Here is a 60,948-nt window from a genome sequence, read left to right as displayed (position 1 = left end):
CTGGGCCTGGGCACAGCTCAGAACATCACCCAGGAGGTATGTGATGTAGGAGCCTCTAGGCTGTTGTGCTCCCGGGAGCGGGGAGGATCTGTGGGGCTTTGGGCAATTTTTGGCGTGACCAAATCATCACATTACCAAATTGCCATACTAGCAGCTGGAGGGACAGCAGGGCTCTGGATTTGCAGCAGAAAAAGCAAGCCTGGGGGCAGCAGGTCCTTCCTCCAGCCAGGCTTCAGGTGTGCCAAAAGCCAGGTGTCTGCTGATCCTCTCAGCCCGTCCTGGCTTCCAGTGGCGCAGAGTGCTCAGAGCAGTTGAGCTTGGGCAGGGCTCAGTTCCCATCAGCTGGTGAAATATTACCCTGGGGGAGCCGAGTGCCACGGGGAATGCTTCCCAAATGCCTTTCCCCGTGGTGGAAGCTGTTGTGCTGCCTCAGTCGGGAGCTCTGGGAGACTCCAGCTGGGGTGAGAACGGGGCAGGGGCAGTGCTGGGGGGGTGAATAGGTGGGCAGGATGCCCTAGGTGAAGATGCTGCAGGCAGGGAAGGAGGTGGGGAGAGGTGTCAGGGGGGTCTATCCTTTTTCCCAGCACAGCTGCTGGAGGGACTTTTGTGTCTCTGACACACACCCAGGGAGGCATGGGAGAGGCACACTGCTAGCTCTTGCCCCGGAACCAGGAGAGGTGTCTCGGCTGAGCATGATGACGGAGGAAGCAGCTGCTCTGTGTCACCCTGACATGGTGTTCCCTTCTTTGCCAGCAAATTACCTGCTCCAGCCTCATGGGCAGTCTGGCCTTCCTCCAGGAGGGACAGGCATGATAAGGCCCTGCGTCAGCAGGAGCTGGATGGCTGGATGGGAGAGCACCATCCCTGGGCCCTGGTGGTTCACTGCAAAATGCACACCTCCAGTGAACCCAGCACAGCCAGTGGGAATACACTGGTCACCCTTGTCCTCTGTACTGAATTCCACCTCCAGCCAAGGGTGCTGATACCATCCCTGCCCCTCTGCGTGCAGGATGGTGTCCTTGAGGCTCGTGCCGTCACTGCTGGTTGCAGCTCTCCTGCTGCATGTGGCCACCACGCTGAAGATCAGTGCCTTCAACATCAAGGTGTTTGGAGACGCCAAGATGTCCAACCAGACAATCGCTAATATCATTGTCTCTGTGAGTGCTGGGGGTTGAGGAGCTGTCCTAGTCACTCTCTGGGGTGTAGCCAGCTTGGGGCAGTTGGACATTAACTTTCTGCAGACCTCTCTCCATCCACGCATCCACCCACCCATTCATCTAGTCCACACATCCCCATCCACCCACCTATGCCTGCCTGCCTTCCTCCCACCCACCCACCCACCTATCTCTGCATCCATCCATCCATCCATGCATCCATCCATGCATCCATCCATCCATCCATCTATCCATCTGCTCTTCCCCCATCTCTAACCTGGGCCACCTCCATTCTTGCTGGTCCCCATCACCAAGATGGGTGATGCTTGGTGCTGCTCAGGTTCCTCCCTCAGAGCAGCCTGCAGGTAAGGAGCTGCAGGGATGGTGGGTGGCAAACAGATGGGTGTAAAGGGGCACGGTGTCACCCCAAGGTCCTTTCAAGACAGAGGACATTAGAATCAGCAGAGGAAATCCCTGGGCTTTTAGGTCCCTGGCTGCTTTTCTGTTGCCACCTTGGGAGCCCTCACAGTGCAGTCCAGGCACCCATGTGTGCCTCCATGAGCCAAGGGTGAGCAGCTCTGAGCTTGTCCCTCCAGATCCTGTCAGAATATGACATTGCCCTGGTGCAGGAGGTCCGAGACTCTGACCTGAGCGCTGTGAAGAACCTCATGGAGAAGCTCAACAGGTGACCTCGATGGCACAGGGCACCTTCAAATGGGAGGCTGGGACAAAACCCAGCTGGCATCTTGCCATGCTGGGGTACCTCTGGCTTGGCCAAAGAGAGCCTGAGGGGTGCTGGGGAGCACAGGGGGCCTCCTCTCACCCTTTCTGCATCTCCCTCCCAGTGCATCCCCATACCCATACGACTATTTGGTCAGCATCCCCCTGGGTCGGAGCAGCTACAAGGAACAGTACCTCTTCGTCTACAGGTATGGGATGCTGCCAGGGTCCAGCATCCACTGTGTCACCTGCTGTCACCTCAGCAGCTCCCAAAGGGTGGTGAGTACCATCAGAGCTGTGGTGGGGCTGCCCTGCTCTCTTTCCTCAGATCGGACGTGGTCTCTGTGCTGGAAAGCTACTACTATGATGATGGCTGTGAACCCTGTGGGACAGACATCTTCAGCAGGGAGCCCTTCATTGTGAAGTTCTCCTCACCCACCACACGTGAGCAGAGCTGGTGTTGGGATCTGCCCAGACCTGGCACAAGGTCCCTTCTGCATGGGGCTGAGCCTGGATCTATCTATGCCTGTTAGGGGGGAGGTTGCACCCTGGAGCCCTGCTCAGAGGCTTCACTGGAGTCCTTCACTGCTGTGGAGGCTTCTCCCACCCATGGGTTCCTAAGGGTCCTGTGTACCTGCTCAGCACGCCCAGCACCACTTACTGTTTCCAACCATGTACCATCTCCCATCCTCTGTCATCTCCCATTGTGTGTTCTCTCCAGTTGCACACTCCCAGCTGTTTCCCATTGTTTCCCATTTCCTGCCACCTACTACCAACCATCTTGTGCCACATCCTGCTGTCTGCTTCCTCTAACTGGGTGCTGTCTCCCATCCTATGCCATCTCTCATCACCTGCCATCCCCCATCACCTGCCATTTCCCACCCTGTGCCATCCCCTGCCACATGCCATCACATCCCATGAACCTCCCCAGGGCGCACACACTCTCCCATCTCTCCCACCCCTATCCCCTTCCCAAAACCACAGTGGCTTGGAAAAACTGATGGGAAACCAGCATCAAACCCCAAACCACCCATGGAGGGACACAGCTCCTCACTAGGCATTCCAGCCCGGAGGGCAGGCAGACCACAGGAAACCAATACACCCTTCCCCTTTGGTAGCTTTGCCTGGCTGCTAGCAGGGGCTTGGCCTAGGGTGGTTCCCTGGGTGTTCTGCTCCCTTCCAGTGCACTGCACCCAAGCCAGGGGCTGACAGCCACCTCTCTGGCAGAGGTGGAGGAGTTTGTGCTGGTGCCCCTGCACGCCGAGCCCAGCAACGCGGCGAAAGAGATTGATGCGCTCTATGATGTCTACACCGATGTCATCGACAAGTGGGCAACTAATGTAAGGGGTAGTGGAGAGCTCAGCTGCTCCCCAGGGAGGCTTGGTGGGCTGGGGTATGGCCACCACACATCCCAGTGGCCATCCTGGGATGGACATGACCCACAGGAAACCTCTCGTACACATCAGCGTCGGTGCCAGCTCGGCAATGTCCAGCTGACAGCTGTTGGGTGGCTCCGCTGCCATTACTGGGGGGCTTGTTTGTGCTTGGTGCCCCCTAAGGCTTTAGGGAGCCCTTAGTGCCCTGTAAGGTCCATGGGCAGGGACACGGTGTGCTGCCCCACAGAACATCATCTTACTGGGAGACTTCAACGCCGACTGCTCCTACGTGACCAGCGCCCAGTGGCCGTCCATCCGCCTGCGCTCCCTCAGTGACTGCGTGTGGCTCATCCCCGACAGTGCCGACACCACCGTCGCCGACACCACCGACTGTGCCTATGACCGGTGGGTACTGCAGTGGTGGCACAGCCGCTGGCACGGGGGGGACTGACGGACTCTAATGCCCCCACCATGCCCCGGCAGCATTGTCGCCTGCGGCACCGCTCTGCTCCAGGAGGTCGTGCCCGGCTCCGCCACTGTCAACGACTTCCAGAAGACTTTCCAACTCCAGAACAAGGATGTGAGTGAGGGGCTGGGGCACACCAGACCACTGGCACTGGCATCAACCCACTATGCCTCCTGGGAGTGTGGGTGGGCTCCCTGTTCTCCAGGCTGTACCCCAGGGTGGCATGGCCACATCCCCTGCGCTGATGCAACCCTCTGCTTGAGCATTTTGGGGGACTTCCTAAATTTTGGGGGGTGGAGTGTTGGGGTCTATGCCAGTGTTGGGGGGTCCAGACAAGCTCAGCCACTTCCCTTCTTTCCCCCACACTCAGGCTTTGGCTGTCAGTGACCATTTCCCAGTGGAAGTGACACTGAAATCCCGCTGAGCACATCCCTGTATTGGTGGCTACCAGGACACCCCAGCATGCACCTGCATCCCTCCTGGAAGCCCATGGACTACCATTGCCAGCCAAGCTGCCTGCCATTCCTGCAAGGAGCTGCTCTCTGGGGTCCTGTGGGGATGGCACACCCTCTGCTTCCATTAAAAATGAGCCTATTCAGCCCTTGCAACTCTGGAATGAGGGTTCCTTCAACCTCTCACATCCAAGCCCCCATTTCCCTGCCAGAGGCAGTCCCACTGGGGCTGGAACCAGGGAATTCCCTGGGGCTAGGTGTCCCCTTCCGTTATCAAGAGAATGAGACCCATGGGTTGGAAAGTGCTGTTCCCCTCTGAACTGCCAGTGGCAAAAGCAGGGACACCAAAAATGCCCAGGAGTCTCTGGTCAGGATTTGGCCACCTTGCTGTGGTGTGGGATCGTGGCTCATGGGGCCGCATCTGCCAGAGCCTGTCTAGCTGACAGAGTGCTGAGGGTGAGGGTGGGGGGAGCTGGAGGACATGAGTCAGCTCTGGGGGGTGTCGTGCCTCCTGTGGGGGGTTTCAGTGCGGGCAGGGCACTGAGGGACTCTGGACTCATCCTGTGACTGGGTGTGGGATGCGAAACCCAGCGGTGCACGCCAGAGCCTGGCAAGTCCTGACATGAGCAGCTGATACCTCCCCATCCGCTCTGCCACCAGCTCCCTGACAGAGACACCGCTCACTCAGCTGGGGTGGCACCATGACCTGGGCTGACATCATGTCCCAGGGTGATGTCATGACCTGGGGTGACATCATGACCTGGGCTGACATCATGTCCTGGGCTGACATCATGTGCTGGTGTGAGGGACACCAGCCCTGCTGAGGCTGCTTTGGGTTACCAGTGGGACTGCTTTAGGTGACAACTGGGGCTGCTTTAAGACACCAGTGGGGCTGCTTTAAGTGGCATCTGTGGCTGCTTTGGGTCACCCGTGGGGCTGATTTAAGTGACAGCCAGGGCTGCCTTGTGTCACCAGGGGCTGCTGGAGGGGCTTGCAGCTGTCCCTTCTTGCCAAGGCTGGCGGTGCTCAGCTTGCCTGACCCAGGCACTGGACACCCCACCATTTCCTTCTCTCCCCTCTATTTCCTTCTCTCCTCTCTAATTACCCATTCTGAATCACCCGTGTCAACACCATCACCCTTCACCTCCTGCCTGGCCACCATGCCTTATGCTGTGACCTAGGGGGTGCCACCCCAGCTGCAGCACCTCGAGTGCCCCACGACCACGCAGCCCTGCTGGGATGCCCCAGCACCGCCACACCTTCCCGGCCATCCCTTATCCCCTCAGCACAGGGGTGGCTATGCCAGCCCCGCCCTACCGCCCTGTGGCTTTTTGGTTTCCCAATGTAGGAAGGAACCCAAAGCTATGCCAAAACCCCCACGGGGGTGTCCGACTCATCCTGCTTTGCCGGCACATCCACCGGGAATAAAGCCGCCCCTCCCGCCGCCCGGGCGGCAGACGCGCTGTGCACTCGGCAGGGTAAGGATGGATCTGGGCTCCGCAACTTCAGCCGGGAACCGGGAGGGACTGGGATGATCTGGGATGAGCTAGAATAAGGAGTTGCTCCCTTACCCCAGCAGTGGGGACTGATCAAAGATGTGGAACAGCTCAGGGTGCTGCTGCTGGTGGTGGCTGGGGCTGGCAGGAGATGGAGATATCATGACAGGGAGTAGAGCTGGGCGATCCTGGGAGCTGCTGGGTGGATTCACCACAGCAGGATGAGGTTTAGCTTCCCCTGGGACCAGAGAGCCGGTAGACACCCCGTGCTGGCTCAGCGGGCTGCTCCAGGCAGGACTCATCGTGGTACCTTGTCATGCACCAGGACTTTGGAAGGACCTGCACGGGGCTTTTTTTTTGCTTTATCACCAAATCCGAAGCAGTTTCCCATTGCTGCCTCCCTGAGAATCAACATCACTCCTGGCAGGATGGGGACTGTAGCACTGGCACTGTCCCTGCTGGCTGTGGTTCTCCTGTGCCCAGCCAGCGCCACGCTGCGCATCGGAGCCTTCAACATTCAGTCATTTGGGGACACCAAGATGTCCAACGAGGGAGTGGCAAACATCATCATCAACGTGAGTGCAACCAGCGCCACGGTGGCACTGGAGCAAACCCCAAGTGTGGCTCCTGTGCCAGGGGTATGTGGGGATGTGGACATGAATGAGATGGCATCCCAGTGCCCTGGGTGAATGAAGATTTGGTGGGGTCCAAGTTGGGGTGTCACACATACCCCATGGTCCCTCTGAGCTCTCCATGGGGACATTTGCCCTGGCCCCAACAGACGTGCAGGTCCCCGTGGTGCTGCGCTCCATGTATCAAGGTGCTCAGCCAGGATGTGGGTGGAAGGCAGTGACCCTGAGCTGGTCACAGGTTCCCTCTCACCATCACCATCCCTCTTGGCTCACAGGTTCTGCGCCGCTATGACCTGGTGCTGGTGCAGGAGGTGCGCGACTCCGACCTCAGTGCTGTCACCCAGCTCATGGAGGAGCTCAACAGGTACGAGTGGGGACAGGCCCAGGCTGAGACACTAGCATCAGCAGGGAGAGCCAAGCTGGCTGAGCAATAAAAGGCCAGAAAAAGTAATCCATCAGCAGAGGTTTTGTTTTTGGGAAGGGGGATAGGAGGAAAATGCTGGGCTGAAGCTTTGAGCAGGCACTGGAACACCATCAGGAATAATCCAGGGAGGGGAAGGGAGATACAAGCAGCACAATCCACCTCTGAAAGCTGCCATCCCACCAGATCACACAGGATGGGAAGGAGCTACAGTTCTGGAGAGCTCTGTCTCCAAAACCTAACCTGAAGTGGCAGAGGAGAGATGGGGAATGAAGGGGGCAGGAGCAGACAGACTCTCTCACCCTGGGACCCTGGGTATAGCAAGGGGACCATGGGATGGACCCAGCAGCAGATGATGCTCCAAAGTAAGAAGCTCAGGAGGAAATTGGGCTACTGGGGTTGGCTAAAACTGGGCATCACAGGGTGGCAGACCCTTGGCCAGCTGGGTGCTGACCCCATTTTGGATGAGGGGACAAGATGGAGCTGGGCAGAAAGGCAGTGAGTGCTACTGAGCAGGTACATCCAGCCCATGTCCTCATACCTTTGGTGTCCCCTCCAGCAGGGCCACAAAGCAGCCAAGGCAGGGAGGGTGACGCCAGGCTCCCAGGGTACTCATTAACCTAGTTTAGCTTTGCTGCAAATGAAGGTGAGAAGCGTCCCTGCAAAGAAGGGGTTGACAGGAGCCTCCCTGTGTCCTGCCTGAGGCCAGATGTGCCTGAGGAGCCACCCTGGGGTCATAGGGACAGCAGTGTGGCTTGGAGCACTACGACCCACATCACCCCACTGCTGGGACACATTGGGCCACGGACACAGCAGAGCAGGACTGGCTGGTGCCAACTCCATGGCTGGACCGGCCTCTGGCCATCGTGAGGCCACTCCAGGATGGTATCAACCATGTCACCATCCTGCCTTTGTGTCTCTGCAGCGTGTCCAAGTCCTCATACGACTATGAGATCAGCGGCCCCCTGGGACGGGAGAACTACAAGGAGATGTACCTCTTCATCTACAGGTAACAGGATGTGCTGCCTCCTGTCACCACGGGGCCACCAACACCATGGAGGGGACACAGGAGCTATGTCTGGCCCAGGGTCACCATCTCTTTGGTCCCACAGGACAGATGTTGTGTCTGTAGTGGACACCTATCAATATGAAGACCCCCAAGATATCTTCAGCCGGGAGCCATTCATCCTGAGGGTCTCAGCACCCCACACCAGTAAGCCTGGGGATAAGTGATGCTGGGTGGTGACATAGGGTGGCCATGGGGCTGACATCCCTCTCCCCTGGCAGAAGTGGAGGAGTTTGTGCTGGTGCCGCTGCACTCAGCCCCGCACGATGCCGTCGCTGAGATCGATGCCCTCTACGATGTCTACTTGGCCATCATCAGGAAGTGGGGGACAGATGTGAGTGCCACCAGCATCGGGAGCAGTGCCAAGTCCCAGAGACCATTCAACCCATACTGAGTCCTCACTCTGAGGCTGGTGGAAGGGTGGTGAGATGGGAACCCTGCTCCTGCCTTGTCCCCTGCCGCGGGTGATGCCCTGAGCCCCAGAGCTGACCTCCACAGGAGGACTGGTGTGGGGGTGACCTGTTCCCCAGCCACCACGAGCTCCCCCTTCTCCCCACTACAGAACATCATGTTCCTGGGGGACTTCAACGCCGACTGCGCCTACGTCCAGCAGAGCGATTGGTCATCGATCCGCCTGCGCACCAGCGACATCTTCAGGTGGCTGCTCCCCGATGGCACCGACACCACCGTGGGCAAGTCACACTGTGCCTACGACAGGTGAGCGACACCACAGCACCTCTGTCCCCCTCCCCAGCACCCCAGGACTCCCTGCCCACCCTGCACCACCAGCAGCCAAGAGTGGGGGCAGGAGAGGGACCCAGCAGCTGTATCTCCCTGGCAGGATCGTGGTGTGTGGTGCCAAGCTGAAGAGAAGCATCGTGCCAAATTCAGCTGCTATCTACGATTTCCAGCGTGCTTTCCGGCTGGACCAGGAGGAGGTGAGTGCTGGGCACTGCCAGTGTCTGCTGGGGATTCAGCAGCCTGGTGCAGCCATGTAGCTGCCACATTTAAGTGTCAGCACAAAACTGGATGTGAAGCAAGCAGCAGCTTGAGCTGGTTCCAGCCACCTAAACAAGGAGCTCAGGGTGACAAAGGATCCGTGGGTGGAAACAGGAGGGGTGATTTGGGGTCATTGCTTGCTCCTGTAGGGAAGAGATGAAATACATAGGGTTTTTTGGTGGCCTTTCATGGGCAGGTCTCCAGGGCTTGGGAGATTCCAAGCCAACCTCCAACCACCCATAGCTGGCACAGAGCTCCCAAGTGAGACATGGGAGTCTTGGAGGGCAGCTGCTCCCCTGCCAGCACCCACCCCAGGCCATACCTGGGCATCTCTTCATGAGAGGTGCCAAAACTGGAGCCTTGCCAAAACTGGAGCCTTGTGTGCTTGGTATGTTTGGGGTGGGGTTATCACATTCCCCACCAGCAGGCAGAAGGTTCTGGCAGTGCAATCACAGCTGCCCTGCCAGCCTCACCACGACGACTCAGGGCTCTCTGAACCCCTGAGTTACACTTCTCCACCTCTTGTCCTTCTCCAGGCCCTGGCAGTCAGCGATCACTTCCCAGTTGAGGTGAAGCTGGCGGCTTGAGCTCCTGCTGCCACAGATGGTGATCCAGCTCCAGCTCACACCACCATCCCATCCAGGAGCCCTCTATGTGGCCTGCTTTGAGTCCCAGTTTGGAGAAGTGTCACTGCTGGCAACGCCCAGCACGCTAACCCACCAAGAGAACCAGAGCCTGGGGACAAGCCACCAGCCAGAAAGCAGTGACTACAGGCAGGCTGGGGAATGAAGCATCCATCTCCTACCTCATCAAAGACTTTATTGACAAATCTCATGTCACAATTAGGTGTTGGACAGGAGGGACGAGATCCAAGGACCAGCAGGCTTGGGCCACAGTGGTGTGAAGACCCTCTCCCTGTGTGCTCCTCGGAGGAGCTGGGCAGGCAGCTCTCCCTGATCTCAGGAAAGGCAGCAGTGGTGACAGGCACTCTAGAGGGACTAAGGGGAAGGGACATTTGGGGCAGCCATGGGAGCAGGAATCACATCACCCAATGCTGACACTGCAGATGGCTTCACTGTGAAAGTCTACAGCTACTGCAGCGTTTTGGAGGGTCCCTGGAGTCCCCGGGACCAGGCCCCAGGCTGCTGGCTCCTTAACTCTTCTTCTTCTTCAGCATCTCCATGTACCTGCGAAGCGACTTCTGGATGGACTCTTTTGAAATGAAGCTGATGAAGTTCTGAATGTCTTCCTCTCGGTGAGCCACCAGGCGGTCCAGCACTGCCTTCCTCATCATGGACTTGGTGAGCTGACGGGCATGGTCTGCAGGGAGGAGAGTGAGGACAGGCCACGTGCACAGCACTCAGCCCTGACCGGCTCTCAGCCACTGCCACCACGTGCAGCTGCCTCCCAGCGGGGAGGTGCCACACAACAAAGGGCTCTCTGAAACACCAGGGAAAGGTGTGAGAAAAACCCACTGGCTGGAAGCTGAACTGGCTAAATTCTGACACAATAAATGATGATCTGTACCACTCAGCAGGCAGACAACTGATCTGCTAGGCCTGGGGACAAATGGTGAGCACCTCTTTCTCTTTGTACCCACCAGAAGCAGCCAAAGAGTGACATATGATTGCACCTCCCTGCAGCACTAGGGAGGTGATGTGGGATAGGATAGCTCAGATTGAGCCCTGGCCAGTGGAGAGCCCTCTCTCAGCCCAGGAACCAGATGTTGCCAGCCCTGGAGCAGCCCAAACATGCATGTGATGTCTGCACTTGCTGTCTGTCCTCACGTCCCCATTGCCATCCCCAGCTCAGCAGAGCTGTTCCAGAGCACAAAGATCTGGCCACCCAGCCTGTTTCCTCAACTCCATGGCAGCTTTCCTGGGGTAACACCTCCACTGCCAGACATGGAGACTCAACTTGTATCTGGAGCTCAGGCACATCTGGATTGACTCAACAGGGCTGGCAGGGCGAGCCAAGCTGGAGCCACGTGCCCTGCAAAACCAGCTCAGTGTCCTCTCGTGCCAGGGCACTGGCAAGCCCATCTCTGCTAGCCCAAGGCTGCCTGTGTTGAGCTTTCCTACCTCCCAGCCATCCACACCTTTAAATCACCACTCTTACATAGCTCCCAGGCACCAGCCCCAGTACTGGTCCTTCCCACCCAGATCAGAGCCCCTTTCCCTCTGCCAGAGGTGCCACCCTTACCAGGAAGGGCCAGCCACTCTGCCATGACGGCTGCAGCCCTCTCCTGGAGCTTCTCCTCTGGCACCAGCTCATCCACAAGGCCAATCTTGTGGGCCTCAGCTGCAGAGTGAAGGGAGCCCAGCTGGAGGGAGCGTTCAGCAACTCGGTGTCCCACAACGTTCACAAACGTGTCCTTAAACCTAGAAGAGATGGGAGGAGAAGCCATGGTCAGGGAAAGAAACACCCAGCAGCAGCTGCATGCAGATGTGGGAGCTGAGCAGGCTTGGTCCCACTCCCCAGCCATGGGTCTCCACACAGCAGCTACAGGCTCAGCTGTGCTGTGCTAAGTCAGGTGAGCAGAGCCATTGTGGGTACTACCCCAAGAGCTCCCCCTCCTGTCCTCGAGAGTTGCTCTTCCCTCAGTGCCCAGGTCCCAGCTGTGCCTGCTTGCTGTGAGGTGAAAGCTCCTCTCCAACAGCAAGTTTACACCTTCTCAGAGCAACCAAAGGCCTGTGTCTCAGTACATCAGTGTCCCTATGCTTCCAGCGATCTCCACAGCCATGGGATTTCGGAGTGTGTCCAGAGACAAGCCTATTCCCAGACTGAGCCTGACCAGGGAGATTTCCCAGCATTAGGTTTGGAGCTGACTGCAGAGTCAGAACTGAGATCCTTGCTGGTGAAGGATGTGAAGACATTCTGCAGCCTGAAAGCTTTTCAGATACTGGCAGAAGAGGGCAGAGAAATGAGGCCCTGCATCCTGCAGCTGCAATACCTGACCACCGACATACAAAGCACAACCCAGCGACCAGTTAAACTGACCAATAAACTCCTTGAAGGGGAACTCTATTTTAAAGAGACCTACATGTGAAACAAGAAGTGGGAGGCACTGCCCTACCAGAAGGGAGCCACAATGCCCAGCTGGGCTTCATTCAGGCCAATGCTGAACTTGGGGTTCTCCACCATGATCCTGTAGTCACACGACAAGGCAACGAGGCAGCCTCCCGCTGGGCTGGACCCCTGGCAAGAAGAATGAGGGATTGAATCTAGGTCATTGTCACACACATCCCCATGGCACCAGCTCCACTGTTTCCTACAAGCAGGGAAGGCACAGAGCAGGTGTCCCTCAGGTCTCTGAGGGATTTGATTCAGAACAACCCTGAGGAAGATTTATGGTAGGGTTCATCCTTTCATTTTTCAATGCTCAAATGCTTCTGGCATTTGCCAGCCTGGAACTCTGGTGAGTTAATCTGTGTCACTCAGGTTGCAAACCCCCCAGCAGAGATGTGCTGTATTTTCTTGTAGCCCTACAGGAGTTTTTAACTCTACTGAAGTTTGTAACTCTTAATTGCCACAGAAAGTCCTGTCCTGAGGCTTTGTAAAACCTTCCTTTTGCACGTCTCAGGGCTTGCTTAGCCCCACACAGGAGGTCTGTGGGAAGCTGGTCAGAGATCCAGCTGCCTTCAAAGCCAACCTACAGACACAGTGAAGCAGCACTGCCCTGGAAAATGAAAACAAGACAGGGAGCAGGTAGCAGCCCAGCTACAGACACTGAGGTTCAGAGGGCACTTCCCTGCTGGCCAAGAACCAAGGCTGGAGAGGCAAAATTCAGCGGTAAAAGGGCTTACAACAAACTGCTGCTTGAAACCTGTGGCAGTGCCCAGCTGCCTCCCACCTTGTCCCTTCTAGTCAAGCTGTGCAGTGGCCAAGTGCGTGACCTTGGGTGACTCCTATGAGTCTTGTCAGGGACAAAGCAGCTGGTGGGCACAACAGGTGTCCTGTGGACTCCTCCAAAGCCAACTGCTCAGCTCCTCTGAATCTGCCATCAATTGCCCTCTGAATTTTACCACTGGCCTACAGCCTTCTCCTGGTCCTTCAGCCTGGAGGACAGATTCCCAGTTGAGTTCTCAGGGCAAGCCATGGCTCTTGCTGTAGGAAACACTGCCAAGGGCACGTCAGCCCCCATGAGCAGGATTTGAATTCTGTGGAAGCTCTCCATCACAGCCAAAATGCTGCTGTAGCCCAGCAGCTCTCAAGCAGCCTGCATGGTTCCACAAGCAGCCCCATGGTTCCACACCTGCCCACATCCCAACACACTGAACCACAGACACATTGCCCAGGCAGCCCCACAAATACATCCCTGTGTTCATTCCAGCACTGACAAGCCTGATTTTCTGGCTGTCCCTGCCCACATGGTGCAAACAAACCACACAAGTGACAGACTGCAGCAGGAAGGTGGAGCTGGAGGACGTACATTGACTGCAGCGATCGTCACCATGTTGGAGCCATACACTCGGAGCCACATCTCCTGCACAGCTCTCCAGAACTCAGCATAGTGCTCTGTGCTCTTCCCACACATCTCTGTGATGTCCAGGCCAGAGGAGAAGATTTTGGGAACGTTCTGGAATTGGGAAAATACAAATGTTGCTGAGAGTAACTGCTGAGGGATGACTCTTCAGCCCTCTAACACGCTCAGCCTGGCAGCCTGAGAGAAGTGGTATTTAAATCTGACACAAACCAGGGTCTTTCAGGGTTCTGGAACAATGTCCTCAGTGCTCCCACAGCTTGGATCATCCAATCACCATGGCCTGCAAGGCTGGGACTCTGCTTGAGCACAGTTTCTCATTATCTGGGTCCCTGTGTGGGTACATCAGCCACAGAGCACACAGACTGTCCTGTCCCATGCCCAGGCACCACCTCATACCCACATCACATCTGAGAACAAACACTGGCATCTCCTAGCAGCTTGCTCTGGGCAGTCCAGGAGATCTCAAAGGATGTATCAGGTTTGCAGACAAGCAGTTTTGGGTCTAATGACAAATGACAATACTCAGTTGTTACTCTTCTGCTAGAAAAGGACACGGAAGAGCACAGCCCTTCCAGGAGCTCACTTCCCTCCCTCTGCAGCCATCAAAGCAGTCTTGTGCCAGTGCCCAGGGAGCCAGGGATAAACATGAGGAAGGGAACAGCATTCCTGCCTGCCAAACTGCCCCTGCCACAGCTCAGCCCCTAGCCCAGGAGCACACGTACGGATGTTATGATCACGCCTCGGCAGGCCCGGTCATTCTCCAGCTTCTCCAGACTTATGCAAAACTCAGTGAGGAAGTCCAGGCTCAGGCTGTTGACTGGAGGGCTCTTGAACTTCATCATGGCAACACCTGTTCCATGGTAAACACAGACATCAGAACCCCTCACCACAACAGCATGTGCTGCCTCGTCCAAGGGAGCCTTACTCGCCTCCCTATTTCCCTTCTCACCCAGACTGTGTCTTTCTACTCCTGGCTCTTCAAAAAGCTCACAGCAGCAAGGCCAAGAGCAATGCTCTGCCTTTGCCCAGATCTAGCTGCAAGCTAGGCTCACTGAGCCAGTGGTGAACAGGCATGTGTGTAGTGGCACAGTGTGTCCCAAAGATCTGCTAGTTCCCAATCCCAGTTCCCTTCTTTCTGGGATCACTGGATGATAAGGTTGATCCCTCAGGGATTCCCCTAAGGGATCATAAACCTTTATAAGCCTGCAGCAGCACTGTCACCCTGGCCAGCATAGCCTGAGGGGCTCCAAGCCCTTGTCCCCTTCCAAACTGTACTACTCTACCCAGAAAGGTCCTCATCAAACACAGTCTGAGTGGCACAGCCATGCCCTCGAGAAAAGGCATCCTTTCTTTGGGGCAGGGATGTGGGCCCATGACAGCTGTTCTGGCACAGGAAACCCCAAGAGATGCTTTCTGCTACTCTACCAGGTCCCTAGAGCAGGGACCCTGCAGAAGGGACATGTGGGCAGGGGACAGGGTATGAGGTCTGCCCAGGGTGACATCTAGTTGCCTGTGGCACTCCAGTAACACACAGCCACCTCAAGTGTCCATGACTAGTGAGGATCTCATCCCAAATAGCTTCTCGCCGATGGTCCTAAAAGCTGGAACATCTGGGACTCCGTGGCTTTCCCTGCCCAGGGTCGCTGTGGGACAAGCACAGAAGGGATCCTTTCTGTGTCCCACAGTGCCCTGTGGGCTGAGGGTGACACCGCCGAGCTGCCACGTGCCCTACCTGAGCTCTCATCCAGCTCCACCAGTATCCTGTTGTTGCTGAAGGCACGGCACGGCGCGAGTGGGAGGCCGGGGGGCTGCAGGGGCCCGGGGGACTGCCAGGCTGCTCTGCCCCATGCCGGTGGCTGGCGGCAGAGGGGCAGCACACCTGGGGGCGACAGACAGGTAGAGCAGGTCAGGGCACAGCACAGGATATGGGGATATGTGGGACACCCTGACCCACTGAGGGAGGGCGCACGACCGGGGACACGCTGACCCACTACGGGAGATCATGGGGCACCCTGACAAGGGCTTAGGGACCCCCAAGTGGCGCGGGGGGAGCACGGGGGAGACTCGGGGTGGGGGAACACGCTGACCCCCAGAAGAGGCAGAGGGACGCGAGTCCCCCCGCGGCCGGGCGCACCTGACCGGACGATCCCCCGAGCAAGGGCCGGCACCGCCGCCATCTTCTGCCGCCGGGTCAAGGGTACGGCCACGGGGCGGGGCTTCGGCCGAGCGGCCCCGCCCCCGACACGAGGCTCCGCCCCCGGCTCGCTCCGGGGTGCGCGCGTGCTGCCGCCCCGTGGCGCGGCTGATTGCAGTGAGTGAGCTGTGCTGTGCTGTGCTGTGCTGTGCTGTGCTGTGCTGTGCTGTGCTGTGAGCATTCCCTGCCTGTAATGCGTGCACGGTGCTGTCTGTACTGCCTGCCTACCTGCACTGTCCTGTCCTGTCCTGACTGCCCTGCCCTGCCTTTCCTTGCCTGCACTGTCCTTCTGCACTGTTCTGTCTCCTCTGCTCTGTCCTGTCTGCCCTGTCCTATCACGCTTGCTCTGCTTTCCATCCAGCATGCTAGTCCCCCCATACTGCTGCCCTCTGGTAGCTGCTTCATAAGACTTGTCCCACCAGGGACCAGGGCCATACACCATGGTGTCCCCCTTCTTCACTGCACACACAGCTCCGTTCTCCCTGGCCATTGTCCCAGGCAGATAGCCTCCCCGGGAGCTCCTGGGCCATGGACAGCTGGCCCCGCAGAGTGCCTGGCCCGAGGTTGTGGGGGTGGCAGTCCCTGTGCTGGGCAAGGTCCGTGGCAACTGCAGATCTCATCATGGTGGAGGACGTGCCGGGCCACCATCGCGGCAGCCAGCGCTGGTTCTGCCGTGCAGGCAGAAAGCGTCCGGCAACGGAATAGTGGAGACAGTACTGACCCTCTGCCTGCTCCTTGCTGCTGACCTGTGAGGTGGCCTGACCTAGGCACCGGGGCCGATGGCTCGTCCTGGTCCCTTGCTGCTGCTGCGGCTGGAGGGACAGGTGGATGCTTGGGGTGCGCAGGGGACACAGCCTGACCCATAGGTCAGGGAGGCACCTGCGTTTTGGGCTGGACTGGGAGTCGGGTAGCATCACAAGGGGCCCGACATGGGGAATCTGGGCTCACACCACCTTGTCCCACTTCCTCTCCGGCTCTAAGAGGTGATACTGTGCCATCCCCAGAGCATCGCTGAAAACTACATCTTCTGTAACACCGATTAGACGATTTTGGGGGCTGACCGAGCTGTCCTGGGCACCGAGATGGCTCGCCTGGACACCGCCGTCCGGCGATTGCACCACAGACTGAAAGGGCTGGAGGGGACCCTTGGTACCCTGAGTGCGCCCGCGGAGGCCGGCACCAAGCCGCACAGCCTGCCAGGCACTGCGCAGAGCTGATCGATGGCAGGCGGCTGCGGCGATCACCGAGCCATCGAGCGCGCGGGAGCAGCGGCGGGTGAGGGAGGCTGGGCGGGCAGCGTTGGGGTCGGCGCCCGGTCCCCGGGGGAAGGCGCGCTCGGGGGCGTTTCTCGGGCGGTTGTGGCCGTGGCTTCACTCGTGGGCTGCGGCAAGCGGCGGCTCCGAGGCGCTAGGCCGTGCGGTGAAGCGGCGCCAGCCGGAGCAGGCCGGAGCTCGGCCGGCGGCTGCCGGCGCTCCGTGAGTGCCCCTGGGGAAGCGCCGCTGCGCTCCCCTTGAGCCCAACAGCGTTCCCCCGCAGCCAGGGTGAGCTCGGGCCGCCCGCCCGGGAGCTGCTGGTCGCAGACGGTTGGTGTGCCGTGGGGGGTGGTGGTGCTGGGCTCGGTTTGCTCCGTTCTTTGGTCTGCGGCGTGGAGGAGCTCGGAAGCGTCTTTTTTTTTGGTTCGTGTGTCCTGCTGGTTATTTGACAGTGGCAGTTCCGTTACTATTCAGAGTGTTTAGAGGAAGGTTTCCTGTCTGAAGTAACTTGCGCCGCAGTTCTGCACGTTACTAGGATGTGTAGTGAGCAGCAGCACCTAGCACGGGACTGGTCAAGGTGTGGTGCGGGTGGTGACACACACGGCACTGCTGTTTGGTTTGGGGGGCAGAGAGCACAACGTCTGCCTTGCTTTATTCTGCAGCTAAACTAGTTAACCGCCACCTGTACGATGTGGGGGCTCTGATTTCACGCAAGGGTTTGAATTTTTGTTTGCACACGTGCATTAATTCCAGGTTACACCTTCTGCAGCGTGAGAAGCCTGGTGGAGGACTGCGATGGCAGCTCAGATGACTGATGCTCATCGACGGTTCCTGCAGGTCCTGATGTCCCACGGGATAATGGAAGGATCAGTGGCTAGGAAGTTACACCGGCGCTGCTGTGAAATCCATAAAGGTGTGTCTGTCTTTTATAGTAGGGAGATTTCATAGTTTCATAGTTTCATAGTTTCATTCAGGGTTGGAAGGGACCACAAGGATCATCTAGTTCCAACCCCCCTGCCATGGGCAGGGACACCCCACACTAGATCAGGCTGGACAGAGCCTCATCCAGCCTGCTCTTAAACACCCCCAGGGACGGGGCCTCGACCACCTCCCTGGACAACCCATTCCAGGGTTTCACCACTCTCATGGTGAAGAACCTCCTCCTCACATCTAGCCTGAATCTCCCCACCTCCAGCTTCATTCCATTCCCCCTAGTCCTATCACTACCTGATATCCTGAGAAGTCCTTCCCCAGCCTTCCTGTAGGCCCCCTTCAGATCCTGGAAGGCCACAATTAGGTCACCTCGGAGCCTTCTCTTCTGCAGACTGAACAGCCCCAACTCCTTCAGTCTGTCCTCATAGGAGAGGTGCTCCAGCCCTCTGATCATCCTCGTGGCCCTTCTCTGGACACGTTCCAGCACCTCCACATCCCTCTTGTAATAGGGGCTCCAGAACTGGACACAGTACTCCAGGTGGGGTCTCACCAGGGCTGAGTAGAGGGGGAGGATCACCTCCCTCGACCTGCTGGCCACACTTCTCCTGATGCAGCCCAGGATCTGATTGGCTTTGTGGGCTGCAAGTGCACACTGAGAGCTCATGTTGAGCTTTTTGTCCACCAGCACCCCCAAGTCTCTCTCCTCAGGGCTATCCTCCAGCCAGTCACTGCCTAGCCTGTATTTGTGCCTGGGATTGCCTCGACCCAGATGCAGGACCCTGCACTTGCTCATATTGAACTTCATGAGGTTGGCCTGTGCCCACCTCTCCAGCCTGTCAAGGTCCCTCTGGATGGCCTCCCTTCCCTCCAGCGTGTCTGCTGCACCACACAGCTTGGTGTCATCAGCAAACTTGCTGAGGGTGCACTCAATGCCACTGTCCATGTCCCCCACAAAGATGTTGAATAAGATAGGTCCCAGGACTGATCCCTGAGGGACTCCACTTGTCACTGGCCTCCACTGGGACATGGAGCCATTGACAGCCACTCTTTGGGTGCGGCCATCAAGCCAGTTCCTTATCCATCTAGTGGTCCACCAATCAAACCCATGTGTCACCAGCCTGGAGACCAGGATGTGGTGCGGGACAGTGTCGAAGGCTTTGCTCAGGTCCAGGTAAACGACATCAGTTGCTCGCCCCTCATCTATTAATTTTGTCACCTGCTCATAGAAGGCCACCAGGTTGGTCAGGCAGGATTTGCCCTTGGCAAAGCCATGCTGACTGTTCCCAATCACCTCTTCACTATTCTTTTGAGCGAGTAGTGACTCCAGGAGGATCTGTTCCATGATCTTTCCAGGCACAGAGGTGAGACTGACTGGCCTGTAGTTCCCTGGTTCCTCCTTCTTACCCTTTTTGAAGATGGGGGCAATGTTTCCCCTTTTCCAGTCTGTGGGGACTTCACCAGACTGCCAGGACTTTTGAACCAGACTGCCAGGACTTCTTTTTTCCTGGTGCAGCTTACAAATAATTAGATTTCTGACATTAAAAACCTTAATGATGTGAGTATTCTCTCTCTTCCCTAGAGAAGAGAAGACTCTAGGGGGACCTTAGAGCTGCCTACCAATACCTGAAGGGATGCTTCAGGAAGGCTGGAGAGGGACTTTTCATAAGGATGTCTAGCAATAGGACAAGGGGGAATGGTTTTAAGCTCAGGGAGAGTAGGTTTAGACTGGGTCTTAAGAAGTTCTTTAGTATAAGGGTGGTGAGAGTGGAACAGGCTGCCCAGAGAGGTTGTGGATACCTCTTCCCTGGGGGGTGCTTGGATGAGGCCTTGAGCAGCCAAGTCTACTTGAGAGGTGTCCCTGCCCATGGCAGGGAGCTTGGAGGAGATGGTTTCTGAAGTCTTTTCCAATGTTGTTATTTACTTTCAGTTTACTATGCCCATGACAAACTGGATGATTTCATCAGCACTATCAACAGGCACCTGCAGCCCCTCTTCATGCAGGTCCGGAAGGGGCTGTCGGAGAGCGACGGGAGGGCACATTACGCTTTGGTGAGTTGGTGATGTGCTGCTGTCACATGGCTAGTGATGGAGAGCAGAAGTCTGCACCCCTTCCCATGCTAAATGGGCCAAAGCATCTAGATAAAGCTGTTCCAAGTGTCATCTTTGGGTGTTAGATTAAGATGCCTTCTGTCTTTCCTGCAGTGTATCTGTGACAGAACTGCTGTCTGGGGAAAACAGAGAGGATCCCAAATTGAAGGCTGTGTGTGCCAGCAGGCTTCTTGCTCTAAGCAGTGTCCTATGTGGTTTAATGTGGGGCTCTTCCACTGTTCCACTGGCAGCTGCTGTAGAAGCTGCTGGTAGAGCTGAGAAGTGGGAGGATAAAGTGGCAGCAGCCTTGGTGCATGGAGATGGAGCAGGAAGGAGTGCAGCAGCTTCTTATTTAGCCCAACCACTGCTTAAGTGCTGAAGTTTCTTTCTCACAGGAGACACTATCTCTCAAGATTAATTTTTAAACTAGAAAACACCCTTTATCCTGCTCTTGTCAGACCCCCACATCCAATACTGCATCCAGTTCTGGTGTCCCCATCATAAGAAGGACACAGAGCTGTTGGAGTGAGTCCAGAGGAGGCCACAAAAAATATCCAAGGGCTGAGGCACCTCTGCTATGATAGGCTGAGGGAGCTGGGGTTGTTCAGCCTGGAGAAGACTCCAGGGGGGACCTTAGAGCTGCTTTCAAGTACCTGGCATAAAAGGGTTGATGAGACATGACCTCTAACAAGTTTCTCTCAATGCCTGCAATGTGTGTCAGAAAGGGGAGGTTATACACACACAGGAGGGATTCTAACATAACATCAGCTGCTGCTTTAAACTTTTCTGGGTCATTTTGTCAGTTATTATAATTAGTGCTAAGAGATAGCACTAGCAAGTGCAAGAAGACTATGAAATATCAGTAACTTTAGCACAGGGAAACAGAATGGTGTGTTCTAACACAGCTACTGTTCCTGTCCAGCAGTGTCTTGGTGCAATAGGGGCAGGTGGGGTTGTTTGAAGAGCTTGGACTGGGCAAAAGCAACTGTGGAGAACATGTGGCTGGAAGATCAAGGGTTGCAAAGAAAGGACTTGTGTTACTGAGTGCCATCTTTAAGGAGCAGCCCCTTTGGTGGCATTTAAAGAAGTGACATTTCTGTCCATTTTAAGGTGATGCATTCTTTGCCCCAGAGGATCTTTCACACAGGCCCTCTGCTTTCAGTTTAAGGTTTTTTTGCTGTTGGTTTTTTTTTTCTTTGCAGGTGAATTTGGCAGAAACTGAAATAACTAAAATGGCATCTGACTATGCAGAAAATGAATTGGAACTGTTCAGAAAAACAGTAAGTGTCTCAAGTTCTTAATTAGTAAATCATACTATCTGTGAAGGTACCACCTCAAAATGAACAGAAATGGGTGGTTGAGGAATTGGTTGCCATCATACCAGAATGAATGGGGGGACAGGGATGATGATTCCCTGTTGCAGGTCAGTTTGTTGTGGGCATAGCAAACTGAAAGTAAAAAAGATGGAAGGGGCCACAGAGATCATCTACTCCAACCTCCCTGCCATGAGCAGGGATGCCTCTCAAGTCGACTTGGCTGCTCAAGGCCTCATCCAACCTGGCCATGAATGCTCCCAGGGAGGAGGCATCCACAAACTCCTTGAGCAGCCTGTTCCAGAGTCTCACCACCCTCCTATTGAAGAACTTCTTCCTAAGATCCAGTATAACCCTGCTCTCAGTGTAAAACTATTCCCCCTTGTCCTGTCTCTGGAAAGTCCATTCCAGCCTTCTTGTAGGATCCCTCAGGTATTAGAAGGCTGCTCTAAGGTGCCCCTAGAGTCTTCTCTAGGCTGAATGCCAGCTCCCTTAGCCTGTCCACATAGCAGAGGTGCTCCAGCACTTGGATCATCTTTGTGGCCCTCCTCTGGATCACTCTAACACCTCTGTGTCCTTTTTATGATGATGACACTAGAGCTGGATGCAGTATTTGAGGTGGGGTCTCACAAGAGCAGAGGGAAGGAGCAGAATCCCCTCTCTTGCCCTGCTGGCCACACTCCTCTTGCTGCAGCCCAGCACACAGCTGCCTGCTGGGCTGCATGAGGGCACTGCTGGCTCATGAGGAGCTTCTCAGCAACCAACACTTGCAAGTCTTTCTTCAGAGGTGCTCTCAGTCCACTCTGCACTCAGCCTGGATTTGTGCCTGGGGTTGACCCAACCCAGGTGCAGGACCTAGCATTTCAACTTGTTGAACCTCATGCAGTTGGCACTAGCCCACTTTTCAACCCTGTCAAGATCCCTCTGGATGGATCCCTCCATGTGTGTGGATGCTAAAGAAGCTGCACATTAAGGTGTGCCCTCTCTAACTGCATGGTTCTTAACAGTTGGGTTTGTTTCTTTCTCTGCAGATGGACCTAATAATATTTTCAGAAAATGGCTTTGCCTCTTCTACAGATATTTTAAACTTGGCTGACCAACTTCAGACTAAGAAAATGAAGAAGAAGGAAGCAGAACAGCTGCTGAAAGTTTTTGTGGATGATAAGTGGCTCTCTGAGGTGACAAAAGCACTTTTCAGGTGTTTTTGTACTAGGTCCAGCTATTTTATTGTGGATGTGGTGGCTGAAACTGGAGCTGTCCTTTAATCAGTGACAGCAAAAATGCCTTTGTGGGACCCATGCTTCTTGCTGCTGCAGTGATCTTTGCAGAAAGGGCAGTACACTGACAAGGAAGAATCCCTTGTGAAGGTCGATACAGGACAGCATGGGTTTGGTTCTTGTGCCCGAGCTGGGTGGTTTGTGTAGAGCCCTCTGCTGCAGCACACAGGCATCCTTCATGCACATCACAATGGCATACCTAAACTTGGAGCAAGAGCTGGGGAAAGCTCTTCAGGGTGATCAGTGCTCTCACCCTGAAAAGCAGAGAGGCCAAACATGTTGAACACCAGAAATGCATGAGTGACTGTGCATGGTTCTAAAGCCTCTTCTTGGTGAGGGAGAAATTGAGATGAGCTTACCAGGTGGGCACTGCTGTTACTTGCAAACACAAGTGAGACCTCAATCCTTCCTCTCCTGGATTTACTGCATGGTAGATCAGCAATCTGCTGCCACACATTTACTTATATTGGAGTGGTTTAGCAGAGATTTCCAAATGATACCTCAGTAAATGCCTAGCCAGTAGGTTTTCTGCTACCATGCAAATGAAGGGTCCCAAGACTGCCTGTCTTTAAGGAGAGCATGCTTGCTCATCTGTACCTTCCAAGGAGCAGATCTCTGTTAAACCTTCCAAAGAGTACATCTCTGTTAAAGGTCTGAGGTCTTTATTCTGATCATCTAAACAAATGAGCTCTGCTACTCCAGAGCTATTTCAGCTTTGTATTCTATCAGTTGGCAGCATGTTAGTCTCACAATGGCAGAAAACTCAGGGATGTCAAATGCTTGCTAGCAGGTGGTTAGAAAGGTCACTCACAAAAGGTACAAGGAATTCAAATATTTGTCTTGCCACTTGTTTCCTTAGAGAAATGGAGAATACACTCTGCATACTCGCTGCATCATCGAGATGGAGCAGTACATTCTCAGCAACTACCAAGATGTGGCAAGGAAGTGCAACATCTGTCACAGCCTTGCCATCCAGGTAATGATGATTATCTCAGTAGCCATCTGCTGATGCACTTAGGTGGTTGTAGCTGAAGTCTGCAATACTGCTGAGTACTAGGCAGGCACTGAAAAATTCTGGCCTTGTCACCTGGTGCCATGTATGAAAAGAAAGTAACTTGGAGCAGGATCTGCAAGTATAAACCTGAAGGAAGTGAACTCCCCCAGTGAGGAACACTATCCTGATTTTTGTTTTCCAAAGCCAGCAGGCTAGAGACAGTCCCTTAGTCCCTCATCCTTAAATAGGTGGAACAGTTAAGTGTTAGCTCTCTTATGGTTGGACTTTGCAAACACACACGACACATGTTCATCTTTGGTCCTGGGGTTTTGGCTCAGCAATGGTACCTTGGACTTGAGAAGGAACAGGAACACTTAGGTACAGCATGCTGAAGCACTGGGTTGTGAAAGCTGGCAAGCTGCAAGTTCAGTCTTGCATAGGTGGTTGCAGCCTGAAGTTCCTCTTCCAAAACTAGTGCATTCCTTTGCTCCTTGACCTGCATCTTCCCAACTAACACAGAATACTTCAGGTTGGAAGGGACTTTAGAGATATCAGCCTCCCTGCCATGGGCAGGGACACCTCTCAACTAGACTTGGCTGCTCACCCAACCTGTCCTTGAACACCCTCAGGGAGGAGGCATGAACAGCCTCCCTGGAGAGCCTATTCCAGAGTGCCACCACCCTCATACAGTAGCCCAGCACACGATTTGCATTCTGGGCTGCACGAGTGCACTGCCAGCCATGGTGAGCATCTCATCAACATTCCTAAGTCTCTTCAGGGTTACTCTCAACCCACTCTGCACCCATGCTGCCAGGTTACTTTTCCCATCCCCATTGGGTCTCCTTCCTTGCACCTAAATAGGCCACTCTTGTCTTTCAAGAGAAGTCTTGTCTTGTCCTACTTTCCAGGAAGCCACCTCCTTTTATCATCAGCTTTGACTTTTGGTGGGCACCAACTGCAGCTTTCTGTGGCACAAGCATCATGTAGCTGCCACCCTCCTGCAGCAGCTTTATGTTGAATGGGGGGGGACAGGTTAGAAAGGCTCTTTTTTAATGAACACTTTTGATTTCAGAGCCAAATGTGTGACTCCTGTGGAATTCGAATGCATTTGCCTTGTGTCAGAAAGTACTTCAGAGCTCAGACTGAACCACGCTGTCCCCAGTGCAACGATTTCTGGCCTTTTGACACCTCAGGTACCAAACAACCCATGCTAAAAAAAAAACAAGTGAAAAATGGAGTGCAATACTAGAGAATAGTATCATAGTATCATAGTATCATTCAGGGTTGGAAGGGACCACAAGGATCATCTAGTTCCAACCCCCCTGCCATGGGCAGGGACACCCCACACTAGATCAGGCTGGACAGAGCCTCATCCAGCCTGCTCTTAAACAGCCCCAGGGACGGGGCCTCGACCACCTCCCTGGACAACCCATTCCAGGGCTTCACCACTCTCATGGTGAAGAACCTCCTCCTCACATCTAGCCTGAATCTCCCCACCTCCAGCTTCATTCCACTCCCCCTAGTCCTATCACTCCCTGACATCCTGAGAAGTCCTTCCCCAGCCTTCCTGTAGGCCCCCTTCAGATACTGGAAGGCCACAATGAGGTCACCTCGGAGCCTTCTCTTCTGCAGACTGAACAGCCCCAACTCCTTCAGTCTGTCCTCACAGGAGAGGTGCTCCAGCCCTCTGATCATCCTCGTGGCCCTTCTCTGGACACCTTCCAGCACCTCCACATCCCTCTTGTAATAAGGGCTCCAGAACTGGACACAGTACTCCAGGTGGGGTCTCACCAGGGCTGAGTAGAGGGGGAGGATCACCTCCCTCGACCTGCTGGCCACACTTCTCCTGATGCAGCCCAGGATCTGATTGGCTTTGCAGGCTGCAAGTGCACACTGAGAGCTCCTGTTGAGCTTTTTGTCCACCAGCACCCCCAAGTCTCTCTCCTCAGGGCCTCGACCCAGATGCAGGACCCTGCACTTGCTCTTATTGAACTTCATGAGGTTGGCTTGTGCCCACCTCTCCAGCCTGTCAAGGTCCCTCTGGATGGCCTCCCTTCCCTCCAGCGTGTCTGCTGCACCACACAGCTTGGTGTCATCAGCAAACTTGCTGAGGGTGCGCTCAATGCCACTGTCCATGTCACCCACAAAGATGTTGAACAAGACAGGTCCCAGGACTGATCCCTGAGGGACTCCGCTTGTCCCTGGCCTCCACTGGGACATGGGATGTGATTCATGAGCAGTGCCTCTGCTATTTGTACTGTAGTTGGACAGCAGGCATTTCAGTTGTGTGTTGCAGACAGTAAAGCATCCAGAGGCAGCACTGAGCCCTGAAGTGCACCACTTCAGTGCAGCTCCTGGACACATGGCTTCAAAAATCCTTAAAGATTGAGGGAAGTTGGGGGCAGGCAGGGGACAGACACAACACACAACACTAAACCTGTGGGAATAGGGAGCTCCCAAGGGGCAGCCTCTTGGAATTCCTCTATTTAAGCCACCTGCACAGACAGATCTCCTGGCTTTAGAACCTGGGCCTGAGCAAGGTCTAACAGGGCTCTCTGGTCAGCAGTGGGCCTGCTGGTTGCTCTGGGCCCCCCATGCTGGTGCATGTCTTGAATTAATTTTGTGCCAGTTATGTGACCAGAAGGGTGGTGTGAGTTGGGGCTTAGGGACAGCACAGAGCTGGAGAACTGGGAGGTTTAGGCTGGAGGTGAGGAGAAAGTTCTTCCCAGAAAGAGTCATTGGCCATTGGAATGTGCTGCCGAGGGAGGTAGTGGAGTCAGCATCCCTGGAGGTGTTCAAGAGGGGATTAGACCACATGGCACTTGAAGCCATGGTTTAGTTAAGTCATGAGGTGTTGGGTGATAGGTTGGACTTGATGATCTCTGAGGTCTTTTCCAGCCTTGTTGATTCTAAACTGGGCATTCTCAACAGGCACCCAAGAATATATAAAGCAATCTAAATATATAAACCATGATTATCTTTTTGTGTGTGTCATTAACTAATCTTTTGTTTTCTTTACAGGTACAAGTCCAATAGACTCCCCCTCACCATCCAAAACAGGGAGAGCAGAAAAGAGCTTCACTCTTGGCTCAAGATGATGCCAGTAAAATTTCCCCACTCCTACAGTTTAGCCAGATCCTAAGATGGCATTCACTAGTAAGAGGACATTGTTCAGTGTGCCTGGTGTTCCCTGAAGTGTTAACCATCTTACAATAAAACTATCATTACTTTCCTCTTCTCCTGCAGTTCCATCTGCACAGCATTTGAAGCTGCTTTGTGTAGAGTTCTTCACGCTCCAGGGCTGGGACTTGCAGTGTATGTTTGGGAATGAAAGATACAGGTGGTCTTAAGCCAGCCCTCCCAGGTTCATCCATGCAGGGCATCTGTCACCAGAAGCTGTTCTGGGCAACAGTGTCCCTGTTTTGTACAGCTTCAGTTAACAACTGAAAAGGAAACCGAGCTTCCAGCAGATTAAAAATCAGTGCAGTACTTAAGGTGTCCTCACTGAAAGGCTGCCTGGAATATTCAACTAGGGCTAGAGTCTCAACACCTCCAGCTGGCACTGCTGCCTGGTTTTTGTCCCTTCAGGCACAGAAGAATTCATCTGACACATGGCCAGGTAATGAGCAGCTGTGCTTAGTAAAAGGGAACATTACCACAGCCAAAACCATTGGGACAGAGAAGGACAAGACTTGGGGCAACGCCAGCTTGTGTCTGCAAAGTGTTGAAGAATTATCATCCTGAGATGCTTTTTTAGCAATTCCCTCTCCAGTTTTATGCAAGAATGCTTTTTCCTTTAAGAGTGACTTAAAAAAATACAAGGACTAGCTATGGCCTGGTACCAGAGGGGAATGGCAGCAGCTCCTTCTGAGGCACGAATGGATGGCACTGTAGAAGGCAGTGTCTGCAGTCCAGCTGATGATTAATCAAAGTATTAGCTAAATGCAATTAAACTATGGGTTCACTGCAATTAACTATGTTCCCAGGCCATGACACTAGCCACTTTTCACACATAGGTCAGTACCTATCCTGCTTTGTGTTAGCTGTTTTATTTATTGAACCTTTGGGCTGCAACATCCCTGTTTATCTAATTCCACACAGAAGATGATGCTGACCTCATGGCCCAAAGGCCTGAAGCAGAGTCCTGCCAGCGCCCTAGAGCTGTTGCAGCATTTAAAATATGACTTAAGGAGATGCTCTTTATGAGGAGTTTGCATTAGAAACATCACAAAAATAAAGTGCCTGTAGCATCTTCTTTCCATTTCCCCATCCAGATTCTTCCACTGTGCTGAAGCAAGAGTTCTGCTGGTTCTTTGGTTTTTGTTTTGTCCAATCCACCTCTAACCTCTGGACAGGGAACAACATTCTCATGCTCAGAAGTAATTCCCTTGTGAGAAGATTGCAGATGCTACTTCTTGTGATTTTTAGTTTCTCTTAACACCACCGGCAGAGTTTATGTAGGCTTCAGAGCTATGACCACCAGAAGCTGACAGAGAAGCTGATATCGAGCGATCGTACATAGTGCCAGTATTGAACTGGAATAAAGAGAACTTGTCCAGGCATCAGAACACAGGACTGAAGTGCAGCCTTTCTGAAATTGGGAAACTTCACTAAGTCAGGATCTTCCACATCCACCTATAAAAAGCCCAAACCAATCATCAGTAGGAACATCTTCACTCAAATACGATGAAGTCACATTACTGACATCAACATTTTAGGCAGCCCCTTCCTTACCTGACTGGTGTTGTGAAGAATGTGGCTTTCATGTGGGTAGAGGTTTTCTGACTCCTGTGGTGAGCACAGGCAGATGTACTTCCTTCCAAACACCTGTACAGATCACAGTCAGGGATTCCAATCTGTCATTACTCTGCACATTACTGGAAACTGGGGGCCATGGTTGGCATTTAACATCAAACCTATCTGATTGCAGGAAACATTGTCCTTGCTACTAATAAATTATAATAAAGAGCTAAACTAAATCAGACTATTTGAGCTCCAAGTACCTGTTCTCTTGGAGCAGGTAAGAATTTGAAATACCAGGAAATAGTTCTGGAGCCCCTAGAGAGATCTGGAGGTGCTGGAACGTGTCCAGAGAAGGGCCACGAGGATGATCAGAGGGCTGGAGCACCTCTCCTATGAGGACAGATTGAAGGAGTTGGGGCTGTTCAGTCTGGAGAAAAGAAGGCTCTGAGGTGACCTAACTGTGGCCTTCCACTATCTGAAGGGGGCCTACAAGAAGGCTGGGGAGGGACTTCTTAGGATCTCAGGTAGTGATAGGACTAGGGGGAATGGAATGAAGCTGGAGGTGGGGAGATTCAGGCTGGATGTGAGGAGGAAGTTCTTCACTGAGAGTGGTGAAGCCCTGGAATGGGTTGTCCAGGGAGGTGGTTGGGGCCCCGTCCCTGGAGGTGTTTAAGACCAGGCTGGATGAGGCTGTGGCCAGCCTGATCTAGTGTGGGGTGTCCCTGCCCATGGCAGGGGGGTTGGACCTAGATGATCCTTGTGGTCCCTTCCAACCCTGCCTGATTCTATGATTCTATACCTTTAACCAAATTCATTTAAATTCAGTTCAAAGCTGATTCCCTGATTCCTGCACTGATACCATTGGAATGCCTGCAGTAGACAGAGGGTGAACACCTGTACTGCTTGTGCCAGGACTCTACAACTCTGTCACTTATTCCCTGTATGACTTTGGAAAAGCTGCTTCTTGTGTCTTCCATTTATCACTGTAAAATGAGGGTAAGTAATGGTCTGTCTCTATGAGTTTGTGGCCTACAAGATTGCACTGAGGATCAAGTTGCAGTTGTGACAAACACAACAGAATAGCAAAGTATCTGCACATGCTCAGTCCTTTGCTCATCCATCAAGCTGTCTGCTACCCTGCTCTCCAACACTTAAACAGAGTGAGCACTTTCTCTAGGTATAGCACTAATGGCATGTGTTGAGTAAGTAGAGGACAGACCTGGGCTAAAAAATTTTGCTGGGGATCCTGATGAAGAGGTGAGACAGTGCCTGCTGGGCCAAACCAAGCGTTAATGGTGATGTCATCTTCTTCCCCTTCCCCCAGGCAGCAGTAGTCAGGGATCCTGATATCCTCTTTCAATTCTGGGATCTGCTCCCATAAAGAAATAAGAATTAAAAATGGTTATGTGCTGACTTGCTAAAGGTTTGCTATTCATACAACAGAGGAACAAGGCTTGACACAAAGGAGAAAGTGACCTGCTCATCCAGCAAAGCCTGGGGAGAAGTAGCTAAACTGCAAGGAATCTGCAGGCAATGTTCTCACACCTTCTGTTCTAGCAAGCAGATTCAATTGGAAGGAGAGGTGGGAGAAAGAAAGGGACCCTTTGCTTTAGCAGAAACCACAGAAACCCACAAGAATAAACAGTCTGCTGTTCATGGAAAAGGAGCAGCTAATTCTTGACACATTAGACTTCTCCAGGAGATTCTTTTCTATCTCTTCCAACTACCTGGTTAACTGGAATGACATTTCAGAACAGGCTGAATACCACTGAGGCCTGGTTCCTATCCAAATCTCTTCCCTGGCTTAAATACTTTTCAGGGAAATGCTGCTTTCCAGGTTATATCCCTGTAAACATAGGCCACATTGTTCTGGAACAGCAGTAAGATCCACTGCCTGTACTTCTCCAAGGGTTTTGTTTCCAGGTCTTTCAGCCAAATGGAACAAATTCCTCCCTGTGTTCATTCAAACTGGGGGAAGAGAAACTTAGGAAATATTAACTGATTTGTGCTACAAAAGGATTGCAAAAAGATAGAGAACTTAATTTTACCTGATCAAAAAGTTGGTGTTGGGCAAGGTATCCAACACTGTCCTGAAATTACAGCAGAGAAAGAAAAAGAAAGTTGTAATCACACAGAGGGAAAGACTTCTCAGTCAGTTAATTTGCTTAGAGGCAACATCCATCCCCAATGTCCTGTCTCAGAGCACTAACACTTGTTTCAGCAGCTGACTACTGTAAGGGGTCTTCTGCTATAGTACCTTATGGCTACAGTGGAATTTTAAGAGTGCAGATATCTCCCCACAACCAACTCAACTGGCTGAAGTTATTGGAAGAAGCCAAGCTATGATCCTACAGAGCCTCAACAGTTCTGGTGTCATCCCTGTGGCAACACTCTGCCTCATTATAGCCTGACCCTGCTGGTTACAGGCTCATCCACCTTACTTCCCTGTAGGGACCTTGATACTCTGCACCACAGACCAATGTCCAAAGGCACACTGGTCCTTCCTGCCAGAAGACTATGAAACACAAACAAGGCCTTCAGATCCTCAGCTGCGAAAGACATTCAACAGTTGATCAACTTTCTGGTATTTTTACCTGGGCCACATTGATTTGATCCTTGATCTAAGCAGTTTAATAACCAAGAGAAGAGAACTATGGACTAAGGAATGCTTATCCTTAGATTCTGCTGCTCAGGCTGTTGCTGCAGAAGCATCTGTCTGTCAAATTTCAGCTGCTGTATGTTTGCTTATATATAAAAACCAAACCTAGCTGTTTTTGCAGTAACTATCTGTAGCTTCAGATGGTGAAAATAAATCAAACCTTTTCATCCAGAGCTGTGCTTATGGCACAGCCCCTGCCCGGACATCACTTCTAAGCAAGCTCGTTCTAAGCAGAAGTTCTGTTCTAGTAACACACTGCTGCATTTGGAGGAGCACCATGAGGGTAACAGACCTCATTCACAATGTACTGGCTGATGAAGTCCCCCACAGTCATGAGCCTCTGAGACCATTCCTCATCCGTGTATCGGGAACCCAGCTCCACGGGGACTGTGCGGCACCCTGCGACTTGACAAAAATAGTCCACACTGAAATAAAGAAAGCTCCATTACCCTTCTCTTCTGCTCCTCTTCTGATGCTGAATGTAGGGCAACCCACCCAAATCAACCTTTTAGAGCAGTAAAGCTCTGCAACCAGGAGTTTCTTCTAAAACCAACCAACCAGTGGTAAAAGACAACAGAAAAGGATAAAAAGGGCAAGGAAATAAGTTTCTGTGTCACGGCTCTTTTGTTTTGGTTCAAAACCTTGTTCATCTAACTATTGTTTCCTTAGGAGCAGAGGAGATGCAAGCTGTTAGTCTCTCTTGCCAAGGGAGGATGGCTCATCCTTCTGCTGCCACACTTGCTAAACCCAAGGTGTCTTTCCATCCTGTACAGATCAACCCTCGGAACAGAAGTGCCAGCGACATCCATCCCACCTGCAGTCAGAGGAATGCCTGCTGGGAGGTGCACATCTCTCCAATGACACTAACTAAACCTTTCTAAGTGTTGGAAGCTATGCAGTGGAGAACCTTCTCTCAAAAAAGAGTAAAACTCCTGTGAAATAACAAGTGTGTTCAGCTGAAGTCAGTTTCCCCCTTGCCTGAGGCACAAATGCCATTGCTCAAACTAAGTATTTTCCCCTTTGTCTAAGGACTCACGAGCTCAGTCTCACAAATATATGGTTCTCAGTACTGGAAATGTTGTCTCCATTGCTTACTCCAGCTACACAAACATCAATTCTTGCACACAGGAATGAAAAAGCCAATCACACTTGCTCACACACCTCCAAATTTCACTTTCCACTCCACTGATTATCAGCAAGTTCCAAGACATGAAAATCACTGACCGTGACCCCATTAAGCTGCAAGCAGCAACCTGAGCTGCTGGCAATGCCACTTGTCCCCACTGTAGCTAAATGTTACCCAGCACAGTTGGGAACCAGGACTGGGAACTGCCCTCTGGAGCTAGTGCTCACCCTGCAGTGCCCGGGATGCTGGGATGTGCTTCCCTTCTCTGTAGAGCAGCTGCTACAGAACAAAGCCAGCACTGTAGCAGGAAGGTGCTGACAACAAAAGGTGCTCCCGATGATGCCTATCTTCTGAGGGCTTTACTGCTCCACTGAGCATCACAAAACCTGACACAGAAAACGATCTCCCCTTTCACTAAGGCAGAAGAGAAGCTCTCATTTCTCACCTCCACTTCTTCATGCAGGGCCAGTGGTCAATAATCCCCTCTAAGACAACAGGCTTCCCTGGGATAAGATAGTTGTCTCTGAAGTGCTCCAGCGAAGGGCAGCGAAGGTGTGGAACCGCATCTTCTGGCTGCACAACAGGGGCTGGAATGGGGTCGGTCCGGTCCCTCTGCAACAGAGATTCCTTCTGCAGCTGCTGCCACCGAAGGCCCGAGGGGACCGGGGGAGCTCCCGGGTCACGGGGGATAGAGAGGGCTGGGACGGGCAGCGTGCTTCGGCGACGGGTGAACGGGGCTGGGGAGCGCCGACAGAGAGCGCACCGGAGCAGAGCCGCGAGAGCAAGGGGGGGGGGGGGGCGAGGGCGGGGCCGAGAGGAGCCCGGGGGTTCTGTTACCTTGACGCTGCCGTGGGTGCACAGCTCCCCGCGGGGCAGCTGCGCCTGCAGGACGCGGACGAGGCGGGCGAGGACGTTGTCCAGGACGGAGGCGCCCATGAGCAGCCCCATGTCGCAGAGGCGGACGGCAGACGCCAGCGGGCGGCCGGCGGCGACCTCGGCCAGCGCCGCGAAGAGGCAGCCGTAGGTGTAAACCTGCCGCCAGGCCTTGCTGATCTCCCGCCACGGCCCCGCGTTCAGCCGCTCCCAGGAGTAGTCGCGCAGGACCTCGCCCAGGCGCCCCAGCGCTGCCGCTTCGCAGGGCTGGGCGTAGAGCAGCCCTCGGGCGCGCTGCAGCAGCTGCAGGACCCCATCCTCCACCTCGCCGCTCAGCGCCAATGTCAACCCCTCCTCGGTGCCGGGCAGCAGCGCCCGCACCTCCGCCCACAGCGCAGGGGTAGCGATTGGGCCCCGGTCGCTACCGGGAGCCGCCATGGCCGCGCAGGGCTGCCTGGTCCGCGCGGGCATGGGGGCGGGGCCTGGAGGGGGCGGCGCCTGCATGCGGCGCGGAGCACTGCTCCCGCGCGTTGTGGCTGCGACGGGCGCCTAGGGTTCCCGGTTTGGTTTGGGGTGGGTGTTCTCAGCTCCCCGGTGCTGCCGCGCTGCTCCAGGCGGGCTCTGCCGAACGTTTTCCCCCGGTGTGCTCTCCAGGCTGTTCCCTATGCCGCGGCGGGAAGGAGCAGCCCCGCTCACATTCTTGTGTTTGTGGCTTTGTGCTGCCGCGAATCTTCGTGCAGCCGCGCAACGAACCCACACGGAAACCTCAATTAAAACTTGCTCACTTCTTCATGTCGGTTTTAGCCCAGTGTAGCCCCACCGCGCAGCCAGCCCCTAACGTTGAATGCTTGTGCAGGTGCGGAGCAAGGGCGAGAGGGGCGAGGCCCTCTTTTCGGTGGCTCTCACTGAGTTTAAAGGCTCTGCGGAGCTGCAGCCCGGGTGTTGATGAGCAGCATACCAATGCCCAGGCTCAGCGCAGACGGTGCCCTTTGGGCTCTGGACCAGTGACTCTGGAGAGTTCAGCAATTGTGTGATTGACGCAGCTGTTTACACTGAAGAGAAGCACACAGCTCTAGTGTAGCTTGCTTTCTGTTTCGGCTTACGTGTTAACCCTACAGTAATGGTGTGAGGTAGACAGCTCACTCTGGAAATCACTCTGTTCCAAAGGTGGGACAGCCATTAACGAATTAACTGCTGGATGATAGGGAGATACTCTGATCAATGTTGATCTTAAGTATTAGAAAGCCTTTCTGGCACCTTGTATACTGATCTGAGTAACCTGAGAGGGGTCTCAAAGCATCACGGATGGTGTGGTCTTTTGGGAAGTTTATGCTGCGTGTTTTCAGTCTGTGCTTGCTGTATGGAACATGCACCTCAGTCTTGTAACACACTTTGCAAGGCACATTTCAGCCCCATCTTGCATTGATAGTGTGCCCTGAACCTATTCTCTCTACTTAAAACTTGACTGTGAAGAAAATTATATTTTACTTAAAATTCAGTGGTGAGAAAAGTCTTAACATCACGAACCAAAATCTAAAGCAAGGAAAAAAGTGTTCAGTCTTCAAATTTGATGCAAAATCTTACATTTACAGGGAAGGTTGAAATTGTCACCTCTCCTGCTTCAAGAACACTGATTTTCCTGCCCCATGCACAGTTGCTAATGCTTTCAGAGAAAGAGAGCTGATTTGAGTCCTCCTGTTACTGCTGCTTGTGGCTTTCCTCTACCCTGTTCCCCAGCTGTCTGGTTTGAATGACTTCCTCTCCTGCTGTCACATTGCTGCATTGGCTCATCGTGCTGCCCTGTCTGTTCTCTGCCTCCTAACTGCCTTTCTCTTGGCTCCTTCAATTTGTCCTGTGACTGTGTGATTTTTAGCACCTTCATTTAGACTTTTCTCCTCCTTGATTGCTAAATGTTAATATATGCTGCTACAGGAGAGGATATTTAACTGGCAAGGAGAACTTCTCCTTAGGCCTTGTGTTCAGTATTTGTCATTTTCGATGCTGGCAAGTGTTGCAAGTCTTGTACTTAGGGACTGTCCAGCACTTATTGCCATTTCTATTAATCTTTATTTCTCTTTAAGTTGGTTGATACAATTTTTACTCAACCATAGTTTTCTTAGTATGAACAGTAGGAATATATTCACAAGTGGTGTTTTGAAGGTTTGGATTTTCTCTCTGGTATGTTAGATAACACCAAGTTCTGCATGCATAGTCTCCAGTTCAATATGGGAGCATTAAGGCTGTGATCAACTTTATCAGTTTGCAGATGAAGGAGTGGATTATGGTTTGCAGATGAAGGAGTGGATTTTGGTTTTGGGGCATTCAGGGAGGCTCAGTGTCTCTCTCTTGAGTTTGCACTAGAAGACATTTATTTGTCATCAGTCATATTGTGGTACAGTGGTTTGAGTGCTGTTATAACATCAATATGCTGAAGGGGCTGGGGCTGAGCTGCATATCTGCTGAGCTGATAAAAATGGATTTCAGGTGTGTGTTAAGTGTTATTGTAGCAGGTCTGCCCTTTGGGAGGAAAATCCACAAAAATCTCATAATATCCTACTGCATGTTTGCAATTTGGTTGAAATTGGCTTTATGGGGGAAAACCCCAAAACATTTCCAGAAGCTGAATGGGGAAGTTTTGCTATCAGAGCAATTAGCCTTCTAGTATGTGTGTGCTGATTCATAAATGTCTGTAAGCTACGTTTTTGGTGAGCAGTGTGACCAAGGAAGTTGGTGACTTCAGTGCTAGGCATCTCCTTTTTAAGTCAGCAAGAGATCATTTAATTCTTGCTGCCAGCTAACAAAAAACCCTATTGGTATCTGTGTGACCTGCAGAAATGGATGTGAAACAGAGTTCTGTTTCCTTGTGGATTATGCCATCATCACTGCAATTTGGGCTGTTTTTATCAGAAGTATATTTTTTTTAAGACTGTGGAAGCCAATGTGCCTAACCCAGCTGAAAGATGTCCCTTTTCAAACAGGGAGGAAATTTTGATACCAGGATTTTCCCCCTGCTGCTTCCTGTGGTGTAGACTGCAAAGAGCATTTTGTTCTCTTTTGTATTCTATTTTCTAAATACGCTTCAGGCAGCTTACATTCTCCTAGGCCTGACATTCAGAAAGAAGTTACCTTTAAAAAGCACACCACCAACCAAACCCACCAAAACCAAATAAGCAGGCACACAATTAAGAGAGATAGTAAAGTCTGATCAACCATCTGTATTTCTCTCTTCTGTTTATAGTCATAGACTCTGGGACCTATGGTTAGAATAGAATAGAATAGAATAGAATAGAATAGAATAGAATAGAATAGGAGTGGAATAGAATTAACCAGGTTGGAAGAGACCTTTGAGATCATTGAGTCCAACCTATAATCCAACACTATCTAATCAACTAAACCATGGCACTGAGCACCCCATCCAGTCTCGTCCTAAACAGCTCCAGTGATGGTGATTCCACCACCTCCCTGGGCAGCACATTCCAACGGCCAATCTCTCTTTCTATGAAGAACTTCTTCCTAACATCCATCCTAAACCTCCCCTGGTGCAGCTTGAGACTGTGTCCTCTTGTTCTGGTGCTGGTTGCCTGGGAGAAGAGACCAATCCCCCTCCTGGCTACAACCTCCCTTCAGGTAGTTGTAGAGAGCAATAAGGTCTCCCCTGAGCCTCCTCTTATGCAGGCTAAGCAACCCCAGCTCCCTCAGCCTCTCCTCACAGGGCTGTGCTCCAAACCCCTCCCCAGCTTTGTTGCCCTTCTCTGGGCACCTTCCAGCAACTCAACATCTTTCCTAAACTGAGGGGCCCAGAACTGGACACAGGACTCAAGGTGTGGCCTAACCAGTGCTGAGTGCAGGGGCAGAATGACCTCCCTGCTCCTGCTGTTCCTGATAGAGGCCAGGATGCCATTGAGGTTACCACGTCTATCACTGGTGGAAAAGTGATTATTTACACCAAATATATATATATATATATAAGTTCTGTGTCTCATACTGCCTTTGTCTCCTGCAGGTGTTTGTCCTGTCACATTGGCATTTTATTATTCATTTGTAGCAATATCTTTTGTAATGCTCTTTTCTCATTTACTAATTTGAATTAATGAGCAACGACCTGGGATTGTTTTTAGGTTTCATTAAACTGACACCAGGACACGTGCTCAAGTGATTGACCACCTGAGTCCTCAGTAGGACGTTTTTACTAGGTGGATCCATTTTTCAGATGACAGCATCTGCTTTCTCGTACACATTTATTTATGATCCTTCCCCAGGCGAGTATAGCAGAGCCTGGTGAGTAATAACCAGCTGTTGGAATTAGCAAACAGGGAAAGCAGTTACTTGATCTGTGAAGGAGTGTGGGAGCCAAGGCCAGAAGTAATAAAAACTAAATAGATGCCCCAGATGCATAAACCCAAGCAGGGAGGTGTAAATTACTTGCACTGCTGATGGGCAGAATGTGTTGGCTTTGCCTGCAGATTTGATTAAAGATGGAGCCCTCTCCTCCGTGGTGTCAGAGGGTCTGATTCCATCTCTCTGCTGTGCTTGGCCTGCCTCAGTGACAATCAGGGCAGCTCTCTCTGGTGGTTTCTGTCAGTTGTCTCTCCAGTATATTCACAAGACTGGCATAAAGGGGTCAGAGTGTGAGTGGGCTCTGCTGCTGGACTACCTTGTCTCACACTCCAGGTGTACTGTGGCTCAGAGTACTCTGAGTGTGACGGAGCCCTGGAGCAGGCTTCTCAGAGAGGTTGTGGAGTCTCCTTCTCTGGAGATATTCAACCCCTGCCCTGAATGTGTTCCTGTGTGACCTGCTTTCAGTGATCCCTCTCTGGCGGGGGGGAGGGGTTGGACTCTTACCTTTCAAGGTCCCTTCCAACCCATAACGTTCTATGATTCTGTGATACTTGTTTCTTAAAGCAACCGAAATGTTTGAGGTTATCTCAGGATATAGAATACCCTGGCACGGTAACCCACACAAGATCTGATGCAAGAGTATAGCCAGCCTTACATCAGCATTTCAAGCAGAGTATCTTCCAAGCTCATTATCTGGCCAGTAGAAGCAAAATGGGTGACAAATACCTGTATTGTTTTCCTGGCAGAGCAGCTTTTTGACTGCACAGAGGTTTAAAACCTTCAGATCTTTCTTCCTGTCTCAGTTACATGTGCATTTAGCTGTATCTCCTGCTTGTGCTTTGGCAAAGTTCTATTTTATCGTGTTAATTACCAGTGCATTAGTCTTACATTGCATATCATTAATTATTGTGTTGGTAGAGATTAATTTTTGTTTATCTTGGCAGATAAAAGCGATCTCCACTAAGGGCCTTGTAAGAACCTAGATAGTGTTCAAAACACTTTTCACTGTTTATTTTACAGGCACCTCAGAACCACTGCAAGGTTAATTGCTCTGATTACTTATATTAAGCAAGGGTGGAACCAACATTTTAAAAGTTTGGAGGTTGTATATTAAAGCAAACATCATGTGCCTTTTATGTTTGTGCTTCAGGTTTGGATTCTCTGTTAACAAAAGCTAACAGATTGTCAGCTGCAGCTTAAAATTCTCACTGATTTTCTTGGTTTGCCCCCTGGAAAAGAAAGCCTCGCTAGGACCAAGTGTCTGAATGGAGTTAACAGGCCAAGAACATTGCTCAGCATCCTTGTTCTCTACATCATGTTTCCGGTGGCTGAGCTAAGTCAAACTGGCATCTGTGGATTGTTCACTCTGCAGAGTGAGCAGAAGCTGTTGAGTTGGGTGTTTGCACTCCGGTATCTCCCTGCAGGGCTGGTGTCCAGCTGAGGTGCTGCTCAGGGCACCTGAGGCTCTTGCCACAGCAAGGTTCCTGGCTCCATGCTGGGAGTGACTGCTGCTTGCAGTTGTGGTGCTTCTGTCGGGAGGTGGCCATCAGTTCCCCTCCATCTGTCTGTGTCAGGAAGATGCTGTCCTGGTTGTCCTGGGCAGTCTATGCTTTTAGTGACTATTGAAGATGAGAAGTGCCTGTCAATGCCATCCAAGGTCCTTTGCCTGGGGCAGGGAAGGGGAGGAATAGCTGGTGCTGCTGCTACCCTGCCATGTGTGCCTTAGGGTCAGTTTCTGCTTTCAGGAGTGCTTGACTGGTACCTTCCATGAGCAGTGTACTCATTTAACAGCCCCCACCTACCTCAAAACCTCAAAGCTGCAAATGGGAGAGTAGATGGGAATGCAGACATGGCCATGACAGTGTTCAGTGGTTCTCCATGACCAGAAATGAATGGTGGTCTCTCTGTGTGCAAGGACAACAGTAGGAACAGATGAAGACTTGCAGTGTCTTTCCTGGCTACTTTTTATAAACAGGAGATGGATGATTCTCCTCCTCCTCCACTCTGCCCTGGTGAGGCTGCATATGGAATATTGTATCCAGTCCTGGGCCCCTCATCTCTAGTAAGACCTCAGGGAACTGCTCGAAAGAATCCAGTGCAGAGCCACAAAGATGCTGAAGGTAGTGGAACATCTCCTGGGTGAGGAAATGCTGAGGGAGCTGGGGCTCTTTAGCTTGGAGAAGAGGAGCCTGAGGGGTGACCTCATTCATATTTATAATGATGTAAAGGGCAGTGTTGGGAGGATGGAGCCAGGCTCTGCTCAGTGATGTCCAATGATAGGACAGGGGGCAATGGGTGCAAGCTGGGAAAGGTTCCATGTGAACATAAGGAAAACCTTTGTCACTGTAGTGTGCCAGAGCCCTGGAGCAGGCTGCCCAGAGAGGTTGTGGAGTCTCCTTCACTGGAGACTTTAAAAACCCACCTGGACGTGTTCCTGTGTGACCTGCTCTGGCAGGCGGCTCGGACTGGATGATCCTTTAAGATCCCTTCCAACCCCTAACATTCTATGATTCTGTGATTCCCATTAATAACCTGTGCAGAATTAATTGCTCCCCAAGAGCTGTTTTCCTCAGCCAAGCGAGGTCTTCCTGCTGGAAAGCGACACAGCCACGCATGTCGGTTGCGCCTGGAGCCAAGCGCGGTCGTACAGCAAGAGCATAATGAGGAGATGTCTTCATCATCCTGCTCCCGCCTTGTGTTTTTATCACTGCCATCTGCTCTGCTGCGAGTGGCAGCTGCCAGCTCTCACAAATAGCCCTGTCATCTACTTCCATCGAGAACAACATATTGTCATCATCCCTCTGATATTACTAGACGGAGCAACGTGGAGGGAGAGAAGGTGACATTTTGCATGGCGCTTTGGGCTGCCTTTCCTCGTGTGGCAGGGTGCGGAGGGGCACGCGGTGTTCTTTCTGGAGCAGCCTAGAACAGGACACCCAGCTCTGCGTGCAGAAATCCCTCGAAAAAGCTTCCCCCAGGCCCTTTTTTCTTTTTTTTTTTTTCTCTTTTTTCTTTTTCTTTTTTCTTTTTTTTTTTCCTTTTTTTTTCCTTTTTTTTTCCTTTTTTTCTTTTTCTTTTTTCTTTTTATTTTTTCCTTTTTCTTTTTTCCTTTTTCTTTTTTTCTTTTTCTTTTTTCTTTTTCTTTTTTCTTTTTATTTTTTTTCCTTTTTCTTTTTTTCCTTTTTTCTTTAAATTTCCTTCCCCTTCCTCTTTCCCCTTCCTTCTCTCCCCTTCCTTCTCTCCCCTTCCTTCTCTCCCCTTCCTTCTCTCCCCTTCCTTCTCTCCCCTTCCTTCTCTCCCCTTCCTTCTCTCCCCTTCCTTCTCTCCCCTTCCTTCTCTCCCCTTCCTTCTCTCCCCTTCCTTCTCTCCCCTTCCTTCTCTCCCCTTCCTTCTCTCCCCTTCCTTCTCTCCCCTTCCTTCTCTCCCCTTCCTTCTCTCCCCTTCCTTCTCTCCCCTTCCTTCTCTCCCCTTCCTTCTCTCCCCTTCCTTCTCTCCCCTTCCTTCTCTCCCCTTCCTTCTCTCCCCTTCCTTCTCTCCCCTTCCTTCTCTCCCCTTCCTTCTCTCCCCTTCCTTCTCTCCCCTTCCTTCTCTCCCCTTCCTTCTCTCCCCTTCCTTCTCTCCCCTTCCTTCTCTCCCCTTCCTTCTCTCCCCTTCCTTCTCTCCCCTTCCTTCTCTCCCCTTCCTTCTCTCCCCTTCCTTCTCTCCCCTTCCTTCTCTCCCCTTCCTTCTCTCCCCTTCCTTCTCTCCCCTTCCTTCTCTCCCCTTCCTTCTCTCCCCTTCCTTCTCTCCCCTTCCTTCTCTCCCCTTCCTTCTCTCCCCTTCCTTCTCTCCCCTTCCTTCTCTCCCCTTCCTTCTCTCCCCTTCCTTCTCTCCCCTTCCTTCTCTCCCCTTCCTTCTCTCCCCTTCCTTCTCTCCCCTTCCTTCTCTCCCCTTCCTTCTCTCCCCTTCCTTCTCTCCCCTTCCTTCTCTCCCCTTCCTTCTCTCCCCTTCCTTCTCTCCCCTTCCTTCTTTCTTTCTTTTCCTTTTTTTTCTACCTCCCCAAAAGCATTATGTAACATCCATCTGGGACGTATGTCTCAGTGCTGAGAGGCAACTCAGCCATAGTATTTAGTATTGCTAACATGTGCAGCCTTAGTTACCTGTGCTGGATGGAAATGTTGTAAGTTAGGCTGGTTTTAAAATTTAGTAATTTTTTTTGTGTGTGCTTGCATCAACTTGAATCTTGTGCACATGCAAAGATGCTCCTTCAACATTCAAAGAAACAAAAAAATCTTTACAAGTCCTTAAAGAAAGCTTTATGGCAGGCAGTACTCTTTCTGTTGTCTCAATTGGACCCTAGGTAGCCTGAGCTCATCCTCTGGGCTCTCTTGAATCATTGGAGAGAAGGAGATCCATCCCAACTCTGAGACAGGATACGTAGGGTGGGCAAGCAAGTGGCATAAACTGCTTTCTGTTTCTCTTCTCAGTCTGCAGAAGGAAGCTAGAGGACTAGCACAGATGACCTTGTCTTTTCAGCAGCTAAATGTAGGTGGGGTGATTCCCATACTGAATATATGCCAGCACATCCTCTTGTTCTGAATACCTGCCAAAGTCTTGCTTGCACACCAAGTATACCCAATACAGCCCTTTTTACACATTATTCACATTCTTTTGGGTGTGTGCTTGGTACAGATTTTACTACACAAGTAGTCCCAGTGATTTCTAGAGCAAGTGGCTGACTAGTCTCTTCTTTCCTATTGCTGCTTGCAAGGGCCAAGGAGTGAGGGAAGAAGGGCAGTGATATGTGCCTCAGAATCACAGAATTGTAGGGGCTGGAAGGCACTTCCAGAGATCATCTTGTCCAATCCCCCTGCCAAAGCAGGATCACCCAGGGCAGGTCACACAGAAACACATCCAGGTGGGTTTTGAAAGTCTCCAGAGAAGGAGACTCCACAACCTCTCTGGGCAGCCTGCTCCAGTGCTCCACATCCCTCACCATAAAGAAGTGCCTCCTCATGTTGAGGTGGAACCTCCTAAGTTCTAGGTTATACCTGATATTCCTTGTCCTATCACTGAGCATCACTGAAAAGAGTCTGGCACCTTCATCTTGACACCCACCCCTCAGAAATGTATAGACTTTGATAAGTTGAGAGGCATCCCTGCCCATGGCAGGGAGGTTGGAGTAGATGATCTCTAAGGTCCCTTCCACCCTAAGCCATTCTGTGAAGACTAACCAGCCCCAGTTCTCTCAGAACATCCCTGCCTGTTGCCATGTACCTGTCTCGTACATGGGTGTTGTAAAACTGCACCAAATCTGGAGAGATAGACAGGGAGAACTGATCTGGAATATTTCTCCTTGCTAATGAGCACTGATGAGAAGCAGCCTTTCTGCTATGACAAAAGTTCAGTCATGATAAGGAAGGTGGGATATGTGTTCTTGGTTCTCACATCCTTTTCAAGTGCACTAGGATGTGAAGTGCTGAGCAGCTGATCTGCATTGTAGAGGATGGAGGCACAGGCACAGCCTGCTCACAGTGCAAAGGATGGAGGCACAGGCACAGCCTGCTCACAGTGTAAAGGATGGAGGCACAGGCACAGCCTGCTCACAGTGCAAAGGATGGAAGCACAGGCACAGCCTGCTCACAGTGCAAAGGATGGAAGCACAGGCACAGCCTGCTCACAGTGCAAAGGATGGAGGCAGAGGCACAGCCTGCTCGCAGTGCAAAGGATGGAGGCACAGGCACAGCCTGCTCACAGTGCAAAGGATGGAGACACAGGCACAGCCTGCTCACAGTGCAAAGGATGGAGGCACAGGCACAGCCTGCTCACAGTGCAAAGGATGGAGACACAGGCACAGCCTGCTCACAGTGTAAAGGATGGAGACACAGGCACAGCCTGCTCACAGTTCAAAGGATGGAGGCACAGGCACAGCCTGCTCACAGTTCAAAGGATGGAAGCACAGGCACAGCCTGCTCACAGTGCAAAGGATGGAGGCACAGGCACAGCCTGCTCACAGTGCAAGGGATGGAGACACAGGCACAGCCTGCTCACAGTGCAAGGGATGGAGGCACAGGCACAGCCTGCTCACAGTGCAAGGGATGGAGGCACAGGCACAGCCTGCTCACAGTTCAAAGGATGGAGACACAGGCACAGCCTGCTCACAGTGCAAGGGATGGAGGCACAGGCACAGCCTGCTCACAGTGCAAGGGATGGAGGCACAGGCACAGCCTGCTCACAGTGCAAGGGATGGAGGCACAGGCACAGCCTGCTCACAGTGCAAAGGATGGAGGCACAGGCACAGCCTGCTCACAGTGCAAAGGATGGAGGCACAGGCACAGCCTGCTCACAGTGCAAAGGATGGAGGCACAGGCACAACCTGCTCACAGTGTAAAGGATGGAGGCACAGGCACAGCCTGCTCACAGTGCAAAGGTTGGAGACACAGGCACAGCCTGCTCACAGTGCAAAGGATGGAGGCACAGGCACAGCCTGCTCACAGTGCAAAGGATGGAGGCACAGGCACAGCCTGCTCACAGTGCAAAGGTTGGAGACATAGGCACAGCCTGCTCACAGTGCAAAGGATGGAGGCACAGGCACAGCCTACTCACAGTGCAAAGGTTGGAGACATAGGCACAGCCTGCTCACAGTGCAAAGGATGGAGGCACAGGCACAACCTGCTCACAGTGCAAAGGATGGAGGCACAGGCACAGCCTGCTCACAGTGCAAAGGTTGGAGACATAGGCACAGCCTGCTCACAGTGCGAAGGATGGAGGCACAGGCACAGCCTGCTCACAGTGCAAAGGATGGAGGCACAGGCACAGCCTGCTCTTGGAGTGGTGCTGCAGGTGTCAAGCTTCCCTGACAAGCATGTGGAAGAGAGCCAAAGCATGGCTTCTGCCTCATCCCAATGAGGCTTCTGCCTCATCCTAATGAAGTGTGGCTTCGACACGTCACGACTAGCCAAGCAGGGGCCGCTGGAGTTGTGAACAGTCTGCTCCCAATGGCAAACAGAAGAGGAGGCCAGAGAAAAGCCTCTTGGCATTTAAATGAAGTCATACATTCTAGAAATGTGAATCTTGCCTGTCATTCTAGGAGTGCTCTTCAGGAGCTGATAAAGGCTTCTGGCATTGTACTGATCTTGAGCAGGCAGCCGAGCACCTTTTTTTTCCCATCCAAAGGGTGGCTATGTGTCATTGTCATTCACCACACTTCATATATATGTATGTCCCTTAAGAGGAAGAATTATATCTATGTAATCCTTTTGGGTTTTTTCTTTTCCTTTTTCTGCCTCCCAAGATTTGCAAATCTAATTCAAATCTTCTGTTTGATTTTCCCCCCCCCCTCAGACTAGGGCTATAAATGCTGCATGAAATTGGGTTTGTGCTTTGTTTTAAGTCTGTTTGGAAGTGTACATGGTTACTCATGTCCACAGGTTATAGAATCATAGAATCTACAAGGTTGGAGAAGACCTCAAAGATCATCAAGTCCACCCTGTCACCTAAGACTTCATGACTACTAGACTATGGCACCAAGTGCCACGTCCTATCCCCTCTTGAACACCTCTGCAGATGGTGACTCCACCACCTCCCTGGGCAGCACATTCCAATGGCTAACAACTCTCTCAGTGAAGAACTTTCTCCTCACCTTGAACCTAAACTTCCCCTGGTGCAGCTTGAGACCGTGTCTTCTTGTTCTGGTGCTGGTTGCCTGGGAGAAGAGACCAATCCCCTCCTGGCTACAACCTCCCTTCAGGTAGTTGTAGACAGCAAGAAGGTCTCCCCTGAGCCTCCTCTTCTCCAGGCTAAGCAACCCCAGCTCCCTCAGCCTCTCCTCCCAGGGCTGTGCTCGATACTTCTCCCCAGCCTCATTGCCCTTCTCTGGACACGTTCGAGTGTCTCAATGTCCTTCTTAAATTGAGGGGCCCAGAACTGGACACAGGACTCAAGGTGTGGCCTAACCAGTGCTGAGTACAGGGGCACCATGACTTCCCTGCTCCTGCTGGCCACACTATTCTTGATGCAGGCCAGGATGCTGGTTGCCTTCTTGGTCACATTGTTATTAAGGAGCACAGGGTAACTGTTGGCTGGTTTGACTTTTGTTCCTGTGGCTGCTTTTAAAGAGGTGTTTTTAAAAGCCTTGCTGGAGTTTGCCTGGGCTTCAGAAATTAAATTTAGCCTGTAATTTTATTACCCTTTTTATTTAATTTATCTTAACTGCTGCTTTCAAGCTGTGAGCCAGCTGTTGACTTTGAGGAAAAAAAACAAACCAACCCACCAACCAACATTGTTCAATTTGAAAGGAGCATTTTAAAGCTTAATGTAATGGCTGTAAGTAATCACCACAGCAATTATATTCTCTGGTGTTGTGCGTCACTGCAAAAACGTTGGAGGTTGTGAGAAAATGCAGGCAAGGAGGACAACAAGCTCAGACTTCCCAGTTTTTCCCTCTGATGCCCAGAGTTTCTCTGGTTTCTCTCTTCCTTGCTGTCACTGCCTGGATCCTGGCAGAAGGACTGAAGCTGCCCTCTGCTGTCGGTGCTCTGTGTGCCCAGCAGGAGTTGGGCTGCTTCTGAGCATGGTTCTCTGTGGCTCTTCTCACGCTGGGCATCTCCGTACGGGCACAAGCCCTGCGGTTCTGCTGCCTCCTCCTGGCTAGTTCTAAGATGTTGTACTTGACACAGAGTGGCATTTGGGCTCTGAATCTGCTTGAGCAGCTGCTTGAACGTGTCCAGAGAAGGGCAACAAGGCTGGTGAGAGGCCTTGAGCGCAAGCCCCATGAGGAGAGGCTGAGGGAGCTGGGATTGTTTAGCCTGGAGAAGAGGAGGCTCAGGGGTGACCTCATTGCTGTCTACAACTACCTGAAGGGAGGTTGTAGCCAGGAAGGGGTTGGTCTCTTCTCTCTAGCAACCAGCACCAGAACAAGGGGACACAGTCTCAAGCTGCACCAGGGGAGGTTTAGGCTCAAGGTGAGGAGAAAGTTCTTCCCAGAGAGAGTCATTAGCCATTGGAATGTGCTGCCCAGGGAGGTGGTGGAGTCACCATCCCTGGAGGTGTCCAAGAGGAGATTGGATGTGGCACTTGGTGCCATGGTCTAGTCATGAGGTCTGTGGTGAAAGGTTGGACTTGATGATCTTTGAGGTCTCTTCCAACCTTGGTGATACTGTGATACCCACCTTGTATGGTGCCAGTGGTAGCTAAGCTTCTCACAGAGCATTCAGAGTCTGACCAGGGTGGGAGTGCTTGCCACCCTGCAAAGACAGATCATGCTCTGGTTGTGCTCTGGAAGGCAGCAGTTACTTGCCAGAGTGAGGAGAACAAATAGAAATGGGGGCATTTTCATCCACATTCTGAGAAGAGGAACATCCTCTGTTTATTCGTGAGCAGCTCTCTAGTTCAGTCTGGCTGGAGCTTGTGGGGAATAGACTAGACTAGACTAGACTAGAATTAACCAGGTTGGAAAAGACATGTGAGATCATCAACTTTCTGGGTCACTGCAGCGAAGATCAGAGAAGCAGCAGGCTCTCTGGATCCCTGCGTGTTGTAGCAGTCCATGAAAATGCTGTGCACCTTCCCCTGCCCTGGGAGTTCTCTCCATCACGGAATAAGGAATGCAATGTGCATCATCACGGGAGTGGGCTGCATTTCACAGTGAGTCACTTAGCTATGCCTTACACACAGCTTGTGTTTGGAAACTGGGAGCTGTAGTGCTTCTCTAAAAGGTAGCCCACCAGTCACACAACCATGCAAGACCTGGCATCCCTTCTGCATTTGCCACTGTGTGTGGCACAGCAGGTTTTTGTCACCAGCCAAGCTGAAACATCAGCTCCTGTTAAGGGCTTTCTGAAGCAATAATGCAGATAGGGAAGACCCAGCTGGAAGCTTAGGTTTGTCTATACACTAAGCCTTCCCCAAATGTGCTTTGTATCAGGAGCCTTCAGAATATGGATCTAATGACTTCAAGGTCTGAACCAGTGCAACAGTGACATTAACAGAAAGGGCAAGGGAGTTTGGGACTAATGGGAGACCAGACTGACCACTGAGGCAAAACTGCTGATGTTTGATTGCTGTGGTTTTAAAGGGAGAAGGGATGATGCTTTTGGCAGTGAGTTTTGGGATGGCACTTGTGAAGGGTGGTAGTGGCAGTGGTAGGATTGGGATGGTCCTCTAAGAGGTGGCCCTGCTTTGTCATGGCTCAGCTAGAATGGCCTGTGCTTCACATGAAGAGAAGAAGGATTGCCAGGGAAGCAAAAGCACACCCACCTGTACCTGTGTGCACATCTGCAGCAAAATGAACCTTGGTGCAGTCTCCTGTGTTTCCACCTGTGTGTGGTGCACAGCAGAGCAGCAGCACTGTGTGCTACAGAGATCAGCTGTATGCTTTCCAGGTGAGCGTGGCAGAGGCTGGGCTGGTGACCATGGGTTCGGTACAAAGGGTTAGAGACAGGCTTCTTGGTGTGACCAAGCCACGATGACACGTGAGCTACATTACCTGTACAATATGTGTGTGTGTGTGTCTAAGTTAGACATTCAGAGAAGCAACCGCTGTGATGGAGACAGACACAGAGCGGCGTGTTCTGGAAAGTTAAAAGCTTAGCCAGCATCCCAAGGTAGCAGAGTGAAATTCCTTTGGGTACAGCAAATGAGACACATAAAGTGTAATGCCCTGTGAAATCACAAAGAGCCACTTTAAACAGATGGAAAAAACAACTTTAATACAAACCCCAAAATTGATACACTCTGCCTTTGATAATCCAAATACCAGGTTACACGTTAACAGGATCCATTACTGTCTATAAAGTGCATTTCAGTTGTTAAATGTGCTTGCTGGTTTGTCACTATATAGAATTTAAAGTGATGAATCCTATATTCTTCTGTCCTCTTCACTCTAAGAAATTAAACAAAGTCTGTGACAAATGGCTCCCAGGCTGCAGCTGCTATTTCACTCTGCTGTCTGCCGCAGCTCTGCTGTGCTGTTAGGGGTGGAACCGACCCCCTGTTTTAAAGCGGTTTGGGAGTCCCAGTGCAGAGGATGTGGAGAGCTGGGAGCAGACAAAAGTGAGCAGCTCATTGCCAATGGCAGAGCTGCAGACTGGCACCCTAGAGCCAGAGATCTTCCCTGCACCCTGGAAGAAGAAGCATCAGCAGTGCTCCCTTTGCCCTCACCGCACCCCCTCTGACCTTCCTGACACATCCCTGCAGAGAGGAGCAGGGACATCTCTCCCAGCTGTCCTGTGCAGGGAGTGCAGCTTCAGGCAGGATTCCAAGGGAACCTTTGGCTGAATATGCCTGGGCTCTCTCAAAGCTGACACATGGGAAAACTCCTTGGGTGCCCCATCAGGGCAAACCTGGAGACAAGGCAGAGTGGGGGAGGAATCAGCCTTGTTCTTTTAGAAATGCTTGGTAATGTGAGTAAATGTGACACAGCAGCTTGGGACTTCCGTGGAGAAAGGCACATCTCAGAGAGAGAGTTGTTAGCCATTGGAATGGGCTGCCCAGGGTGGTGGTGGAGTCCCCATCCCTGGAGGTGTTCAAGAGGGGATTGGATGTGGCACTTGGTGCCATGGTTTAGTAGCCATGAGGTGTTGGGTGACAGGTTGGACTTGATGATCTTTGAGGTCTTTTCCTACCTTATTGATTCTATAGTTCTATGATCTCTTAGTTTCATAGTTTCATTCAGGGTTGAAAGGGACCACAAGGATCATCTAGTTCCAACCCCCCTGCCACGGGCAGGGACACCCCACACTAGATCAGGCTGGCCAGAGCCTCATCCAGCCTGCTCTTAAACACCCCCAGGGATGGGGCCTCGACCACCTCCCTGGACAACCCATTCCAGGGTTTCACCACTCTCATGGTGAAGAACCTCCCCCTCACATCTAGCCTGAATCTCTCCACCCCCAGCTTCATTCCATTCCCCCTAGTCCTATCACTACCTGAGATCCTGAGAAGTCCTTCCCCAGCCTTCCTGTAGGCCCCCTTCAGATACTGGAAGGCCACAATTAGGTCACCTTGGAGCCTTCTCTTCTGCAGACTGAACAGCCCCAACTCCTTCAGTCTGTCCTCACAGGAGAGGTGCTCCAGCCCTCTGATCATCCTTGTGGCCCTTCTCTGGACACGTTCCAGCACCTCCACATCCCTCTTGTAATAGGGGCTCCAGAACTGGACACAGTACTCCAGGTGGGGTCTCACCAAGGCTGAGTAGAGGGGGAGGATCACCTCCCTCGACCTGCTGGCCACACTTCTCCTGATGCAGCCCAGGAGCTGATTGGCTCCTCTTGGGAGTTCTCTGGAGGAGGCAGCAAACAGAAGAAGTGGATGTGTGTGTATATATATATATATATATATATATGCTGCTTGGATTTCCAGAAAGAATTCAGCAAGGGTCCCTTCTGAAAGACTTAGTGACAAAGGCAGCAGGTGTGGGAGGAGAGGACAGGTCCCCAGATAAACACACAACTTCAAAATGAGGACAGGAGTAAATGGAGTGCTGTGGAAAGTTGCGCAGAGCAAGTGACTGACCTGGTGTAATTCAGTGGTGAGCAGGAGGGGGAACTATCCTGGCTTTGTGTGTACAGTGATGAGTGCAGAGGTGATTGTTAAGTCACGAATGAGACCCAGGGTTGTAGTAAATACTTCGCTGGAAATGCTGGCGCAGCACACAGCCATAAAAGTAAAGAACGGTTTAGGAGTTCTTAGAGAAGGAACAAAGCAGGCAACAGGGTTATGTCCTTGCATAAATTCCTGGTGGTGTGCACCTTGGAATACTCCATGCACTGCTGTTCCCCCATCTCAGAAAGCAAGGAATTGAACTAGAAAATGTTAGATAAGCAAAGACGGTCGAAGATCTGGGATGGCTTCTTTGTGAGGTGAGCTTTGCCTCAGAAAAGAGGCAATTAAATGGAATATATGTGTACAAAATCACATGGGATAGGGAGGATGAGGGAAGAATGATTATTCACAGCCCCTGTTCATGAAGGAGCTGGGGGTAGAAGGAAGGACAAGGCAATACTTATGTCAAATTCAAAAGACAAACAAAAAATGGGGGGGGGGAGATATGCTTATTGACCCTGTGCATAGTGGAGCTGTGGAATTCCTTGTGCCAGGATAGATTAGAATAGAATAGAATAGAATAGAATAGAATAGAATAGAACTAACCACGTTGGAAAAGCCCTTCGAGATCATCGAGTCCAACCTATCGCCCAACACCATCTTATCAACTAAACCATGGCACCAAGTGGCTCATCCAGTCTCCTCTTAAACACCTGTAGTGATAGGACTAGGGGGGAATGGAATGAAGCTGCAGGTGGGGAGATTCAGGCTGGACATGAGGAGGAAGTTCTTCACCATGAGAGTGGTGAAGCCCTGGAATGGGTTGTCCAGGGAGGTGGTTGAGGCCCCATCCCTGGAGGTGTTTAAGGCCAGGCTGGATGAGGCTCTGGGCAGCCTGATCTAGTGTGGGGTGTCCCTGCCCATGGCAGGGGGGTTGGAACTAGATGATCCTTGTGGTCTCTTCCAACCCTGACTGATATTACTACTACTATGATGATACCTCCAGTGATGGTGACTCCACCACCTCCCTGGGCAGCCCATACCCATATCCAATCTCTCTGTGAAGAACTTCTTCCTCACATCAGTTTCAAAGTTTCAAAAGGTGAAAGCACAGAATTGTGGAAGAAAACTCCAGTTGTGAATATTAACTGGCAAAGACCCACCTCACTCTGACTCAGAAAGTTTCCCATCATTCGAGGTTGGGGGCATGCTGAACGCCCTTGAGGTTTGGAGTTGTGATTGCTCTTACATGGCTGTGAGCCCAAATTTGACACCTTTTAGGTAAGAAATGGTGTGGTTTTACACTTAGGGTAAATATTTTTGTACTGTTGTTTTATATACCTCTAAAATTTGCCTCTGGCTCCTCAGAGATAGCCACAACCTTAGGCTGTGTTTGGCTCTTGCAGTAGAAGTTGTGTTGCCAGCAGTGGGAGTCAGGTCTGAAGACAGGAGACAAGTGCCTTGTGTGGAAGTCAGATACCAATGGAAGTAAGTGGGTGAGCCCCTGAGCTGGTGATGTTTTGTGGATTGATGAGGGTAGAGGAAGAAGGAGGAAGAAGAAGATGTTCAATCAGCATATAGGGTCAATTCTGAGCTGCCTGTGAAACAAGCAGTGTGGCCCTGAGAGCCTTCATGTAGATTTCTCTGCAGTGGCTGGTGATCTAAGGCTGTGCATGCTTTGGTGAGCATTTTTAGTGCCTCTGCAGGGAGATACAGCCTGCCACCATGGAAGAGCCCAGAGGGTTGAGGGGGTTGTGGCTCTTCTAGATGGAAGTTTTGAATGGGTTATGCAGACACTGACTCCAGTCACCACCATTCCCATTCCTTTGCATGCCTTGTTGCTCACTGTGTAGCACAAGAGTCTCAGGAGTGAGTTCAGGGCTTCTTCTCACTCCATGGCTGCGTTGCTGTCAGCAGGGAGCCAGCTCCCCAGCTCTTCCTCTGCAGGAATCTTCCCATTTACATGCCTCAGAAAGAATTTTTGTGAATTGAATTAATGCCAGTTTACATGGTAATAACCTTTGGAATATTTTTTATGGGTAAATAATGTGTATCCCCTGCTGGGGGTGGGATCTGCTGGTTCCAACATTCAATTACTGCATAATCTACTTCCCATTAAACAGAGAGTGAGAGCAAAGGAAGCTAACAGCAGCAGGAAGAACTGACAGCTGCTTTGTTTTTGGGGCACAGAGGTATGTTGCTAGTGCTTGCTTAGAAGGCCCTGCAGCTAAGGGGAATGCAGTTTTTTGGCAGTGTAGTGCAGAGCACAGGGTCCTGGCTAGTTCTCTATCCAGAGAGACTTATTCCCAGAGAAGTTCCAGGTGAATGAGGCTGCTCAGCCCCTGGTACCTGCCCAAGCTCAGACGCGTGGCTCCTGCATGTCTGCCTGTGAGCTGTACCGCAAGGGGCCTGGGAGTGCCTGGCTGCAAGACTTTGTTCCGTCCCTCTTCTCCTGTCAGGCAGGCTCAGAGCAGCTCCAGATGGTCACAGATATATCACAGTCTTGTGAGGCAGTGAGGAGTGTCGTTGTCATGCAGTACCCTTGGCAGAGGAGAAGGTGAAGAGGCTTGCCCAGGGCTGCAGTGTCTGCAGCAGAGTGGAGTTGGGCAGAGTCAGAACTTCATGTGTCTGTTTCTGGGAGCTACCAGCCCTATGCTCTGCTGCAGCCAGACAGGCCCTTCTGAAGTCTGGTCCTGGAGCTGTCCTGGCAGTGCAGGCCTGGCTGATGGCCCCTGGGGAGGTGCCATACCAGCCTGGCCAACAGTCACAAGCACCATCCCCAAAAAGAGGGAGAGCTGCTCTGAAATGAGGTGATGTCTGGTTGGGAAGCGCTTGTCAGGAGCCTGTTCCAGTCCCTGCACTGTGAGTATCCTTACACACCAGTGTTTTTTCTCAACTAATGTTTCCTTTTCCTCCCTTGCCATTGCTATTTTTGCTTTTATTTAATGTTGTATTCTCTGTTGTAATTACTTCTTTAATCTGTAATGTAGTCGCCTGCCTGACTCCCCCAGCTCCTGGCTGCCTCCAGGACCAGTGCTGTAAACAAGTCATGGTGTCTCTCAGCAGCAAGGTTCCTGCTGAAGTAGCTCCCTAAATAAATAAAAGGCAAATTGGATGTTGGAAAAAAGCTTTAAATAACATCTGAATTCCTAGGGAACTACATCTTACATCTCTGTTAGGGACAAATGGGTTCAACATAAGTAATAATGCTCTGGAATGAAAAATAAAGGAACACTGTTCACCAGCCTCTGTGGGCTGCAATGAGAATAGACTTTGGTGATAAATAGGAGCAAAATGCAAAGATGTCCCTGGGTGGCAGATGGGAGCAAAAGATTTAAACATGATTGGACTATAAACACACAGTCTCTGAAATGTGCCATAGCTTGCCTCCAGATGCTGCTTTGGATGTGATGGGTCTAGTCCTTTTGTGTGAGGGGAAGAAGCTAAAAACCCTTCACTGAGACAGCACTACTGGCAGGCCTTTGCAGCACAGGCTGGACCATGACCTTCTGAGATGGAGCTGCACCTTTCAGGCAGAGTTTCATTGTGCTGAATCCTGGCTCTTACATAATGAGTTGAAATTCCCTCAGTGACTTCCTTTTTGGGTGGTTCCCCATACTGATGTCATTCTAAAATCCTCCCCTGTTCCCACTTCATGCAGTCTGTTAGCTTTTGCATTTTGATGGCTCTGTCCCTGGTGTTTGATATTCACCTCTTCTCCATACCTGCCTCAGGCATTTCTGACTGGACAAGCCCCAGAGAAGTATGCACACTGGCTCCTGGCAGTCTTCCTTTCCTTTTGGTTCTGGGGCAACATATTCCTGTCACTGGCTGGACCAACTCTTTTGTCACTGGCTGCTTTGCTTCCTGAGCTGTAAAGTCCTCTGTTGAAGTAGGACAGCACCAGTGTCTCAAATCCTTGACTGTGTCAAGCAGCTGAGCACACAGTGGTGTAGGTGTGGTGGCAAAAAATCCCCATGTGTGTCCTACCCACTGCAGCAGGACATGATGCTGGGAGTGTAGATTTGATATCCTTCATCTCCTTCCATCTGTTTGCTCTCCCAGTTACAGGCAGAAACTAGCAGTACATAACTGCTCCTAGCACTGCCCTGCTCTTCCTTTTCATCTCCTGGGTGCACATCCTTGCTGTACATGAGCTGACTCTTGCTTCTATGTGCCTGAGCTGAAGACAAGCACATTTAGTGCTGTAGGAGAAGCCCTTCTTTTTGGGAAGCACTTCAGCGTTGGTAAAATGAAGGCCCTGATATGCCTGTTTATGAAAACCAGTCCGAATCATTCCCTGCCCGGCAGGGCTGTGCCGTGTCCTGGTAATGGTTTAAGAGCAGTCCCTGAAGAGGGCAGCATGGGTTAGCTGATGCTCCTGCGGTGGAATTGCACTTCAAATTCCAGCCATGTCTAAGGCAGAGCTAGTGAAATGTAAAAGAGCGTTGAACGAATTGGTAGTAAAACTCTTGGCTCTGTGATAAGGTGCCTGGGCTGAGCAGAGTTCTCCCCGTTCCTGTTACTACAGGAGAATGTGCCTGTCGCCAGCAGTCGTGCTACCTGCCGCAGGCTGGCAGGTACCACCCACAGGCTGGGTGCTTGTGGGACCTGCCTGCAGGCTGGTCCTGCTCCAGCCTCCCGGGCTGAGTGCAGATACAGAGGAGCACAGGTAGGACGCCCCAGCTGCACCCCTCTCTTTGAAAGTCCGACCCCACAGATGGGTGGATTTTTGAGGCTCCAGTTGTGGACAGGTCAGTTTTGAAGCACTGCTCTTACACTCAGCTCTGTGGTGCAAACACAAACCCTTTACCCCTAGGAGTCTGCACAGCAGTGGGGTATGAAGCACTTTTTCCACTAAGAGGAAGACACTGGAAGACCTGAGGGAAGGGATCAACTAAGTTAATGAGTCCTGGGGCTTTGGTGCCTGACTGCCTTATGAGTGATGAATGAAGAGCTTTTTTTCCCTCAAAGCAGAAACCAGGAGGATCTTAAGTGCACAACAAGGCTGGAAAATCACATGGAAGTACTTGTGACATCCACATTAATACCAGATGAACTAATCAGGATTAATGCTGGTGGGAGTAATGCCAGTGGGTATCACAATGATTAGACTATTATAATAATGGTTTTCCAGGGAAGATGGTGACAGGTGATTTATATACTGTACAGGTATTTCTTCTGTGTGTCTAGATCATAAGCCACTCTGGCACTTTGCTGCAGAAGGTTGGGACTTGTCCCTGTTCCTAAAGTTGTCCCAAATGTGGCTCTATTCTAACTAGTTAGTTGTCCAGAAAGATCCTGGACATGGAGAGAGGGAGGAAGGGAGTACACAAAAAAGGATGCTGGTGTTTCATTCCTTATCTGGTTGGAGAGCACTATTGTGAACCTAGCCCTGAGACATTTTTGGCCTCACTGGAAGAATGAGAGCTCTGTCTGGAGATGTGATGCAGGGACAATTTTACAAGCACTAAAGTGCTCGTAGGCAGTAGAGTGAAGAAGGTCTGGCTGCTGTTTTATCACAAGCTCTACCTTTCTGCTCTATAGGCATCAGCTGCTGCTTTCTGTTCCAGTATTTAGATTACATAGATCCAGTGGAGTGTAAACCTCAGTGGAAAAAAGACTTTCACATGGAGAGTCTGTAGTGTGTTTGGCCACAGAAGGTAGGATCTACCTGTGCTAGGAGTCACTGTAGTGTGATAGTGATTGTGCAGGAAAAATGAGGAATCTGGGGCAGTAGGAAAAGGTAGTTGCTGTTTGCCATGTGTGACAGTTCATCCCTCACCATTGTTTTTTTCTGTGTCTTTGCTAAGTACTGGCTGCAGTTGTAGGATGCACAGTCACTTTTCCAGGGGCTTTCTACCATCTCTGTAGGCTGGCAAGAGATAAGGAGTTGTGGTGTCCTTGTACAAAGCCTTTTCTGCCAGCGTGTTGTCAAATCGTTCAAAAGAAATTTCTTCTTCTCTGCAACTGGGAAGCTACCAAGTAGCTTGTTGAGGATGAAGAAATGATGCAGCATTTGAAGCTCTCTTGGTAGATACTGAAGCTCTTTCATTGATTTGTCAACAGAGTGACCAGGGCAGCAACAGCTGAAACTCTTTTTTCTCCTCTCAAATGAGGGATGCTCGGTTTCTGTTTTGGACTGTAGAAGCTATGTAGAAGTGGCCAGGCAGAGAGGGACCTGGGGGTGCTGGTTGATGGTAGGCTGAACATGAGCCTGCAGTGTGCCCAGGCAGCCAGGAGGGCCAATGGCATCCTGGCCTGCATCAGGAACAGTGTGGCCAGCAGGAGCAGGGAGGTCATTCTGCCCCTGTACACTGCACTGATTAGGCCACACCTCGAGTACTGTGTCCAGTTCTGGGCTCCTTAGTTTAGGAAGGAGGTTGACTTGCTGGAGTGTGTCCAGAGAAGGGCAACAAAGTTGGTGAGGGGCTTGAAACACAAGCCCTATGAGGAGAGACTGAGGGAGCTAGGGCTGCTTGGCCTGGAGAAGAGGAGACTCAGGGGAGACCTTATTGCTCTCTACAACTACCTGAAGGGGGGTTGTAGACAGGCAGAGGTTGGTCTCTTCTCCCAGGCAGCCAGCACCAGAACAAGAGGACACAGTCTCAGGCTGCGCCAGGGGAGGTTAGGCTGGAGGTCAGGAGGAAGTTTTACACAGAGAGAGTGATTGCCCATTGGAATGGGCTGCCTGGGGAGGTGGTGGAGTCACCATCACTGGAGGTGTTCAGGAGGAGACTTGATAGGGTGCTTGGTTGCATGGGTTAGTTGGGTGGGTGGTGTTGGATGATAGGTTGGACGTGATGATCTTGAAGGTCTCTTCCAACCTGGTCTGGTCCCTTCCCTTCCCTTCCCTTCCCTTCCCTTCCCTTCCCTTCCCTTCCCTTCCCTTCCCTTCCCTTCCCTTCCCTTCCCTTCCCTTCCCTTCCCTTCCCTTCCCTTCCCTTCCCTTCCCTTCCCTTCCCTTCCCTTCCCTTCCCTTCCCTTCCCTTCCCTTCCCTTCCCTTCCCTTCCCTTCCCTTCCCTTCCCTTCCCTTCCCTTCCCTTCCCTTCCCTTCCCTTCCCTTCCCTTCCCTTCCCTTCCCTTCCCTTCCCTTCCCTTCCCTTCCCTTCCCTTCCCTTCCCTTCCCTTCCCTTCCCTTTGTCCCATTCTGCAACATTAGTTAAATACCTTTGATATCCACCTTGAGAAAGGTAACGCAGTATCATCTTTAGTCTCAGTTTTGGAATGGCTTCTAATGATTTAGTAAAATGTGTGGGAATAATAAAAATAATGATTTTCAACCTGAGCCTGAGAGGAAGTTCAGTGCATTTGATTTTTAATTATGTTTCAGCTGCTTCCTTCTCAGTGAGGATTGTTCACTTGTTCCTCTGCTGTGTGCTTTGCACACTAAGAACTGGGCAGCTAATGAGTGGGAGAGTGCCACGGACCTGAGCAAGCCTGGTTCATTTTGATTCCTGCAGCAGGTTGAGGTTGAACAGGGAGTTAACAAGCCAAGGCTGACAGCACTGCCTAGAAACTGTCGAGTGTTTCAACTATCCTTGTTTTGGGGTAGGAAGAGACCTGAGGCAGCAGCTTTTAGGTGATAAAGTCCCATGTGACCTTTTGTTTTCACACTGAGAAATAGAATCATAGAATTGTTAGGGTTGGAAGGGACCTCAAGGATCATCCAGTTCCAATCCCCATGCCATGGGCAGGGACACCTCACACTAGATCAGGTTGGTCACAGCCACATCCAGCCTGGCATTAAAAACCTCCAGGGACAAGGCTTATAACACCTCCTTGGGCAACCTGATCCAGTGTCTCACCACCCTCATGATGAAGAACTTCTTCCTAACATCCAACCTGAATCTACCCATTTCTACTTTTGTTCCATTCCCCCCAGTCCTATCACTCCCTGACACCCTAAAAAGTCCCTCCCCAGCTTTCTTGTAGCCCACCTCAGATACTGGAAGGCCACAAGAAGGTCTCCTCAGAGCCTTCTCTTCTCCAGACTGAATAGCCCCAACTCTCTCAGTCTCTGCTCACAGGAGAGGTGCTTCAGCCCTCTTGTTTCCAGATGAAAGCAGACAAAATTCCTGGACTTTTTCCATATTTTTTTTGTGATTTCTAAGCAGCACTCTGCCACAGGAAGGAGTTCTGTGCTCTGCAACAGGTTAATTAGCTTCTTTTTCTTTGGAGATGCTGTAATTCCTTCCCTGTCACCATCATCTGCAACCATCAAGTGACAATTGGAATAGAATAGAATAGAATAGAATAGAATAGAATAGAATAGAATAGAATAGAATAGAATAGGATAGAATAGGATAGAATAGAATAGACCAGACCAGGTTGGAAGAGACCTTCAAGATCATCGTGTCCAACCCATCATCCAACACCATCTAATCAACTAACCCATGCAACCAAGCACCCTGTCAAGTCTCCTCCTGAACACCTCCAGTGATGGTGACTCCACCACCTCCCCAGGCAGCGCATTCAATGGGCAATCAACTCGCTCTGTATAGAACTTCCTTCTAACCTCCAGCCTATACTTCCCCTGGCACAGCTTGCGACTGTGTCCTCTTGTTCTGGTGATGGTTGCCTGGGAGAAGAGACCAACCTCTGCCTGTCTACAACCTCCCTTCAGGTAGTTGTAGAGAGCAATAAGGTCACCCCTGAGTCTCCTCTTCCCCAGGCTAAGCAACCCCAGCTCCCTCAGCCTTTTCTCATAGGGCTTGTGTTCCAACCCCCTCACCAACTTTGTTGCCCTTCTTGTAGCTTGTTAGAGCTTTGTACAGGACAGGTGCTGTCTGCAGATTTTAGTCTGGCAGAGAGGCAGTGTCCTGAGCCAGTGCTGCTTGCCCACCCCTCCTCCATCTGGGGACTGATGATACAGGCAGAAGGACTGAGTGTGAGAGGATGGGACGGGTGTGCCCCTGCCCAGGTTGTGCTTCTTACTGCAGTGAATGCAAAGTGATCTATGTGGAGATGTGTGTATCCCATGGCAGACAGCCCAGGGTTCATGTGTTGTCAGGGTTACACCAGAGGACATTGTTAAAGCTGTTTAGATACACAAACACATTTTTATAAGTAGTGCTCCTCCTCGACACATCTGTTTGGTTTTAAACAACCCAAATGGTGAAGGGCAGCTGGCAATCTCCATTAAAGCAAGGCTGTGCTGTGTTGAATGCTTTAATACCCCAGAGGTTCTTTTGCAGATTTGCTCAGGTTCCCATGCTGTTTTTCTGTGCAGCTCTGAGGGTCTCTTGGCCAGGTCCAGTATGGGAGGGAATGCAGACCAGACCCAATTACTGCATTCTGAACTTACTCTATCTGATGCCTGAATTCATCTGTTCTAAAGAATGTGATTAGACTTTGCAGATACCTCTCTGATATGCAACTTTCAGGCTGGGAAGTCACATCTGGCCCAAGAGGAGCTTCTGCAAGTTGGTTGTTGCCAGCAGAAGCATTCCTGCTGTGACCACAGGGTGCTCTGGATAGGCAATGCTTGGTTCTGCCAAATTTGGGGCTTGCTATTGGCCTTTCAGAGACATTCTGCCTTTGCTTAACCTCCTTCCAAGTGCTTTCTGATCTGTATTACTGTACTGCAGAATGAGATGCCCAGTTCACAGAATCACAGAAGATAGCTGGTTGGAAGAGACTAACTTGGAAGAGATGAACTTGGTCTCTCCCTCACAGTGTAGATTTACCAAGCATCTCTGCTCTCACAGAGTGCCCTGATGGTGATGAGCTGGGAACTCTTTGTGCCATCTTGCTGAAGCATGTTAGGCCTCTTGTCACCAGCTGAAGGTCAGGATGCTGCACTCAGCTCATTTGTTTCAGCAGTGAAGCAGGAACACATGAATGCTGCCAGGACCTTTCCCTGGTGCCGGAGTAGCTCCACAGTGAGCAATCCAACAGACAAGAATGGAGCCAGTAGGTTTTGCACCAGCTGTGAACCTAGTTCACACTCTCTTTTTCTTTAATTATTTTATGGTTTTTTGATGCTCTGCACATTGGTAAGATGAGCAGTGCAGCTTTTGCTAGGGAGTATGCCAGACTTGCTAGTTTTGCTCAGTCTTGGATCAAGAGGGCAGCAGTGCTGCTGAGAAAATGGAACCAGAGAGTTCAATAATTTTGCCACAAGAACCCCATTAACTAGAAAGGGAATAAAGTGAAGTGTGCAGCAAGCTTTTGTCATGCCTGTCTTCTGTGCTGTCAGTTTGTCAGGTATGGTCATTAGACAGTGTTCATAAAGGAGTAGGTTACACTTGTCTGTCCCTGGTTTGTGCCCCTGGGATGAAATGACAGCACAGCAGGGCTAACTCTAACACTGGCAATCTTCCTAGCTTGGTAGGTTGGAGAAGAGGAAAGGCAGGGCTTGTACAGTGATCATCTTCAAAGCAGTTGAGATGGGGATGGTGGATATTGGGAGCACCAGGGTGTCCCTGGTGGTTTCCAGGATGTATGCAGAGCTCTGTGTTTGGAGGCTGACCAAGAAATGTCTGCCTACCAGGGAAGAGGTTTTCCTCAGGCAGGAAAAACCTTTTGTAGAGAGTTCTGGTTACTCTTCTCTGCATGGATTCACATTTTCTTCCAGATAGTTGACTACACCCAATAACTTTGGCTGCAATTTTTTAGCCTGTTTGCATGGCAGGGCTCCAGTTCCTCAGTTATCAGGAGCTGCCTAAGTCACTGGGGCCCAGGGAGCAAGAGGTTCTGCAGCCAGCAGGTCAGGTTAGGACTGCATGAGGAGGGCAACCACATGCACCTCCTAAGAGGCAGAGGTAAAGGCTATGGGTCTGATCATAATGACTGAGTAAGACTGGGAGGCAAGACCAGACTGTCCAGCCAGTGAGCAGTGGATGTCTTTGCTTGTATGTCATTGGCTTGTGGCTTCAAAGTGCCTCTTGTTTTCCCTACCTACTGATGCTCTCCTCTGCCCTCATCCTTGTATCTGCCCTTGCTGGCTTTCTGCATTTGTTCTTTCTTTCAGCTAATAATTTTCTGTCTCCTGGCTGTACCTAATAAAATCTGGTGGTACCTAATAAAATCAATGACATTTCTACTTGGACATGGCATGTCAGACCAACCAGTGGAGTCTGAGCAGGGCAAAGGCAGCCTATAAACACCTCTTGTGGGTGTGCAGGGAGGTTGTCTCACTGCACAGAAGCACAAGGGCATGGCCTGTCCAGACAGGCTGGCTCCTTAGCACTTGTCTTGGCTTGCAGGAGACAGAGTCTTGTTTGCACATCTTTCTTTGTAAGGAGATGCAGGGTAACAACTTGAGCTTGGTGTGAGCTGGCTGTTGTAGGACAGAATATGGTGCATACTTCTTTCAGGTGTCCTTAGGAAGAGTCTGAGCTTAGCAGTCTAAGCCATCCTCT

At 51.5% G+C, this 60,948-nt stretch overlaps 5 protein-coding genes across 7 annotated transcripts; 3 read left to right on the top strand and 2 right to left on the bottom strand.

The window, feature by feature from the left end:
* The first annotated feature begins 1,010 nt into the window (after nt 1-1,010).
* On the top strand, nt 1,011-4,311 carry LOC137445324 (deoxyribonuclease-1-like). Its single transcript, XM_068146930.1, has 8 exons — nt 1,011-1,157; nt 1,751-1,839; nt 2,000-2,083; nt 2,203-2,318; nt 3,102-3,214; nt 3,498-3,655; nt 3,734-3,830; nt 4,087-4,311. Exons 1-8 carry the CDS (start codon nt 1,011-1,013, stop codon nt 4,138-4,140), a joined length of 858 nt encoding a protein of 285 aa, XP_068003031.1. The 3' UTR covers nt 4,141-4,311.
* Nucleotides 4,312-5,493: 1,182 nt separating this feature from the next.
* LOC137445325 (deoxyribonuclease-1-like 2) lies at nt 5,494-9,569 on the top strand. Of its 2 annotated transcripts, none has more exons than XM_068146932.1 (9): nt 5,494-5,646; nt 6,048-6,239; nt 6,572-6,660; nt 7,643-7,726; nt 7,830-7,930; nt 8,005-8,117; nt 8,346-8,500; nt 8,625-8,721; nt 9,319-9,569. In XM_068146932.1, exons 1-9 carry the CDS (start codon nt 5,533-5,535, stop codon nt 9,367-9,369), a joined length of 996 nt encoding a protein of 331 aa, XP_068003033.1. In that variant the 5' UTR covers nt 5,494-5,532; the 3' UTR covers nt 9,370-9,569. The 2 variants fall into 2 exon arrangements, with proteins under 2 accessions (XP_068003033.1, XP_068003032.1); XM_068146931.1 differs by having other exon boundaries at nt 5,643-5,646; nt 6,092-6,239.
* Nucleotides 9,570-9,584: 15 nt separating this feature from the next.
* On the bottom strand, nt 9,585-15,477 carry ECI1 (enoyl-CoA delta isomerase 1). Its single transcript, XM_068146929.1, has 7 exons — nt 15,403-15,477; nt 15,001-15,147; nt 13,991-14,118; nt 13,215-13,361; nt 11,859-11,980; nt 10,985-11,163; nt 9,585-10,102 (listed from the first exon to the last, which is right to left on the bottom strand). Exons 1-7 carry the CDS (start codon nt 15,443-15,445, stop codon nt 9,936-9,938), a joined length of 933 nt encoding a protein of 310 aa, XP_068003030.1. The 5' UTR covers nt 15,446-15,477; the 3' UTR covers nt 9,585-9,935.
* Nucleotides 15,478-16,675: 1,198 nt separating this feature from the next.
* Nucleotides 16,676-26,552, top strand: NSMCE1 (NSE1 homolog, SMC5-SMC6 complex component). Of its 2 annotated transcripts, none has more exons than XM_068146933.1 (8): nt 16,676-16,737; nt 17,469-17,628; nt 19,576-19,697; nt 20,939-21,016; nt 22,081-22,227; nt 23,186-23,302; nt 24,393-24,513; nt 26,342-26,552. In XM_068146933.1, the coding sequence occupies exons 2-8, from the start codon at nt 17,511-17,513 to the stop codon at nt 26,416-26,418; spliced, it is 780 nt and encodes a 259-aa protein (XP_068003034.1). In that variant the 5' UTR covers nt 16,676-16,737; nt 17,469-17,510; the 3' UTR covers nt 26,419-26,552. The 2 variants fall into 2 exon arrangements, with proteins under 2 accessions (XP_068003034.1, XP_068003035.1); XM_068146934.1 differs by lacking the exon at nt 16,676-16,737 and adding an exon at nt 17,028-17,045.
* A 46-nt stretch (nt 26,553-26,598) lies between these two features.
* Nucleotides 26,599-33,177, bottom strand: KDM8 (lysine demethylase 8). The gene is made up of 7 exons (XM_068146928.1): nt 32,686-33,177; nt 32,294-32,460; nt 31,015-31,147; nt 30,112-30,153; nt 29,283-29,432; nt 28,055-28,147; nt 26,599-27,955 (listed from the first exon to the last, which is right to left on the bottom strand). The coding sequence occupies exons 1-7, from the start codon at nt 33,157-33,159 to the stop codon at nt 27,791-27,793; spliced, it is 1,224 nt and encodes a 407-aa protein (XP_068003029.1). The 5' UTR covers nt 33,160-33,177; the 3' UTR covers nt 26,599-27,790.
* Between the last annotated feature and the right edge of the window lie 27,771 nt (nt 33,178-60,948).

The sequence above is a fragment of the Melanerpes formicivorus genome, unplaced genomic scaffold, assembly GCF_026170545.1.
Source record: "Melanerpes formicivorus ecotype bairdi unplaced genomic scaffold, bMelFor1.0.p_v2 SCAF_14, whole genome shotgun sequence".
NCBI lineage: Eukaryota > Metazoa > Chordata > Aves > Piciformes > Picidae > Melanerpes > Melanerpes formicivorus.
Note: the sequence above shows the minus strand (reverse complement) of the source record. Positions and strands in the feature narration are given on the sequence as shown.

Bases quoted from the DNA above. Each gene is read 5' to 3' on its own strand.
- LOC137445325 (XM_068146932.1), top strand. From the start codon at position 5,533: ATGCCAAAACCCCCACGGGGGTGTCCGACTCATCCTGCTTTGCCGGCA. The intron at 7,931-8,004 runs GTAAGCCTGGGG...CTCCCCTGGCAG, and splicing joins GGTCTCAGCACCCCACACCA to AAGTGGAGGAGTTTGTGCTG. The intron at 8,722-9,318 runs GTGAGTGCTGGG...GTCCTTCTCCAG, and splicing joins TCCGGCTGGACCAGGAGGAG to GCCCTGGCAGTCAGCGATCA.
- KDM8 (XM_068146928.1), bottom strand. From the start codon at position 33,159: ATGGCGGCTCCCGGTAGCGACCGGGGCCCAATCGCTACCCCTGCGCTG. The intron at 29,433-30,111 runs GTAAAATTAAGT...TTATGGGAGCAG, and splicing joins AACACCAACTTTTTGATCAG to ATCCCAGAATTGAAAGAGGA. The intron at 28,148-29,282 runs GTCTGTCCTCTA...TGATCTGTACAG, and splicing joins AGCAAAATTTTTTAGCCCAG to GTGTTTGGAAGGAAGTACAT.
- ECI1 (XM_068146929.1), bottom strand. From the start codon at position 15,445: ATGGCGGCGGTGCCGGCCCTTGCTCGGGGGATCGTCCGGTCAG. The intron at 13,362-13,990 runs GTACGTGTGCTC...TCCCAATTCCAG, and splicing joins GAGGCGTGATCATAACATCC to AACGTTCCCAAAATCTTCTC. The intron at 11,164-11,858 runs GTAGGGCAGTGC...CATCTCTTCTAG, and splicing joins GGCATTGTGGCTCCCTTCTG to GTTTAAGGACACGTTTGTGA.
- LOC137445324 (XM_068146930.1), top strand. From the start codon at position 1,011: ATGGTGTCCTTGAGGCTCGTGCCGTCACTGCTGGTTGCAGCTCTCCTG. The intron at 3,656-3,733 runs GTGGGTACTGCA...ATGCCCCGGCAG, and splicing joins ACCGACTGTGCCTATGACCG to CATTGTCGCCTGCGGCACCG. The intron at 3,831-4,086 runs GTGAGTGAGGGG...CCCCACACTCAG, and splicing joins TCCAACTCCAGAACAAGGAT to GCTTTGGCTGTCAGTGACCA.
- NSMCE1 (XM_068146933.1), top strand. From the start codon at position 17,511: ATGGCAGCTCAGATGACTGATGCTCATCGACGGTTCCTGCAGGTCCTG. The intron at 17,629-19,575 runs GTGTGTCTGTCT...ATTTACTTTCAG, and splicing joins CTGCTGTGAAATCCATAAAG to TTTACTATGCCCATGACAAA. The intron at 23,303-24,392 runs GTAATGATGATT...TTTTGATTTCAG, and splicing joins GTCACAGCCTTGCCATCCAG to AGCCAAATGTGTGACTCCTG.